Here is a 72,089-nt window from a genome sequence, read left to right on the forward strand (position 1 = left end):
CTTCCATCCCTGAACTTGCAGGAACACATGCCACTTGATTGGAAAGCAGAGTTTGTAGAATATGCTGTTTAACAGTATTTTCTCCAAATAAAGGGAAGTATTAGTTTCTGTCTAAAGGGATTTGGTTTTGCTGATCCAGTGCAGTGGCCAGGTGTATTTTCTGAGAAGTGGAGGAGAAAGGGCTGTGGATATGATCTGTAAGCAGGAGCAGCTGGTGGCAGGCAGGGCTGTATGGCTGGGGAGGCTGGCACAGCATGTAGCACGCTGCAAGTCACTGTAGGAAATGAGCCAGAATTAGTCTGAGAGCAGAAGGGCAGAGGGGAAAATATATCAAATAGTGTTTTAAATAGATTTTGGATACACAAAGTGAGTCAGAGCAGCAAGTCTCAGATGTTGTATCTTTCTTTTATCCTCTGATATATAAAACCTGTTCTAAATTGTAGCTGATTTCTCTTCCCCTTACTTGTCTCTGGACTATGTATTCTTTCAGGCATGCAAGGGATTTTTGTTTTCTTCCATTTGGGAAGTCTCTCTCAGCTCAGGAATGGTACTTGGCATAAGAAGCACAGTAAAAGTCAAGAGAGATTGAACTGTTATCCTTACAAAGAGAATGTGTGCAGTTGTACTTAACACTTTGTGGTGTCTGGCTCTTGTAACTGAGATCACAAGTATGAAGTAAGTGTCTATTACAGTAATATAGGCAAGTGATTTCTCAAAATGCAGAGGAAAGGAACTAGTGTGTGGTCTTCTAACTTCTACTGCTGAATTTAAATTACAAAATAGATTTACAGAAATGCTGTTTTCCGTTCAGTATGAGAAACCTCATAATTGTACCTTTTTAGTATTGTAAATGTTGGCTAGTATTGGACTTCCAACAAGAGAGTCATAGATAAGAAGAAATAAAATGGAAATTAAACTGTAGGCTGAACAAAATCATGTGTTTGATTTGTGTATATGTATACTTACATAGAGTCAGCCTCAACTTGTCTACATCAGCATAGGTAAATTGTAATGAGTATAACCACTTGTTTTTCCATATCATTTTAAAATATGTATGTAAATAATTGTATGATTTTAGAACTATTTGAGAGCAATCTGAAACAAATGTATTTCCATGAGCTCTAGGCTAATTAATCTGGAAAAAAAAAAATCTCACAAAGTTCAGCTAACAAAGCAAATCCATGGATATATAGTAACATGGGCAAGATTTAAATAGTAATCTCAGTGGAGGAAGTTTAATAACTGTTCATATACCTTAAAAGGAAGGGTCTGGTGGGAATAATAATTTACCGTGTTTTTGTTATGACTTATTTTACATACAAATAAACTAGTTGTATCATTGTTCTAACACAACTATGTAGCAGGGAACGAAGATGCTCTGTGCCTCAAACTCAGATCTATTATCTATCCTGTGTTGAGATTCACCGTCAAAGCTCATGGCTTCACAAATGCAGATCTAGATGGACTCTGGATAGGTTTTGTTTGGTATTGCAAGCAGCAAACTTAGAGAGAGTCCAGCAGAGGGCTGCAAAGATGAGGGTCCTGGAGCAGCCTCTGTACAAGGAAAAGCTAAGAGACCTGGACTATTCATGATACTGTGATTGTGTGAAAACTAGCTGTGGCCACTGACCACTTTGAATGAGCACCTCGTTGTGAAATACCAGTGCTTCTGAGTCTTGTAGGCTCTTCACATTTACTCTGGCGATGCTAAAAATAGGGTGTTTGAATGTATGGGCCTATGTTTTCACTGCAGGAATATAGCCTTTTAGGCAAAACTTTAAATATTTTTGAAAAGCATCTTGGGAAACACACATTTCATATGTGTTACACCACATAGCAGATTTCAAGGAAACCTCAAAATCAGATTTTTTTTTTTGTAATCCTTAGACTCCTTTCAGGTATGTTTTCTCCTGAGACATTTAAAACTGAATTCTTGATATGCAGTACCATTGAAATCGATATATTTTCTGCATTATCAAACTTTCCCATAGTTATCTGGAGTATTCTTTGAACGCTTGGAGATAAGCAGCACACTGTGTAGTACATGAATTCTGAGAGAATGAATCCTTGAATCTCCCTAGGGAAGCTGTGTTGTTCACCTCTTGATTGTGATTCTTTTTTAAAGTGGTAGTGCTTTCTTCCCTTACATTTGAAGGATTGGCTGTATGTCCTTAAACCCTGAGCTTTCAGTTGTGTGAGTCCAGGTGTGCTCCTTGTGAAGGACCTGGAAATCTGCAGGGTGCATCTCCCTTTGCTGCTGGGTTTGTTGTTCAGTTTGTCAGGTTAGACAGAAAATACTGATCAATTCTAAGACAAATGTCAGAGGTTTTATTTCCAGCCAAGTTATCCTAGCCTTCCATCTTCTGTCATCTGTCTGAATCCAACAGAAACTCCCACTAATTTCTATATACAAACTTTGGCTGGCTCCAGCTGTAGCCTTAGGATGTGCAAGACATATAGGGCAGTTTGCCCATGGTAACTTCATCTGTGCTTTTTGAGCAGTTGCTGACCAGTTTCAGTAACAGTTGATATTGGTTTTGATTTCTGTGGATGATTGTACTCCTCTTCTCTCTGTGGATGTGGAAAAATAGGTGACAGGAAAAACTGCTGTTCTCTTCTAGATGTTCCTGTCCTCGAAATTTAGCAACATTTTTTTTCTTTAGAAACATAATTGTAAAGCTGTAGTGGCCAGTTCTTAAGAAAGTGGAATTAGTATCATGAAACATTATTCTGAATTTCTTGTCAGAAACAGCAAATATATAGAAAAATAAAAAAAAATATGTATAGAATAATAAAAAATATAGCAGATATATTGTTGCAGATGCACACTTGAAGCTGTCTAGCTTGCAGTCTGCAGGTAATGCAGGCCCTGTTATATTGTGCTGTCTACTGCAAATACAAACTAACAAGCAGATCCAGGTGATACAGGATACCTGTTCAGCCTCTCAGCTCTGCGTTCTCAGTCCTGCTCTGAATTTCTGAATAGCTCTTTGTGCATGTGGGTATCATTTTGAAGCTCCTTTTGCTATCCTATCTAGCAGTATTTTTCTTTTATAATACTGACTGTCATCCTAGGTCTGAGGATTTTATGTATTTACTGATTTGCCGTTGCAGCTTCCATAAAAATCCTCCCCTAAGGAACCCCAAGAAGTGTGTGAAAGTGAGTGAGCTTCTCTTTTTAGTCATCAGGCTTCTACTGTGATTCGAACGATCAGGGTTGATGGAATAAATTAATCCAAGTATGTAGAGATGTTGAAAATCAGAAAAAGTGACCGGTAAAGGAAAGAAGAACTGCACAAGCTATTCTGCAGATGTTTTATACATTTATGTACACTTACATGGACGTGTGTCTTTTTCAGAACGTCTTACAGTATTTCTACCTCTATTAATATTAAAAAAAATAAAGTATGGGACCCTGCTGGTGTCTGTAACTCAAGTGGAGACCAAATTTTCATGGTATTTTTCCACGTGCTGTAGGTTAGAGGAGGAAAGAGCATACAGAAGGAGGAAGGATGATGAGGTGTTTCTCACTTGAATTTGAAAACTGCTTAGGCTGTCCTTACAAACACATCCTTCCAGTGAACATCAGAGTTGAAATTCCTCCTGCCAGTTTTTCATTTTCCATGAGTTGGTGGAACACACAATCCAGAGTACAGGCCACATGTGATTAGAAGAGCAGAAAACTTAGTGAGAGATGAGAAGCAGATTCCTACTGAGGTCTGCTGGGGTTTGAGTATGGCCAAGAGATGCAGTAGCGTGTGATGTCACTGATTGAAGCCAGCCATGTACCATGTTTGCAACAAATTGTTCTAGGACCTCAAGTACCTGTGAAATTACCTTGGTGTTGCTATAACTGCCTTTCACTTCAGACCAAGAATATACTTGGAAATGAGAGACTTTGCATGGTATTTCACAGTTTTGCTGCCTGGCAGGTGAATCTAAACAGCATCCAGTTCCCTTCCTTCTTGTGCTCCTGCTGTGATGGTGCATATTTTTCTGGGTGTTTGTAATCCTGGGGATATGAAAAGAAGGGAAACATAAGAAAAGACATCATCAATTATTTGAAATAATTCTAATAAACCCAAGAGATGTTGGCAATCTGTTTCCATACTTTTCTTGGGCATAGATTTCTTTTTAAACTAAAGTATTTTTTTGTCAGAGTGTACATACTCTATGCAGTACCTCCATATCTATGCAGTACAGTAATCACTTCCTAATCACTTATCTTCAAATTTGTGGAGTACACCAGTATTCAGGCTTTTCTCCATCATTTCCTGTGCTTTTGAAGGAAACTGTAACTTCCTTTCTCCGTTTCCATACCCTCTTCTGCTTAAATTCCATATTCCTTAGGAGCAGTGCTTATGAAATGTGTGTAATGATAGTGGTGGAGTTTTAAATGAGAGGTATAAACTGTTAAATTTGCCATTGGGTTTTTTCTTTCATTTTTATGTATTTGTTAAGATTAAATTCATTATTTGCACACAATATTTTTCTTGAAGCAAAGAAATTTTCTATCCTGTGAATTAAATTCAGATTAATATCAATGCATTTTAATGTACTAGTGTTTGTGAGTTCATAATGGTATAAATTCTTACTGCTGTTAATTCAGAATCGTTATAAGCCTATAGAGTTATTTTTGTAACAGTCGGAGATCCTTTGCTTGTATTTACTGACTATAATCAAATCTGTCTCTTGGACTTCCTGTTTCTGTTTTTGTAACAGCAAAAAAAAAATTGTTTTTTTCCTTTGAAATCTAAATGCACTTATTGTTATAAAGTAATGTTCTGATATTATGCGTGGGTAAATTTGGTCTTGCATTCAGCTGGGGACTTGGGGTAGGATTTAAGTATAATACACAGTACTTTTATTTTCCTAACTATTAAAGAATGATCCTCAGTAGCCTTGGTCTTTCAAAGACCTTGCTCTGATAAACTGTTATATATTTGTACTACAAAGCAAAGTAACTAACAGATACTGTGTTAAGTGGTGAAGCTATTTGTACATTTCAGAATAATAAATTTTACCAGCAGTTGTAAGCCAGTCATATTCTTAAGGGCCTGCTAAAGTTGACCTTACTTTTTAGTTGCTGTTCTTTACAGCTGTCCTGATTGTCTTTTAAATACTTAGACTGCACACCAGGAACACTGAAGATAATGGCAGAGCAAGACCTCTAGTATCTTTAATGTTGCCTGAAGATGCAGAGTGGTGTATGTGTTGTGCAACCCCTAGTAAGAAAATTGGCTGTAGTAGTGGTGTTCTTTATAAAAGCTGTGGAAATGCCACTACTTAAAGGTAAAAGCAACCTGTTTGCAGCCTTAGACAAATGAAGTGAATTGATTAACTCTGTAACTGTACATCCATATAAATGGATTAACTTAGACCTATCTTGTGTGAGTCATCTTAACATGTGAAGGGGAACTTTAGGCAGGTATCAATTAGTTAATTTTAAACACGTTTGCATTCAGCATCTTTGTGTAGCAGATGATTCCTGCAGTAGCCTATGTATGTGTGTCAAGGAGACAAATTTCTAAAAGAAATTCCCTAAATGGATTGCTATCATTGTGCAGCATTTCAGTAGAGGTGGTGGGTGGCAGGTGTCTATCATGGTTTTCTGATTTTTGGTTATTAGTATTCCACATCATAACATCTTGTAGTGTAGGTACCTGGTTCACTGTTACCGTTTTCCGGTCAGAGGGAAAGATAAAAACTCGCATATCACGAGACGCTCTCTCTCTTCTCATCCCATCTCTCGTCCCGGCAGCATCTCGCTCCCCAGCCGTCTCACCATCAGTATTAGAGTAAGGCCTACTTTAATTCTGGACACACTCTCTCTCTCTCTCATTGAATTGGATTTATCAGTTTAAATTGTAATTATATTGTATTATAGTGTGTTATTTTGCATTCCGATATCTTATTTAGTAAATTAGTTTGTTTCTCCTCAGATTGTTGCCGCTGTTTTTGTTCTCAAGCCCATCTCCCTACCCTTTTTTCCCTCTTCCCTTTCCCAGGGTGTGGGTTTGTGGGTCCCCTGCTCCATTTGTCACAGAACCGGGCCAAACGCCCGTAAACCGTTGACAGTGTCTTACATCTTAGTTGCTGTTTTCCTGTAGTTCAGCAATTAACAGTTCTTCCTCTGTGCCTCTGGGTACATGTGTGTCTATGTCTGAGCTGTCACTGGCAGTTAAAAGTCAAATGCAGAGGCAACCTGTGGTACACTGTAGATCATGCAGCCTACTAAAGTTGCTACAGAAATAGTGGCTAAATTTGAAACATGCTAAATTCTGTGCCGCCTGGTCTGTGGTAGAGCTGGCTTGTGAACACTGACGGCAGATATCCGTCCTTACCTTATCTATCATTCAGATAATGTGACTGGCCATTTGAACAAATACCATGGGAGCTGGTGAATTTTTGTATTAAAAAAAAATTGTAAGATAAGCTTTAATAAAACACAGCTGAGCAGGTAGTGAGATGACTGGATGAAATATAATGGCTTTTCATATAGTGGGTCAGTTCAAAACATGGTACTTTGTTCTGCTCTTAGAAGATATAAAACTGTAAAATATATATCATTCCATTATCCTTTTTGTCTCTTACTCCCCCTCTCTCACCATCTCCCTTTACTTCAGTGGATCCATAACATCTGAGAATAATCTGGTGAGTGGTGTGCTTATCCCTTGGGAAGTGAGCTGCTTTACTCATATTGCTACCCAGAACAGCAGCTGAGAACAGTGGGAAATCAAGTGCTGGCATTTTTGTTGGCTTCACATTAAGCAACAGGAGAATAGGTTATTTGCAATGGAATTCACACTAGGTAGTCAAGATACAAAGATCAGCATCACTCAGCAACGGACTACAGGAGCAGAACTGAAAGAACAAGCAAGCATTAAATAAGAGAGTATGTATGCAGTTGTGCACACTGAGTGAGCATCATCGCGGAGCCACAGCAGCATGCAGCCTGTGTGCTCTATGCATTACTGCTTCTTATAACCTGCACACTTTGTACAGATGGACTCAGGGGAGTGAAGGCTATCCTTGAAAATGTGAAATTCTTTTGCGTGATTTTTACAAGGCCCTTTGGAATAACTGAAGTTCCCTCCTACTTGTCTGCGAACACAACTTGAGATGACTTCCTTCTTTCTCGTTTGCCTTCCTTTCACATAATTCATGTACTGCTTTAAAGCATCTTGGAACATAGAGAAAATTTCTTTCTGCCCTGTGTTTCTGAGATTTGAGTGGGATATAGAAGAGTTAATTTGGAAAGGACCTATGAAAATCGAGTGGCCATCTTGGACTAAATTTCATAATGTATAACAGATATTACTGTCTATAAGACCATAGAATACTTCTCTGTAAAATTTGTTTCCACAGTTGACTTGATAATGTCTAAGAAAAGGTCATTTTATTTTGTGTCATGCAAGTAAGAAATGATTTTATAAGGTCTTCTGCTTGCTTTCTTTAACTTAATAATATTCCATCCTTTACATAAATGAGTAGAACCAAAGGTAGGATGCTTCTCTTCTCTTGTCTTTGGAAGGATGAGGTACAATGTTTACAGATACCTGTTGGCGCATTACATCCAGTTGTATATGTTTCCTGCTATTTAACAGCTAATACGGAGTGTGAAGGACTGCTATAGATTAAAGTTGAAGTGAGATGTTTCATGATTAAACTGAAAATAACATGCGCCTTCATTCCTAAAGTAGTTGATGTAGGACGAAGTACATTCACTGAAGCCTGAATGGCTGTCTGGGGACGCTTAGAATGAATCAGCTGTAAGTTTTCTGAAAGTCATACAACACCCTCTAATATTGTTTTATGCACACTGAGTCAAATAGCCCAATTCATGTAGGATTTCGGTCAATACCTTTTGAAAATGAAGCTCAAATGATCACTTAGGAAAGAATAGTCCATGAAGAACTTATTTTTCCCGTGAGAATGAGAATATGACTGCAGACGGTTACTTCTCCATGAGCTGTAACATACTATGTTCCACCACAGATAGCAGATTGTTTGAAATACAGTTTCATGAAATCAGGTGATGAGAGCACTATTTTTGAATAAGTGTACTACTACAAAATTATGCTACTGTTGCCCTGCTAAGGAGTTCTTGAAATCCAAACGGACTATAATTGCAGAAATAAGATACTAGTGCATGGCACAGAATGACAGATATCTGGTGAAAGACAGTAGGGCACCAAATTTGATGGAGAATGGGAAGTGAAACCCTCTGCTCTCCACTTTTATATTGAAGGTGACTGAATCTCAGTATTTTCTCTTGCGTTTGAAAGGGTTGCCTGGATGCTTGTGTACAAGTGTTTGTTTCTTTGTAGTGATTATGGCTTAATATGTGTATTTCTATTAATAAAGTACACGCAAAAAGCACACCAGTATATAATTAAAATGTCAATTTTATAATGTTGTACTATGTATATCATTATTCAAGATCCAACACAGGATACACTTCATGACACAAGATGCAGAGAAATGCAGTGAATTATGCAGTGGTACATGCTTGAACTCTTGCTTTCATGTATATTTTATATTCATAATTTGTTTCACAAGCTGTCAGCTCTATTGCATCTTAGCCATGTCTAAAAACCTGAGCATAATAGCTGAAACAATTATAGGTGATTATGGATTGACATTTCACTGAAAGCTAATTTTATTTAAACCCTATATTCTCTTCTATGTTCTGCTAACATTTTTATAAATGGGTGACTCATGAATTTTAAGCATTATTAATAATTTCAATAGTCAAACCCTTAAAGGGATTGTAAGCTTCTTACTTCTAATTCCCTGCCTTCCCTTTTTAAACTTCATTGACAAATGAAGTTTGATTCCTGCCTTCTTGAATGAGTTCTTTTTTTCCACTTAGGTGCTGGCTCGTTAAGTTGCTAAAATATCTGGTGTCTTGAACTATAAAAACGGCGAATACTGGAAAGAGACTGAAGTTTGGGTGTGGGGTGGTTTTTTTTTCCTCCCCCTTTTCTCCTCCTCCCCTTCCGTGCATTTTTTCCAAGGCTCCATGCTGGCTGGACTTTGAAGCTTCTAGGAGAATATTTAAAAAAAAAAAAAAAAAAAAAGCTTTTGGAGTGAAGTGTAAGCAGTAAATGATTGAAAACCATAATAGCATTCTTGGCATCTGCTTGACAATTTTATATAATCAGATGCCTCCTTTTAGTTAGTGGTTTGTTAAATCACTGGTTTATAGATTTTTAAATGTTTCACTCTGTGCAGCTCTAAGGCTCAGCCTTATTGTCCTGGAATTGAAATTGATGACCTGGAAGGCATTCTTCTTCCCCCGTCTCTTTCTATGTGTTTTCACCTTTTTTTTTCTCTTAAAAGTATGTCTGAAAGGGTAAAATTATGATTGAGTTTCAGTGTAACAACGAAACATTAAACAGTGAAGACACAACAGTGTATATTCTGACTGGGGAGTGCTCAGCTCCAGCTTACGTGATCATTTTTCGCTGTATGAATGTATGTAAGAACAAGGCATTGTTCTGCAACAGAAATTCCTGCTGGTAAAAGTTTACCTTGGCTAAAACTCTCTAGAACACAAGAATAGTTGCTGTGTAGCAATGCTCCTTACCCAGGAAAGGTATGGTGAACAAGTAACAACATATTGATCAAGGACTTTGTCAGTTATTACAAATGACTAAACTATTTTTTGCTTAATAATTTGAATATGTGGACCGCCTTTTTCATTCATACTGGGCAAAATCAAATCTCGGTGAGCACGTTCACTTCTTGTGTGATATTACATAAGTGGTAGTATAAGAAAACTCTATTCAGAATTTTGCAACTCTGTCTTTATTTCTTATTTATTTATACAGTATTATTTTGATAGTTGCATTAAAACCTTGAGAGACACAATCTAGCAAGAGAATCCTGTTGTGTATACAGAAACAAGTGAGTTGTCCCAGCCTTCCATTCTTTGCAACAACACTCTGCTATACATGTATATTTTCAAGCAAAACACGATTTAGCATCTGGAACATAACATCATATTCACTGTATTTCCTTTGTGATAGTAACTTCAAATTTGGCCCTTAGTTTGCATTGCTAATAGAAGAATTCAGTATCTTTAATTTTTGTAGCATCTGCTGCTGTGCAAATAGTCTTCAGAACGCTCTGAGCTTTGGAACAGGAAAAATGCTGGATGAACAATGGTCAGTGACCACTGTGTTACCCTGAGGTTACAGTCAGTCTGATGTTTATGGGTCTCTGTCACGATCTGGAAATAAATCTTGTTCTGAGTAAGATAAATATATGTCTGTTTTTTGTTGCCAGGAGAAAACTAATAGGTTTACAGTGTTTCCACAACAAATACCACAGAAAAATTTCTCCATTCTTTTAATGCTAGTGACTTAATTGCAATTGTGAAGAAATTTAACAAGTTACTAATGAGATGGGATTCTGAAGTGTTGTGAAGTCCCCAACTTTCCCTTGGTTCTTCTGAAGACTGGAAATAATTCTTTAAGGATTTAGTAGCTTGACTATTTCTTTCTTGTCTCCTAATGTCTTTCTGCTGTTTGTTACTGGGCTCTGTAGCATACTTTATCCACATGTGGAGCTGTCCTAGGAAACTGCAGGGCCCACCCTCAAAGCTGACAATGAATCCATAGAGACATTTTTTTTGCTGGAGGATAGGGGTGGTATTGGTAGGTAGTATGGTGACAGTCCTGCTGCAGTTGAATAGGGCACTGGATGTATGCATTAGGTGACTTTCAAGATGCAAAGCCCAGCCCAACCTGTGCCCCAGGGGGAGCATGCTGAAACATGGCACTGTCATGAAATATGTAGTGCTTGTAGCTGCAATATGTGTGTGTATAGATACATAATTTTGGTCATACTTTACTGGCCAGTGTAAGATAGCGTAAGACTGTATCTGCAGCAGTTATGCTGTTGTGAACAGCAGCCTATGTCCTGCCTGGTGAGGGTATTCTCTCTAAAACACACTTTTTTTTGTCTGCTGATACACAGTGCAGTGTATTTACTACATGCATTAAATGCTTTGTATACCTACTGCCTACCTACACTAAAGGCAGATATTCTGTAAATTTTTCTAAACCTTTAAAAATATTTGTCTTTTCTAGAACTTTCCTCTTTCAAAATGTTTTGCATTTAGAAAAGTACATGTGCTAAAATACATTATATTGAACCATCTGTGAACAAGTACAATAATCCACTTCTGCTGCATATCCACTCTGCTAATCATCTACAAAATTTGTTTGCATAGCCTGCTGTCCAAATAGCTACCATGCACCAAAAGTAATTTTCTGTAGGAAGAAGGAAATGTTTTAGTATATGTTATTAGAGAACCAAACACTTAAAAAAGATCTTCAGGTACTTGATTCTCAGATGAAGAAAAGTATGGTCTGAAAAAAGGAACACAAAAAAGGGAGAGAGCATACTGAGATGAGAGAATGGGAAGAAATTTGGGGGGTGTTTTATTATTATTATTTTTAATTAGAGATGGGTGATAGTCTGTGTCTGAGTATGGGGTTAGCTGTTGTTTGGCATAAAACTTAAGATGCTTGGCTAATTCTGACAGAAGCATGAGTTAGTTGACCTAGGCTAAAAATCAAGTGAGGATTTGTGAGAAATACTACACTAAATCTGTCTCAAATAATCTTTGAATAGAATTACCTTTTTTAGAGACTGCAAATATGTGAGAGAGCAAAAGTTGTATTCAGCAGACCCCTAATTATATTATTTGCTCAACCAAGTGGAGATGTTGAAGTTCTTCTTGTTCATCATATGTGGAAGCTTACACCAAGACACTGAGCTCACAATTTTATTGTGCTTTTTCTTTTGGAAATGACACATTTTTGTATGCATGGCATGTATGATATCTGTCAACGGTTTACGGGCGTTAGGCCCGATTCCGTGACAAAGGGGACGGGGGACCCAAGGGCCCACGTCCCGGGAAAAGGGGAAAGGGGAAAAGGGTAGGGAGATGGCCCTGAGAGCAAAGAACAGCGGCAACAATCTGAGGAGAAACAAACTAATTTACTAAATAAAATATCAGAATGCAAAACAACACACTATAATACAATATAATTACAATTTAAGCTGATAAATCCAACACAGAGAGAGAGAATGTCCCAAAATCAAGGTAGGCCTTACTCTACTACCGACGATAAGACGGCTGGAGAGCGAGGTGCTGCCAAGACGAGAGACGGCTGAAAAAGGGACAAGGTCTCGTGATCTGCAAGTTTTTATACTGCGAGCTTCTATCTTTTCCCTCCGGCTGGAAAATGGTAACAAAGGAGCAAAGTACCGTGGGGACTGTAGTAGTCCTTCTCTTCTGAGAACTAGGTATGTCCACTACATGATGTTATGATGTGGAATACCAATAACCGAAAATCACAAAACCATGACAATATCCTACATTTGCTCATAAAATCTGATGGAGTAACCCCAGTAGAATCATAGATTCATTAAGGTTGGAAAAGACCTCTTTGATCAGCTAGTCCAACTGTCAATCCATCACCACCCTTCCCACTAAATCATGTCCTTAAGTGCCACATCTGCATGTTTCTTGAGCGCCTCCAGGAACAATGACTCCACCACTTCCCTGGGCAGCGTGTTCCAATATTTCACCATTGCTTCTGAGAAGATATTTTTCCTAATATCCAACCTGAACCTCCCCTGGCACATCTTGAGGCCATTACCTCTTGTCATGTCACTGTTACTGTCCCTTGGTACATCCTCCTTTCTGGTAGTTGCAGAGGGCAGTAAGGTCTCCCCTAAGCTTCTCCAGTGTAAACAATCCCAGTTCCCTCAGCCACTCCTCATAAGACTTGTATTCTAGCCCTTTTACCAGCTTTGTTGCCCTTTTCTGGATATATTCCTGAGCCTCAGTGTCTTTCTTGTAGTGAAGGGCCCAAAACTGAACATAGTACTTGAGGTGTGTCCTCACCTGGGCTGAGTACAGAGGGATGATCACTTCCCTAGTCCTGCTGGCTACACTATTTCTAATACAAGCCAAGATGCTGTTGGCTTTTTTGGCCACTGGGGCATGTTGCTGGCTTTTGTTTAGTTGGCTGTGGACTAGCACTCCCAGATTCTTTTACACCATGCAGTTTTCCAGCTACTCTAACCCAAGCCTGTGGCATTGTATAGGATTATTGTGACCAAAATGCAGGATCTGGCACTTGGTTTTTTTGAACCTTGTACAACTGGTTCAGCCCATTGATCCAGCCTATCCAAATCCCCCTATAGTACCTTCCTACATTCAGGCAGATACACAGTTCCTCCCAAATTGGTGTCAACTGCAAACTTACTGAGAGTACACTCAATCAAAAGGCTGCCCCCAACACTGACCCATGAGGAACATCACTCGTGGCAAGTTACTAGCTGGATTTAACTTCATTCACCAGTGCTCTCTGGGCTTGGCCAACCAGTCATACTTTTCCCCAGTGAAGCGTATACCTGTCCAAGCCATGAGTCACCAGCTTCTCTGGGAACCACAGGCCTCTCAGCTTGACCTCAGCATCAAGGTAGGTTATGGAGCAGATCATCTCAAGTGTGATTATAGAACATGTGTGGGACAATCAGGGGATCAGGCCTAGCCAGCATCCTCCTTGCAACCCTTCTTATAAATGAGCATCATATTGTCAAGTTTCTTGTTGCCTGGGCCCTCCCTGGTTGACCAGAACTGCTGATAAATGAGGGAAAATCTGGCAACTTCTCAGGGCCTTTTCCCAGTAGCTTTCAGACAGATGGTACTAGTACTTTTAATACTATCTATTTTAATATTTATGTTAATATCCATCATCTGTCTCTGAGTTTAACCTGCAATCCAATCCAGTCTTTGCCCAGAGCTTCCTAGAGATCTTATCTCCTCCAATCAAGATAGTGTTCGTAATACCAAATGCTGGGATGTACTTTTGTGTCAGCCTCTTATTCCCCCCTCAGAAGACAGGAGTACTGTTGCTTTCCCTGATACTGGGTAGCACAGGAAGTGAAAAGTCAGCCCACCACTGAGACTTGTTGGCTAGGAACTGAAGTGGTATCACCTTGTTCAGTGAGTATGGGTAGTGTGGACAGGCCTCCTACTGGAGGACTGTGACAGACAAAGGCTCCACCTTAGTGTTGTCATATAGCCTTGTGGAGAAGTCCTATGCCAGATATAGAATGGCAAAGTCATGCAAAATTTTATGCTATTTACTTAGGTAGAATTTCCTTTAAGTGAGAGTTTCATCTCAGTCATAAATCTGATTACACTTTAAATACTACTATTTCAGCTAAATGCAGTAAGATCTACACATGCCTAGTGCTACTTTGCAGCATGTGGCTGCAAAGTAGCCTATGTAGCCCTTACTGAGTCCCCTGCTGCTTAAAAAAGTGAAGCAGAGCTAGGAAGCAGAGGAACATTGCCCCATGCTTTATTCTTGGTGAAATATGTGTGTCCAAATCACAAATGAAGGCCGAGGCTTTGTATCTCATACTAAAATCTGATTTCTGTGGGTTAGACGAAAGTCAAGTTAAATCTGCTTGTTTGAGTAATGCAAATGAGAAGACAATGGGGAAAGAACTGCATAGGTCAACGCTACCACAATGTCCAAATGAAGTAAAAGATTTAGTTTTCAAAAAGCTGCATCATAAACATGTAGCTGTCTGTAATACATCTCCTTAAGAAATATATGCATTTTGTGCAGATTGTGCTTTTTGTTGGCTTCTTACACAAACTATAGATAGAATTTCTTGTTTGTTTTTTAATGAAATTGGTAGTACTTTAATGCAAATATGCGAGCATCTCAGACCTTACTAAAAAGCACATATACAGGGACCTGTGTATTTACAAAGATAAAAAGTTCAAGAAAAATGTCCCAAATATGTCCTTATTACTAAAAAAAAATTGCTGGTGAAAACGATATTTTGAAATCTTTTACATGGCCCAAATCATATTCCTTTTACCTAATTCAAAGCCCTATATCACACTTTCATGGAAAAAATGGTTTTTCTCATATTAAGAAGTAATAATATTGGTTCTGCAACTTGTTTTGTATATGAAGTAAACACCACATCAGGATGAATGCATGTGGACAAAATAGATATTTGTTGGGTGCTGTATAGCCATGCCTTTGCACCCTAAGATTTACTACCCTCCTTTTGAGGAAGGAGGAGTAGTAGCAGAGGAATGAATCTACCTAAGCATTGCACTGCAGCTTTAACGAGGAGATTCACCTACGTGTGAACCCAGTAAGGCTGCAGAAAGCTTTCAGGGAAAGGAGCAGCATTATAAATATTTTAAATCTTTCTGTGAGCAGGGAACAGTGTGACATATGTTTTGCATTTCACTGCCTGCTACAGTACCATTATTTTAGAATCTGTCGCCTTTCGTAGGCTATGCACTCATAGACAAATGCCATCACTTCAAAACCAATAGCTAAGCTGCCTCTTTTCTTACTGTTTCTTTCAGTTCCATCTGACAGTTAAAAAAAAAAATTTGTTGTTCCCCCCCACACACCCTGTTCTAAATGATCTGACCTAAACAAGTGTAGTGTACAGCTGAGCTTAAAATACAAACATTCCCTTTGAAAGCTGGTACATCCCAAAGTAAAGCAAAATAAGAAAGAACCCCAATGCAGAGATAAAGCCATCATATGGGAGAAGGGAGAGTGTGTTTAGTGTCTGCTTCAAAGTGGTAGGAAGAAAAAATCCTCGTTCAAGGCAAAACAGCTGCTGTTTTCTTTTTCTTCTTTGCTTGAACATTGCTTGAATAGCCACAGTTGTGCCTTCCAAAGCATTGCATCCACAAGGAAACAAGACATGGTAGCAAGGAGATGCATCTGAGGCAGGCAGCAGTGGCACAGGGACATGAGCCCGCATCTTCCAAATTCTAGTTCAGCTCTCTATCCAATAATTTTTGCCTACTTTGTGGGATTTAAATATGTGCAAAATAGCATGAAATATTTCATGAAAAATTGAATAATTTGCAATAAGATGACAGATTTGGAAATAGTTTGTTCTTTATGCTGTGTTTTCAGTGTCATGAAATAATTTCAGAAATTCAAGGTGGGATTATGGTATTTCAGATCCTGATGACTTTGAATTTGCTTATGAGAAATCTGTAGCTGCTAGTCTATGCATATTTTTTTCATTTTTTAATGAAAATTAATTTTCAATAGCAACAATAAATAACTTGCTAGAGTTCTATTCAAAATGGGGAAAATGTGCAGTTCTGTCTAGTCCACTTTCAGTCTATTAAAGAAGAATAAATGTCATCAGTTAAAAATTGTAAAAGATGTTTGAATACTTAAAAACAGAAGACTTTGCTCCAAAACCCATAACATTTCCAGCTAAGACATATTCTTTGTAGAGCCAAAGGAATACATTTGGATGCCATTAATACAGATTAAATTCAGTTCTTTGTCCAGAGCCGATCTATGTGTCCCTTAAGTAAAGACAGAGATTGTAAAAATATCATCCCACTGGCATTTTAAGATCTAGCTAGGTAAGCATAAAGGCAGAGCTGTTCAGGTGAAAGTAAAAGCTGCTTTGTGGGTGCTGAGATGAACTTCATATTCTCTGAGATCTTCGACAGCTCTGTTTGAATTCTATGGGTTTTGTTGTTTTCTGTAGCGTGTTAATGAATTTTTTAAAGCTTGAATGTCTTTCTGAAAGAAATGCTGTTCAATTATACATTTGTTGATGATGATGTAGAAACTACTGGGTGAGATCTGTAGCTAGTATTGGCAGATGGCAGAACAGCCAGCTGAAGCAGTTCTTCTGGCCTTTAGGTGGGAAACTCTTGCATTTGATGAAATTTACAACGCCTCTTATAGAGTACTATGTAAATCTAAGCTTTAGCAAGGTGGAAAAAAATGAGGAATCAAACATATCTGAGATTTTATTCATTCTGGAGTAATTTTGTTTCCCTTGGAATTCTGCTGTTTTTCTTGACTGAAGTATGAAGTTCAAAGGGTCGTTTGCCTGATAGCATGACAGTAAGGGGCATATAAATTATATATTATGATATACCTCTAGAGTTTCATTTACCACATGCACGTCTGTAATGGGGAAAAAACATACTTTACAATGTTTTAGGAAATGGAATGGCCCCTTTTGATAAGAAGCAGCATATCGGATGATGTAACCACATTTAGTGCTGCTATTTCCTTCACACTTCTTGCAATCCTTGTTTGACTTTTTGTCAGGCACAAAAAGGAACCCAAGCCTGAGTGACTTAAAGGCACATTGAATGAAAGGTGTAAAGGAAATACTGTAACTACAACAGTGCTGTGGAAGAAGAATAAGGACACAGTAAAACCAATACAATATTCTGTGGAGCTGTTTAAGAAGATTAATTTCTTTCTTCCATATATGCTATTCTTCTTGCAATATAATTAGGATAATAGATGACGATCATACATTAACAGGTAATAGTAATTAATTTTATAATCATGAAATAGGCATGCACAGTGTGGATGGCACAGTTTGTATTTAACAGTTTCCTTTGACTTTTACAAAGGTCATTTTTGGGGGCCAAACAGTTCTGTGGGCCATTCAACAGGCTAATTAGAAATTGGCAATGCACAACTGCAGAGAGTTGTCAGAGGTATACAGGGATTTCTTGGCAAATATTTTTAGAAATTCTAAAGGAGCTGTTTTGAAATATTGCCTCATAACAGGTTTTTCCTGGGTGAGAGCTATAGATTTGTGCATTTTTGATACTGCCATGTTGACAAAACAAAAGTTGAATAGAAATGTACTCCTGAGTCTAATACAAACCACAACAAGACCCTTGTTCTTCTCTTCCTCTTGTCTCGATTACGTATCTAGGATATTTGTCAACAACCGCTTCCGCTATTTGAAGCAAACTGAAATAATGTCACAGATTTTGCTTGTACTCATTTAAGAAAAATGTAGACCCATGAATTCTAATGTGACTTATCTATTACTACCAGTGGTTTGGTGGAGCAGTTTCTATGATTTTGCTTTAAAACTTTGTAGTGTTTAAAAAAATAAAATAAACAAGGGAAAAAATTATCAGAAATGTATGCCACTATGAAAAGAACAGATTATACTTATAAAAATGCTGAAGTGGCAGGTGTCTTTCTCCTCTGCACCTAGCTTAGAGAATCCAAGTTTACTCTTTTTGAAGTTAAACACTCTAACCTTGCAGTCTTCACTGAGGGCTGCTGGTGCCCTCACTACTGAGGCTTGTAGGCACAATTCAAAGAAACTTTGAAATTCTTACCTGATTTGTGTTAAGAGGCTTGCAGTTGACTTCCTTCAAACAGGCTTTCACTTTAGTCATACAGCAATGGCCAACACCAAAAATGTGGGCTAGACTTCTGTCTTAGTTCTTTAAATACAAAAATTTCAGTGATCCCTTCTGATATTGTGATGTATGCACCTGAGATCAGGATCTGGGCTGCCTAAATTCCAGTGTGAAAATCTCCAAAAGAGTCAACAGTGAGTTCTTACACTGCCATTTAAACCTTCAATGAAAATCAACATGTTTTTTTCTCATCCTATTGAAGAGGTTTTGCTACAGAAACAAATCAGTGTTCTGTTTAAATACTGAGCTTCGGGCTTGAGGGTCACGCTGTAGACTGAGCACAGGTGCAGGACTGTGGCTCCCAAATAAATATGCAGCTTGCTGCTGGGTGCTCTGGGAGGGGAAGGTATCCTCATCACCTTCCCTTTCTATGCCTCAAAGCCATTCAAAAAATGTCAAGATGGAAAGGATATAATTTTTCCCACTTTTACCCCCTGCATCTCTGTTTTGTGGTAATATCCAGCTGGTTTTCAGAGAACCTTTTTCTGGCAAAATTTTGCCTGAGAAAATCCTGACCGTTACCATGATACAATTCATTATGTAAAACATATGAGTACTTGCCATCAAAACCCAAGATAATTTTTTTTGCACCTTTAAAATGTGAACCAAGACTACAGATTTCCTGAGTGTCAACCCTTCCAGAATGATTGCACTGGAAACTTAAACAGTGACTACAGAATGATTAACAAGATTGTTTTAAGTATACAGGGTGGTTGTTCTTAAAGTTGTTCTTTATCCCATAGCACTCATGAGAACAATCAGCTTAAATTGTAAGGATTTAGGGAATCAGTCAGTCTATTGTTCCTCCTTTAGCTTGACTCTTGTGTACTAATGCCTTTCAGCTGTTTTAAAAAGTATGGCTGTGAAATAAAATACATAAATGATTTGTTGTTTTTTGCTCCAACCTATCGCCACTACCTTCTTTGAAATGAGTATGTTCCAAATTGCAACAGTCTTATCAAGGATGTATTTATGCACAGTAAGTAGAAACAGGGTAAATTTGCAATTCTTGATGTGAAGTGAATGAGATTAAAAAAAACCAAAACAACAACAAATCTTTAAATATGAACATGGTATTTATAATCTTATTATGACAAGGAACTTCACACCTTTTATTGTAGAAATTAGATGGTGGTGTATTGATATAGAATTATATTTTGCTTTGTAAGATCTGTTTCTGTCTTCAAAGCTGCATTTCCAGGACTTCACAGTACTGCCTCCAAAGACTGTAGAGTGGCTAAGAACTAAATGTGTTGTTCTCATTCATATCTGAATTCTATGCTTCTGCAAAGGTTGAGATGCTCCCAGGAGTGTTAAAAAAACATTATACCAGCTGTTGATCACAGAAAGACGTTGAACATACCAGCAGTTTTCTTAGGGCTGACTGTGGGTAATTTCATAAGCAATGACCTACACAGCCCAGAGTACTTCATTGGCCACCTCCCCCTTCTCCCCTAGCTGTCTCAAATGTCTTTCAGCACCTTGTGAGGGGAGCACAGCAGCATGTTTTGCAGCTTCTGCACCAAGGAAACGTCCTGAGAGGCCAGTCAGAAGTATGGAAGACTGTTAGGTCTAGTTTTTGAGAGTTCCCCTTTCATGTCAAGGGTGAAGGAAATTGCTATTTTTATTGTATTAAGTACGTATTAGAAAACTTAAGAAATGGGACAATAAAGGACTATTAAAAGATCAGAAAAGATTAAATAGGTTAGCATTCATTTTCTAACACTGCAGACTGTTGGCACTATAGTAGGTAATGTGTTTAAACACTGAAGTCCAACAGAAAATTTATCAGATGGTAAACACCACGTGTAAAATTATGAATTCACTGGTGATCAAAGTGGGAAAGATGAGACTGAAAGACATGAAGTCACATGTTCTCTTTGAGGGGAGAGCAGTAGCATCAGACTGTGATATGAAGGCAAGCAAGGCAGTTGTGTTTCCTTTTACTCTATTCAGACTGTGTCTTCTCCATCTCAGATCTTCGGTATGTGTTCTCTGAGCTCTGCTACTATGTATTGTCGTAAAGAAAAGTGATTAAAGGAAAATCTGTATTTTGCAAAGCCATTGTGTCTAAACAGTTTTTAAACAAAACAGAAGAGTTTTGTTTGGGTAGAGCCTTGTGTAATTTAGCGTAAGGCTTTATGTGTTCCCAAGCAGTCAAAGTAAGACTCAATAGGATGGACTAGAAATAAAAGTAAAGTAGGTATGATAGAGATAAAATGAAGCTCATGTGTCTATGAGCTACACTGAAAAAAACTTTGATCCCCTCAAGTAAAACCCAGCTTGGAACTACTGTCATGGTTTTGTGATTTTTTGTTGTCGGTATTCCACAACATAACATCATATAAAGCACCAGTAGTTAAAGAGTTAATGGGGACTGCCTTTTTGGGGTGTTTTTGGTTCTCCGAGGGGGAGGGGAGGAGAGGAGCTGCGCTCCCCAGGGGTCTCTGTGTCTGGAGGAGGTGGTGAAGCCGGCTGGCAGACCGAGCTCCTTCCTTCCTTCCTTCCTTCCTACCCGGCAGAGAAGCACGTGGTCCCTCTGCAGCTTACGGTGTGAGAATCTCAGCTTGTAACTCTCTCTGTTTGATGTATTGGCCTCAATTTCGATATAATATTTAGTAAATTAACTTTCCTTCTCAGATTGGTGCCGCTGTTTTGTTTTAGATCAGTCTACGAGTTCCCTACCTTTCCCCTTTTCCTTCTGTCTTCCCCAGGGCGGGTCCCCTGCCTCACTAGCTGTAGGACCAGTCCGGGCCGGCCCCTAACCCGCCAGTTTTTTTTCTCCTTTCCCTCTTTTCTGGGCCTGTGGGCCTGCTATCCCCTTGTCACGGACACAGATCCTTAGATAACGCCGTGACAGCTACGCTGTTTGTGTGGGATGTGGTGCTGATATAAACCACAATGTATGGAATCTGTGGAATGGAAGGAAGCTAATGACAAAGCATTTGCTACTTTCACAAAGAGCAAAAAAAAGGCCTCTGACTCTTGTCTGTAGAAAAAGCTTAATATAAGCCACAACCATTACTGTACACACCAGCCCTAATTATTTGCTAATGGGTGGAGTAGTTAAATCAAATGTCTTTCATTTACTGTTGGATCAGTTCCTCCTATGACAATCTCTATAACTTCTTGACACCATTAAACCATGGAATGCTTTCTAGTATGACTGCAGAGTCATTTCTGTTATTGGTGAGGGCTTTCTGCTTTTGCTGTAGCAGCAAAAATGATTAGCTACGTATCTGCCAACAAACTTTTTTTTCCACTTGGGTGTCAGTCTTGTCTGTCAGAATTTTTGTTAACATCTCCTGAGATACTTGAAAAATGTAGAACAAAACTATTCATGGTGCTGACATTGGACTGCTAATCAAGAGATCTCATTTATCAAGGAAAGACAATATTTTGGGCTTTATACAGATTCTTACCATTAAGAAACACATTATGACTCTATTCTTTTATAATACTGTGTGAGATAGGGAAGTTGTGTTTTTTTTTTTTTTTAAAAAAGAACCCTAAGTGGATACGGGCAGCAGGTTTGCATGTGCTGAATCTGAGAGTACTGATGTTGCAGATACACAACTGTGAAACTGATTTCATTTATTTTGACAGACTTCCCTGCCTGTTAGCTCTTGGACAATAATTTTTTATGGAACCCAGGTTTTCTCTTTCTGCAGCTGATCATCATGATGCCACAGATAGTTAGTTATTCCGTCCTGAGTTCTTTTCACAGTCACAAAATACCCCCATATCTCACCTCCTGTTGCAGAAAAGGAAGTGAACTTTCCTTTTCTTACAATTATGGTAAGATGTCTCATAATTCTTTATGTGTTTGTGTTGTGAAAAGTTCCAAAGCATTTTACCACCATGTCATGTCAGGAATTACTTCTCTTGCTCTGCTTGTAAATATGGGATGTTTCCTAGTATCAATTCAATAGAATCATCTAGCATAAATATATATATATGTATATCATAAAATGAGGTCATAAATAGAGGGAATAGAAACTCATAGTACAAGCACCTGCTTGATGCTTTCAAGAATATGTGAAAAGTAGAAATTTCTGGGAGGCTACTTGCACTTGGGTGAAAGAGCTGTTAAAGTTGGATGTGGAACATTTCGATGTCTTTTAGCATCCAGTCTGTTGCAGGCTTGCTGAAATTATTCTAAGCTTGTCTTCTTACAAAGGCTAGATCTGCAGTTTTTAGACTTAGACAAGTCATAGTATTGGTAATAGCTAATAATAGTAATTGCTTGCAAAGTTTGTGAAGACATTTTAATCTTTGGAAATTACAGATTACTGCCTTGTAATATTATGACTTTGTGTTTTTGTTGCTGATTGTATAGTGACAATTGTACAAAATGTTGTCTAGAATGTAGTTAACCATAGATCAAGAATTTTGCTATGAGATACAGTATTAGGAATATGTGTGTGGGGGAGATTTAACAACAAAGAGCCCAACAGACTCTGGTAGATCTTATCTCTATGAGGCCTCCGGAGTCTGGAGACAGGGCTAAGGTGTAAACAGAATAGTCTTTAGTACGCACAGCTAATGGTCACTTCTGGGACAGTTAAGCAACCCTTTGTTTGTTATCTACGTTGTTGTGAAGAACTTAAGGATAATTAACCGTGAGTGGATTTACTGCTTACGAGTGAAGGATATATAAGGTGTGTGTAAAACACAATAAGAGAACTTGCTATTCTAAGAACTTGCTATTAAGAGAACTTGCTATTCTGAGAACTTGCTATTCTGATGCCACACTGACTGGGGGAATTCTGTAACGGGACCAAGCGCCGACATATGTGAACTATCACAAAAAAGTCTCCATGCTTAAATGCAAACAAAAGCAGGTATAAAATGATCAAAGAACATATGAGAATTGAAAGTACTGTTTGTTTGTTTGTTTTTAACCCCCAGCCCAGCTGAAGTAGGCTCTAATTTTCTAATAGTTCTAAAACTTGAAAGTCAAACATGTCTGTTTTCTCAGCTGTATCAAGGGAGTGGAAAAAGGTAAAAATGGAACTGCCTTGAGATGAAAATGCATGAAGCAGAATTTAATTCTGACATATCACTTAGCGTGAAAAGTGAGTGTAGAATTCTTAATATGTATAATGGAAATGGTTGCAGATTTTTGTTAGTTATGTAACTAGTGATTCCCCAACAAGCCACGAGTATAGAGCTTAGAGTACATAATTAGATGTGTATATTAACAGATGAATAAATAATACCCCAAGTATTTAGGACCATTGGGAATTCAGGGCTAGTTATATGCATTTTAATTTATTTGTACATTGGTTTCAGTGGTGATACATCAGGGATAATTTGGTCTTATGAGTTTGTTAATGATTCTGAAATACCTGTGTTAGCTGAACTGTGACAGAATCTGAAGTGCAAAGAAAAAAACAACAAACCAGCAAAAAACTCTGTATGAATATATACGAATCTTGGATAGTTTGCATACCAATGAACATCTATAAGAGCCAGTGCCTAGTGGCAAAAAATTCTTCGTACCCTGTTCAGCCTATGGCAGAAGATAGTTCAATCTAAGGGCATATTGGCTATCTAGTGAAAGAAGGAAGGCAGGGAAGTGTATATTCCAAAATTTGCGCTCTTATGATCTCCATGAAGAACCGGTAAATATAAAAGTGCAGGATCAAAGCTTCAGAGCTTTACTGACAACTGAAATACAAACATCAGATCTTTTCAAATGCCCTTTGAATAGATTTCAATGTTAGAATCTCATGCTTATTGCACATTTCCTAAAGTTTTGGTTGGAGGTAAACCTTTCAAGCTGAAGTCCATACATTATTCCCTGCATCAAGTAACTTCTAAGCATATCCTTTCTGCCCCCTTTACAAAACTAGTTTGACCTGACTCTCTTCTCTTTGTGGCTCAGCCAGAAATGTCTGTTAGCTACCTACTTATTTAATTGACCTTCTGTGGTTCATACCTCTTGCTTTGCAGCTTTGAAGTGTCAAATGTACAATCCACTCTCTCCCCACCATTCTGATGTCTCTTAGGAAATCCTGCGCCCACTTTGTTGCTGAGCAGTCCTTAACAGCAAGAGCAGTAATTGTTTTTGTATTCAAGAATTCCTTTGTAGCTCTCTCAGAAGATATGCTGTACTATATTTAGATATAAGATGACATTAAAAAGCATACTATTTTTATAAAATACTATTGGCTTCGGTAATACTAGTGAAATTCAAGATGGTTAAACTTCCTACTGATTTTAGTGTAAGACAGAAGTGAGGAAAAAACTTCATTCTATTTAAGGTTATGATTTACTGTTTAAAATACCAATCTTACATAAAGCTGATTGCTATCTTTAATTAAAAAAAAAATGGTGCTTCGATATAAAAACTACAAACTCGAGGAGTTTGTCTACACCATACTTCTTGTCTGGCTATCTATCCTATCCTATATATCTACTTATTTATCTTTATAAATTTCAAATTAATTGTCAAGTAATGTCAGGTATTCAGAAAAGATAGTCCGTAGTTCGCTCGTATGTTTATTGCTGTGGAAACTACAACTGATACAAAGAGTGCAATAACACTGTTAGGTAGAGAAAACTCTCAGATACAAAACACCCTGTTTCAATGTAGTCACCACTATTAGCTATACATTTTCACCAGTGATGAACAAGAGCCTGCATGCTGTTCTCATAAAAATCTGTGTGGCCATCTGGAATGTGGCTTGTTTGTCACACTGCTGCCACCACTGCAAAAACGCACCACTCACCTTCTCACTGTTTTCACATTCACTGTTTAGTCTCCACAAACATTCACTAAACACCAATGAATGTCTAGACGTGCCATTTTTTCCTCATGGGGGAATTCAGTGAGGCACCTTTGCACTTCCGTGTCAGATGCTATTTGGTCAGACTGCCCCTCTGCTGCCATCTGTCACATGGCAACAAAATACAATAAAACATTGGCAGGAAGGTTTGGCCTCTACTGCTTTACCACCAACATCGCCTTTGATGCCATGGATCAACGTAACAAACTAGGAGGCATTACTTTTGGAGCAGGCCTTATGTGATGCTCCCCGTTTGTTTCATAGAATCATAACATTGTTTAATTGAAAGAGATCCTTGAAGGCCATCTAGTTGAACTCTCCTGCAGTGATTAGGGACACCTACAGCTAGATCAGGTTGCTCAGAGCCCTGTCCAGCCTGACCTTGAATGTCTCCAGGGACAGGGCATCCACCACCTCTGTGAGAAACTTATTCTTGTGCTTCACCACCCTTGTCATAAAAAAAAAAAAAAAAAAAAGTCCTATCTAGATCTCCCTTCTTTTAGTTTGAAACCATTTCCCCTTGTCCTGTCACAACAGACCCAGATAAAGAGTCTGTCCCCTGCTTTCCTATAGCCCTCCTTTAGGTACTGAAAGGCCACTATCGCGTCTCTCAGAAGCCTTCTTTTCTCCAGGCTGAATAGTCCCAGCTCTCTCAGCCTGATGTCTACTCAGAGAGATAAATTTTTAATGATAATACAGTTCTCTAAAACAGTAGTCCAGCACGAACTATTTGCAGTTATCTACCAGGAACGGTTTTGACAATTACTGTGTAATGTTGTAGCATTCTGGTCTTTAGTTTTGCCTTAGGGCCCACAACTTGCCTGCATATATTTTGCCATTGAGGACTGGGCCCTAAGTCATTGGGCCACCAACTGCTGCTGCGAGGCTGATTTTGGTTGAGTAGCAACAAATTTGCAGGTCATTTTTCTGCAGTAGATCTGCAGGTTGCCACTAGATGTGTAAAAAGTCCCCACCCTGCATTCAACCTTGATGGATAAGAAAATCCTTTATGATCAGTACAGTTCTCCATGCTGGGTGCAGGGAACTGAATGTGTGTCCATCCACGTTCTTCTGCCATCAGAATGGCCACTCCATGGATTTGTCTGTGCAGATGGACTTCTTTTTGTTCCTCTATTTTGCTCCTGTATCCCATGTACTCTCTATTTATCCTTTTGTAGTGTTTGTATTTTTGTTCTAGAAGAGTTTCTATTTGTCCTTAATACACTTTTAAGTATTCAATTTAGTGGATACTACCTTAAAACGGTGCAAAATGAGAATCCTGTAGCCTGGTAAACAAAATTCAGGGAAGATCAAGGACCTGAATTAGGTGCAGGTTTAAGTTTAAGGAATGCAAGAAGGAAAATTCTTAAGGATGGAACACCTTTGTTTTGTGGCTTGCATTTTACTGTCATCTGTTTGTTTGTTTAATCCTAGAGCAGCAGATGCAGTAAATATGTATTTCTTGGAAGAGTTCCTGCATTTGCCTTCAGTGGACGGTGACTGTAGCTGTCACCTGACAGACCGTTTATTCAGGTAGTGCTTGCAGTATGTGCTTGAGTACTAATTCACAAATGAGACAAAGTGCAACCAGCTACAGAACAGCCAAATCCTTTCCATGTTTTCATGCTCATTACTATGTGAACTCAATCAAGTCTACAACCTAGCGCAGAATATTGACAGCATGAAACCTTGAGGAGCATGTCTGCATTTTGGCAAATTAGATTTACTATCTCATCCTATCTAATAGACTGTTGAGAGCTCTGCCCCTGAGACAGATCTCTTTAGCTGAGTATCTACCACCTCCTTGTAATTTTTTTTATCTTCAGTCTGAATGATCACAGCTTTGTGAATATGTTTCTCTGTACTTTAATATGTTTTCTGTCAGGAAAAATAAAAGCTGGATAGCCAGTACTATCACAACTGCAGTTCCTAATAAAAGACAAACAAGGACCTGCATTAAAGTGTACTGTGGAAAAAAAAACAAACTGTCATTTTATTTTTTTTTATGTAGCTACACTTTTATTTACATATGTAGTCTTATATACACACGCCTATATGTATATAAATAAAATGGACTGCTGTGTACACCAGCACAAAATAGATCTGCCACCATCCCTGACAGTCTGCTGGAAATGGAGTCAATTGAATATGACTCGGACCCATAGACTCATTGTCCAATTCATCAGTGAATGCTCTGCAGGCTCATTGATTGTATGTAAGACCAGCAGGAATGCTTGGCTTGCTTCATGGGGCTGTCGGTACTGTGCTATTATAAACATCCTCTGATATGCGCGTGTAAATAAGTTCAGATTGCTTAAATTTGACAACTTAGACACATTTTTTATGAACCAAAAAAAGAGACAGAAATGCATGCGGAGACTGTTCTGTGAGGAAGTTAGCTTCATTCAGAGCTGAGAGCATGGACAATGAATCATGTACTATGTTTTAAAGTTAGTTAATGTAACCTCTGACAGGTAGATACTCCAGACTATGTTTGTTTTAAGAGAAAAAGTGAGTGTTTCTCTGTATGGGTTTTTATTTAGACCAAACTTCCAAATTAGTGAAAGACTGTAAATGGAAGTGGTTTTCCATGAGCAAGTATGCCACATGTACAACGCTTCAAATATTTTCTTCTAAAAATTATGCACGTGGAATGGTTACAGTTAGACCTCAGGGAACCGGAGTTTTACCAGTTTGTGACACTGTAGGTGTGCCTGTTCTCAGGAAAACAAAATCACTTTTAAATAGGAACAGTAGGTGTCGTTGCACCTTTTATTTCTGTTTCCCGGTCTCCCTGGTCGTCCCTACAGAAGTTATTTGAAGTCTGGGATGTGCCGCCGTGTCCCTTATTCAGGGAAGGACAGCAGAATCCCTTTGCTGGCTGCTGTTAGTCTCGCAGGCTGTACTAATTACTTCATTGTGTCATATGGCCCGCTGGCAAGATATATACAAAAAGATTTAACCACAGTTTTACAGTGGGTTCTTGCTACATCTGCATGGGCGCCCCCAGGAAAATGGCACAAGTTAAGTTAAGCTTTGTATGAAAAAGCACCCTTTCTCTTCTTTTTTTTTTTTTCCTTTTTATTTTTTAATGAGAACAATAACTACTTGTTGAGGGATATGATTTTTTTTTTTTTGTCTGTAGTCAGGCTGAATTTTAGCAAGCTTTTTTTCCAGTCTTCTGTCCTCTGTGAAGCATTTTGTGAAATCTTTGTGAGCTGTGGTAACAGAGAATGTGATGAAACATTAGCTTTCTTGTCAGTTGCCTTCACTAGCGTGCAACTTAGATGAAGAGTTCCTGTGATTTTGGGTATCAACAAAAACCCTCTCCACGTGCCTCTGAGTTTGGTGAAAAGAGACAGGAAAGTAAGAAACATCAGCTTTTTCACATACACAAATATACAATATGTCATAATATTTGTTTGTTGAGCATTGAGTAATTTCAGAATGCTCTTGCATTATTTGACTGACAACTTTTAATACTTGTGCTTAGGGGTGTTCTGGATGAGTTTTCTGTAACCACAGTATTTCATCTACTCCTGCTCAGGAGCCAGAAGTCCCAGTGAGGAGGAGGAGGCTGGTGATGCTGCAAGGGCAGGCTGAGTACACAAAGTGTGCTATTGCTGTTTGCACTGATCTCATTAGTTTATTTACACATCCTGATTTTACTTTCTCCCCGACCAACTCCCTCTACCTTACATTTCCTGTGTGCTGGTTTCAGTGCTGCTCACACAGAGAGAACAAACAATTCAATCAGGCTGCAGAGTTTGCAGAACAGGCTGTGCACGCCTAACTCTCATGCTGCCGGCAGACGGGTTCTGAAAAACTGAACTGCCTTCTCATTTGTGTTTGTTTTTAAATGGCAAGTCATTACTCCTGGGATTCCAAGCCATTCTCTCATCTCTGCTGCTGAAGGAGTGTTTGTTTTTTCATGACTTTTAGAAGGAATGTTTGGGCTGATTCACAGGGGCTCTATATGTTGTCTTGTTAACTCTGTAGCTTAAATACCACATATAGGTGCATGGTCTTCTTGTTGTTGACCACAAGTTTGTAAATGAAAGTCCACTTTGTGAGTTTAACTGATACAAAAACATGAAAGTTCCCACAAAAACAACTTCTCAATTTAATACTTCATTCAAGCCAGTGGGAAAAATGAAGAGGAGACAAAGATCTACTAGCTTAAATATTCAGTGGGCTTAACAAAAATTGCTTTTGTAAGAGATCTGTTCTCCACTTACGATGACAAATGCGTTGTGGATTCTTCTAAACTTTTCACCCTCTGTCTATGATACTCTGGATTTTTATTTAGGTGATCATTCCAGAAAGACCAAGTGACTTGATGGAATCACATGATGGTAAATTCTGCAGGCTGAATTTTGTTGTGTATCCAAAAATCTCCTCTTGTGTATTATTGTGTAGTATGGTGGGTTACTGTTAGAACAAAAAGTGTTTCAAGTGAAGCTGGCACCTGGTGTTAATCACGCTGTTTAGTTACCAGCCTTTGTCATTTTTCTGATTTGTTTTTAAGTTGTTTTCTATCCCCATTTTGTTTAAATCTGACTGAAGTATTATATATACCTAGTATATTATCTATACCTGGAATTAGAATTATGTGAAAACTGACAAAATAGAGTTTGAAGTTGAAAATACTGTTAAGCAGAAACTTCTGATCTGTGTTCATTTCCTAGAATTTTAAAATACCAAGAATACCAATTTTTCTATGGAAAGCAGACATCAAAGAAACTTCTGAACATTTATGCACTTAGCTGAGGTGAACCCACATTTCAGATACTTTGAGATTCTCTTGTTGAATGAATAGCATTAAAGCCAATACCCCAAAGTGATGAGAAGCAGAGTTACTGAGTGTGTTGAACGATTTGGACTGGGCCATGGGGATGTCTCTGGAGCAGCCTGAGCAGAGGCTTCGGGAAACAAGCTGTTGTCATGGCTTCTGAGTCCTCCCTAATGTTCAAATCACAATAGCTGAAGGATTAAGTGTTTCAAGGAAGGGCTTGAAACTGTGAGTTTGTCATGAGATGGTGAAAAGGGGTTCAGAACAATCTGTGTTGGCTGTTTTCCAACAGGGGATATGCATAATAGCTAAAGATTTCATGTAGTGTAGAATAGAGAAGCATTCTTTAGAAGCAAAAAATTGGAGGTCACTGAAAAACAGGGAGACTTTGATGCTGTGAAAATATAATGTGTGTGTGTGAACGTATGAGCATGTATGCAGGTTTATAGCATATATTTCTGTCTTCTCAGTTTCCAGGAAGGTGGCAAGGGGCAATAATATGTTTATACAATCAGTGACTATGGCAGCAGTATGGAACGGGCAGAAGTGGAAGAAATGTGCTTAGCCTTTGTTTCCTTCAAGCTTTTCATTAGAGTATTGTAGATTACTGCAACAAAAAAAATTGTAATTCGGTTAAAATACTGCCGTTAAACAAAGCCAGATGTAGTTAAGTAGCAAAATATCCAGAAGAAATGACTTAACGTACAAGCTATGTGTGGATTAATGCAACTCCCTGTACCTCCCCCTACCCAATATCTCTCTGCTTTCCTCAAAGAAACCCCAAATCAAAATAAAACAGAGATGGAAAAAAAAAAAAAAAAACAACCTCAAACCATAAAACTTAAGAATCTAAGACTTGCAGCTAAGCCAATCACCGTAAGGCAATTTGTTAATGGTTTTGGCAGAAATGATCCTGTTCAGCTTGTCTTCCTGCCATGCTAGCAAGCTAGCATTTATCCATATGTGAAATGTTTTATTTCCCCTAACAATATTTGAATGTTTTCTTCTTTTCTCTGAAATCTGAAGAATGATCATAATTTCACTGCTGTAGCAGAGAAAGTTAGTTTAAAAGCAGCATGCTGTTTATAGTTGATTTTGTGAAACCTATTACTATCTAAGGCCCTAAGGGTGCAACTTAGAAGCAATTTGGATTCTCTCCAAGCTCTCATATTTCATGTATCAGATCATATGTTTTTACTAGTTATATGAAACTCTGTGAGAAATATTTAATTGGAATAGTAAATAAATATGAAAATGTCACTGATAATAGCAGTGATAAGGGAAATCTCACTACGTTACCCTTCTGGATTTTTCTGCTGCAGAAAATAAGAGAAATTGCATAATTCACAGTAATTTTTACAGCTAGAGGTGTTTATACACAGGTGTGTCACAACTTGGGCAGTGGAGAGTGTGATCTCCATTGTAATTCATTAGGCCTGCAGAGAACTTCAGGTACATGTAGTATCCGGAGCTTTGACACGATGGCTCCCAGATGCTCACAAGAGAAAACTTTTTAGATGATGATAGGAAAATAACAGTGGAAATCAAAAATTGGGTTTTGTTTTGGGTTTATTTAATTTTATTGAGATTTAAAACCCTTAATTTATTTCAGTTAATTTAATTACATATCAAGAAAGACGGTTTGTTGCAAAGTGCTCATATGTCCCAAGAACAAGTATACCAGGCTGTTTTTCAGGGAGAGGGGATTGAAATTCAAACCTACTTTGCAAATCTCATTGGTCACAGTTTTTTTGCTGGCAGACTTAAATATTTCTTTCATAAATAGGTATTATGCTAAATTTAATTGTTGTTCTTACTCTTGAGCCTAAATTGATTTTCTTTAGGTTAATAAGAAGGGGGAACAATTACTAATTGGACTGTTCTTCTGTGGATATTTCTTCTGTGGGCATTTTTTTTTTCACTCTTCCATTGGAGTCCTTTGCTTGTCTCTGGCTTCTGTGTACTCATATGATAGGCATAGATTCACCACTGGAAGACAGTACATCTCTACTAGTAAACATAAAATGACTTGGTATAGTAAATTAGAGGTCGTGTTTTATTCAACTTGTTACAAGAGGTTCACTTACAAAGAAGAAAGTAATATGAACTACTCTAATGCTGCATCAGAGAGAAGGAAAGGATTACACTGATTCAGAAAGAGTCACTGAAAAAGCAACAGTCGTACTATTTCATTAGTCTCTGCTGACTCATTTTTTCCATGTCATCTATTCAGACGGCATTTCTCTCCAGTCTTTTTGATTTTCATGTACTTTCATTTGAGAAAAAAAAAGTCTTGATTAAGGAGAACTGTTGGTGTAAGGCTCCCACTGGCAAAAATAAATAAATAAGCGAGTCTGAGCTCTGCTCCTTCTGAATGCCCTTAAGGACTCTGGTGTTAGCAACTGAGTTGTTGCTGGTATAGCTTTCCTCTGCAAGTTCATTTAAAGCTACTAATTAAGAAATGTTTGACATGGCTGTGGGTGCATCAAGGCAAGGGGAAGAGGACTGCAAATATCAGAACACTCTGTTTAAACAAAATAACTATGAGAGTAGTAGTGATTGACTTGAATGTGATTCCTGCTGTGTCTCATTTCCTAAAACCAGGATATTCTGTCTGCTGTAACATCTGTTTTTTCTATTTTCTTTGCTCAGTACAGAGATCCCGTAGCTGCTTTAGATTTCTGTCAGGTATTGCAAGATATTGTTTAAATTTCCACTTTGGTTATTGTTTAGAATCAGCAAAGTTATTGTTTTGGTATCCACTTGAATGAGGAAATCCAAACCTCTGATTTACTTTGTGTCTCCATGGCATTTGGCTTTCAAGTCTAATGTGATGGAGAAGGTCAACTTCAAAGGGTTTCATGGATTTTATTACTTTCTAGTTAGCATTAGAAAAAGAATAGTAAAGATGGTTAGAAGCTGGAGAGTGGGTTCACCCCTTCTCCCTCCCCCCACCTTATGACAACAGAGAGGCCAAAGCTGTTCTTAAATTAAGTGCTAAAATGTTATGTACTTTCATTGCTATAATTCCTGGATTTTATGTTCAAAATGCTATTGAGATGCAGTGCAAGTTTCACACATGTGCAGGTAGAACAAAGGAAGTTCATTGTGTAGATCCCTCTGCCAGATTCATTAGCATCTCAGATAAAGGAATTTTGGAGCAAGGTTCCCTCCACACTGCTCTCTGGAGCTGTACTTTTCCTCCTTTCCAACATAGCTAATTTCTATTCGCAGGTCTTCTCCTTGCTTATATGCTGATCTGCAGCACAGCGGCTCTTACCTTTCTTCCCTTCTAGTTTTTGAGTTTTCATGCTCGCTGCCCACTGTTACAAGGAATAGCAGCAAAGGGCAGTGAGTGTGATAAAAATGGTAGTGGAACTGGAAAGGAAGGGATTTTCTGGGGAACAAAATAATACCAGGCCAATTCAATGCACTTTTCATGTTCCCAGTCCCGGATAGTCTGAGTGTGGATTACCTGATCGGTTGCTTGAGCAGAAGCCTTTCTTTATAAGCTATTTGAAGCATTGATCATTCCACTGGAAAGAGTACCTTTCCTCAGATAAAATAATGCAGTAGATTTTAAAACAGATGGGAAAATGATAAAAATGAGCCAATTTTCATATTTTTAATCTTCACTCCCAAGGGAATTTTATTGCCTGACGAGACCATTCTCTGTTTCGAGGGCCTAAGACAATAGATCTCCATTTGACAGTAGCATCATGTTTTGTTGTTATTTTTTGCAGGAGTAATCTTTGATAGATATGTAGGGCCAGATTTCTGTCTCTTCCTCTGACACTTGCTGATGATGTTCTAGATAGGACCTGGCCTTTTGTAACATAGCTCCTACTTGGTTCAAGTAATAAAAGCTAATAAACATATTTTTAAAAGTAAACATCAAGAAGATTAGAAAAAGATCAGAAACGTATAATGCTTTGAAGACAGGGCCATCTAGTTCTCCTTTCGTATTAAATCAAAATTATAATAATTGAGAATTAGTTCAGCTCTCATTATTATTAACAGACTCATTTTGAGTCTGTTATTTTCCATGTTATCCCATGGAGCTGATAGCTACTTTTACCCGTATATAACAAACAACAAATAAATTGTGATTCTGATTGGACTATCTTATTTTTTAGCCCTTTGCTGTTGCCTAAATAAGATGTGAGCGAAAGGCAAATGAGAAACTTGGGCTTTTAATTGGTATTTACCTATTTTATGTTATGGTTCTGAGGCTATACATGCCATTCCATCCTTGCTATTATTGCAGTTGCAATGTGCATAAAACTACGCTTGCGATCAAACAAAAAATATAGCTTTACTGATGCCTGAACACAGAGTGACAAACGGAGATAATGTCCCCATTAGTGAGCTTAAGGTACCTTACTGGTTTGCATAAGCAAGGTCCAGTTTTCCCAAAGAGAAATCTGTGATCCTGATTTTGGTTTTATTCTCTTTTTATTTTTGCATTTTAATAAAGAGCTGTTGGAGTTCTCTGCATTTTTTCTTCACACCTTTGCAGATGACTACTCTGTAAAATTGTGCTGATGGGACAAATAATAAACTTAAGAGAATAAACTAATTATTTCCATGTTATAATAAACATTGAATTTATAAGAATGAATTGTGTTCTCAGCTATTTAAGTTAGGCTGATTAGTGTGTTTGAAAAGCAGACAATTTGATTCTGTTTACCAGCCAGGGAACAGGTACCTCACCCTTCCAAGCTATTTACAAGTGCATAGGAAAGCCTGACACAGCATCCTCATCTGAGAACACGTGGCTCAGGTAGGTGGGCCAAGATATGTGTAGATGAGAGAATGAACAATACAAAAAACAAATGGAGTGCCATCAGTGAAGGCGACTTCTTCTCTGCAACTGTTGAGTGTGCTGGATGTGAACAAAAATGTTTTGGAGCAGCTGTTCTCTTCACACCCCGAAAGGGGCCTCTCTCTATCTTTTCTGCTCAGTTGCTATGTTTTTCTCACTGTATTTTCTAATCTACATGATTTTAGATTTTCTAAAGCACTGGAGACATGCGGATCTCCACTGTCAACGATCTGTCATTATCTCTTTTTGAGAAAGTGATAAACATGGCTTTCTTTTTCATTTTCAGGCATTCCAGATTTTTGGTGTTTATATATTCTTGTAAAAGGATTTCTGTAAACAGTATGTATGTGGGTTTTGACTGTTTTGTTGTTTTTAAACCTGTTTTGTAGCCATTTGGTTCTCCCCCTCCTTCCCCCCCCCTCCCCCCCCCCATTCTGGAGCTGGAAGATGAAGCGCTTGCTTCTGGCCTCTGAAACTTTCTAGGCCCAGGTGGCTGTATCAGGCAGCCTGCATTATCCCCAGTATCAGCAGGAACTCATACCATATAGTAGGTATGAAAGGATATGTTAGAAATGACTGCAAGTGCTTTTCACCAGAGGAGTCAAAAAAGAATAAGGTATATAAGAATTTGATGATGAATGATTAATAAAAGTGAAAAGCTTTCCTGAAAATTAATGGAAGAAGGTGATGATACATCGCTAGCCCCATGTGCTCATTCAGAAAAGTAACAATACAGCCTGCAAAGAGTTACTAAAGCATGTAGCATTGTTACATCCCAAATACAATGTATTTTAAATCTGCTAACTGTAAATGGCAGGTGAATCTGGGAAGAGGTATTTATCCCGCTAAGCTGGGAGCAGCAGGCTGCAGCACCCTGTGTCCTGCTATGGTAAGTTCCCTGTGGTAGAGGAAGGCCTAACAACAAGCACTGCAAGTGGAGAGGAAGCTCACCAAGTCTGGTTTGAAATATCCTTCAGCAACATTGAAGGTTGTCTTTTTTTTTTTTTTTTTTTTTTTTTGTATGTGATGGTAACAAGGTATTGCTCTGGAAATAACTCTTAAGGGGAGGAGGAAAAGGAAAATGGCTGATCAGAAGATCAGTGACAGCAAAAGTACTAGTTATTTAGACTAGATATGTTGGGAGACATTGCAGATGAGTCTGGGAGAGGCTGAATGCATGCAGCCAGAGGAAAGGAGTAAGTTTTGTTCATGCAGGTTCAAGCTGAATCTGGCTCAGAGAGATAATATTACTGATGTATGGGGCTCTCTAAGGAAGTTCAAAAAAATTCTTTGAACCGAGTATGACAAAACTACTTTTATGGCCACTGAATTAACATTCTGAATTCCTGGTGAACATAAAATCAAGCACTCCCCAGGTAGATTGCTCTGGAAGTTAATCTGCTGGCCCTTCTGTAATATATGTCATTGTTATCGTGTGTTAGAGGACACACCTTAAAGGGAAGCATGAATGCACTTGTATGTATGTGGTTTGCCATTTTGTCAAGATTCATTTTCAGGGAAATTTTTCTTCACTCATTTACTTTACAAGTTAAGTCAGTGGATCATGATGGAATGCAAAGACAGAATTGGGATGGAAGAAGTTCTTATATGGCTTTTTATCTATTCCTTTCTTATTCATGCAACAACGAGCAACACTGTTTCAGGCTACAGATGACAATGGATCAGGGGAATAAATAGGTGAAGATGTAAGACTATTTCAAAATAGTTTTGGGGGAGTAGTATATGTGGTACTAAAATATAAACAGCCTGAAATTCACACATTTAAAACTGTTGATATTTTACAGTTAGATCTGATTGTACTTCTGCTACTGCAACCTTTCTCCTTCTACAAGTTGGTAGGCATATTGCTACCAAATATGATACCCTCAGATTTTCTTCTTGTAATTCATGGGACCTGTTCACCAATTTTTTTATATCACAATTTTGTATTTTATAAGGATGGAAAAGATTTAAAGAAAGTCATTAAAGTAAAAAAATTGCCCTTATCTCTTGCAAAAAGAGTTTCTGAATTTAAAGTTTGAATAAAGCGTTAAGGCCAGTACTACAAGCTGAGTATAGCTTTCAGAAGCAGAAGTAATAGCACATAATAGAAGTAGGTAGGAACAGTGTGCTAGGCCTGGAAACAACTACCTAATTTCTATTCCAGCTTTCTTCATTAGGCTCCAGAAGTTTGACTACCTTTCTAATCTTGGGGGAAGTGTTGTGCTATCCCTTTTCCTCCTCTCCTTGTTCCTTTTCTTGTATTTCAGATGCACAAATTTCAGGACATAACTCAGTGAAAAGAAGTTATTACTTTTAGCCTTTTCCTGTCTGAAATGGCAGAAATGTGCTAGTAGAAGTGAAGAGGATGAGCTACATAAGGCCAATTGTGCACAGTAGTAGGAAATTTTAACATATTCCAATAGTTGGACATAAGTGCAGTGACAGGTAGTATATTTTTGAGTTTAGTTTCCAAGAAGCTAGAAGATTAAAAAAAAAATAAAGAGAAAGAAAGTCTTAAGATATAACCTAAACATTTTATATAGGATGTGTATTTTGTTTTGCATTATCATCTTTTCAGTTAAATGAGGCTATAATTTAAAGTGAAAATAGTCTTACATGTTGTAGAAGAAATCTTTGAGATCTTCCAGTGATGTAGGGCATAGAAAAACTAAAAAATCTCATCATGCCTTGTTAAGGATTGTAGGGTTACTACTAATTGAGTAAGAAAATCTGAGTTACATGTCAAGTTTCAAATGAAGTTAAATCTGTATTTAATGTATTTCCATGAAATAACAAGAAAGAATGTTCAGTCACCTGCAATGTTACTTCTGCAGTTTTATTGCTTGTACATAGAAGCCAGGCAATTGGCTCAATTTGAAGTTTGAGTGGACTATGCATTTCCAGCAAATACTAACTTGTAACATATAAGAACATGGATTTTTTGGGAGTGATGGTTGTGTGGAAGGCATAGCATGTTGCTTTTGAGATCTTCTGAAGCAAGCATGTGGCCTAAGAACATTTGTACAAAAGTAGTTGTGAGGAGAGGGGGCAATATTTTGTTAAAACAGAGGGACCTGAGGAGATAATGAATCAGTTGTAGAGTATCAAAAAATGTTGATTATTTCCAGAAAACACAGGAATTGAATGAACACTGGCAAGTACTTATCTGCAGCACACCTGAATATAATCTGGCTTTCACTTTGGGGTTTAGTCAGAATTTAAGTCACTACTTCTTGTCAGAATTTTATTGCTGTCTGACTAGCAATAGAACTAGAAGGAATTGCCTGAAGTTGCTCCAGGGGAGGTTCAGGTTGGATATTAGGAAAAATTTATTCTCTGGAAGAGTGATCAGGTACTGGAACAGGCTGCCCATGGAGGTGGTGGAGTCACTGTCCCTGGAGGTTTTCAATAAACATTTAGATGTTTTACTAAGAGAGGTGGTTTAGTGAGGAGATATTGGTGGTAAGTGGGTGGTTGGACTAGATGATCTTGGTGGTCTTTTCCAACCTTAGTGGTTCTATGATTACTTCTAAAACACTAAGTAAGGTTAATTATACTCTGGATATAAAGGCAAGCCTAAGTTTTGTGTAGTCCAGGGAATCCAGTGAGATTTTTTTTGTTCAGGTCACATAGCTGTGGCATGGCTGTATCCTGACGCCTTTTAAACTTCTGTGGCACTTCAGAATTTTTTTGTCATACCAGGATCAAAGCTCAAGACCTGCTTGAGGTTTCTGGTTTATTTTCCCATTGAGTTCTATGTGTGTTTCAGCTGAGTTTGGTTTTCTCCATGCTTCATAATCTTGATTCACTGATGGTCATACAAATGCATCTATTAGCATAAGGATTTTATAATTATATGACTTAAAATGACAATGATCTGTATATAGCTGCCTGTAATCTTTGCTTTAGACATCCCTTCCCTCAGCTTTCTGTTCAAGAATGGTTTCCATTTGCATAGTGTATTCAGACACTGAAGCACTGCTATGTATTAGAAATACTACCAGGTATTTGATTTATCTGGGAAATAATATCTCATTATAAAACTGATTCATGGTGCTATTTTTTCAATTACTTTTCAAATGGTAGAGGATCTTAGACTCTAAGTGCTCATGAGTTTGTGCCACCTATTACTTTCAACAGCAAAGAAGAACATAAAATAGAAAAGTTGTTAATCAAATGCCTCACTGTTACTGACAGGTCACATTTTGCAACAGTTGTTGTTTCTGGTTTGGTGGTAACAATTGCAATTTAACAGTCCCAAAGAATATGCAAGACTACAGGAAGCCTGAAGTGCGTACCTGATAAAATTGATGTGTGTGAATACCATAGTTATGTCTGTGATAAGGTGTCATTATTTGCTATTAATTTCATATTAAGTAAGTCATTTCTGCAGAACAATAACTCAGGCCCTATAGTCCAGAGATGAGGTGGGAAAAGTCTGCTTGGGGCGTGGCCAATCTACACTCAAACCCAAGGATTTATTCCTCAGGCATTTACCAAACAGTGCAGGTCAGGGACCACAAAGCTTATTTAAGCAAACGCAATTGAAGTACCTGGTAGGTTAACCCCTGTAAATCCTGACTGTTCAGAGAAATTGCTTAAGCAAATACATGCGCCCTGTTTGGTGGATACCTATAACTTCCATACTCTTCAAGATGAAAGAAAAGATTCTTTGATCAAATACATAGGACTGCAAGCTTGCCATCTGGAGGAAAGTCAGACTCGTGTTTGCTTTAGTGCTAACAGGTATAAATCTGTGCACTTTGATGCAGTTGTGGTTTTTCATACCGAAGCATGCTGGGAAGGCACCTTGATCTCATGAGTCTGAGTAATATTAGAGTTCTGTAAAGAGTGTAGAGCAGATAGGAAAAAGTTCCTAAGTGGAGATAGTTACAAAGGAAAATATTTTAAAGGGATTATTTCATGCATTGGCTCTTCTGGTTTAGGGAATATGAAAAAAACTTCCAACTAACTATGCAAAATATTGTCTCATGCTTTTGTGTACAAAACTTGTACAAACAGCTACTTGACAACGTCCAGGTTCAGTGAAGTCACACTGAACATTGAAACAAAACCAATATGTCAAAATTGGATTGGTTTCTTTCTGAAAATAATCTTTAGTTGTTTAACAAGCTCAGCTTGTTAAAATATCTCAATTGTTTTAGTTCTCCATTCTAGGCAGTACATCTGGGTGGAAAGATAGTAAAATGTAAAACAATCAAATGAGGAAAACTTATAAATTATGAAGCATGTGAGTGCAGGGAAACATGATTAGAGAAAGTAGAAAAAGCAAAGATGAAAAATACATGGATGGTGGGTGGAGAAAGAGTGAATTGAAAGGAAAAATCTCTTAAGAGGTTGTTATGAGATCGATCTCTTATCCTAAGCAACAAGTGATAGGACAAGAAGAAAGAGCCTCAAATTACACCAGGGGAGATTTAGTTTGCATATTAGGAACAATTTATTCACTGAAAGTTTTGTGAAGCATTGAAACACACTGCCTAGGGAAGTAGCTGATTCACCATCCCTGGAGATACTTAAAAGATGTGAAGATGTGCTTAGAGACATGGCTTAGTGGTAGACTTGGTATTGCTAGAATAATAGTTGGACCTGGTGATCTCAGAGATCTTTTCCAACCTAAATTTTTACACAAGAACTGATCTACAAATAATGCTTCCTATTTTATTATGTTGGTCCACAACATCAGAGGGAGATGTTGGTGGGATGGAAGTAGTTGTTAAACCTTCTTGCCAGTATTCCATTACATATTGTTGCCATGTGACAGATGGCACCAGAGGGGCACTCTGATAAAACGGAGTCTGATATGGAAGTGCGTATGAAGCAAAGGTGTGGAATTGAATTCCTCTACAATGAAGAAATGGCACACTCTGACATTCATCAACACTTGCTGCATGTTTATGGAGACCAAACAGTGGATGTGAGCACAGTGAGGTTGTGGGTGGTGCATTTCAGCAGTGGCAACAGTGACAGTGGGTCACCTCTGATGGTGCAGATGTCTATGAGTGTGGCATGCAGGCTTTTATTCAAAGTGGATAAAAATTCATAGCTAGTGGTGGTGACTATGTTGAAAAACAGTGTCTTGTAGCTGATAATTTTTTTCTGTCAAATTGTACTCTTTATATCTGTTGCAGTTTCCATGGAAATAAATAAGAGGCATTATTTTTGGAGCAACCTACATATGCAGGTGGCAGTGATGTGTGATGAGAGTGTGTGCTAGAGGTAACCATCCATCATTCCTTCTAGAAATGAAGTTCTGTCTGAAGGGGTATGAAACAACTCCATGTTTTGAACAGATAACTTATTGTGCATCTTCCATTCCATGAGATGATATATTTTCCTTGATGGCTTACGTAGTAAAGGAGAAATAATGTCTTTTTGTATTGAGTGGTCATTTACTAGAAGATTCCCTTTTCTCGTGACAGTTTTGTACAGTTTATCTGAATTCTTACTGTATTTAAACCAACCTTTTTTTTCCATAGATTCTCCTACTCCTCTTGTTTTTCTGAATGGTTTTAAGTATTTTTTTCTCATCACTTGTACATTTTCATGTAACTGTGGGATATGAGCCTGCAAAATGGGAAAGTCAATCCTATTAAAAGCAAGGATAAGTCCTCTAAAGTAGAATGGGAATTAATTCTCTCTTTTTCTAGGATTTGCAGCTGGCCTTCACACAAAATGTGTTCGTCTATGTCACTAAAGAACGTGAGCGAACAAACGAACATTGCTAAGCTGTTCCTCCATTGCCTGCATAATATTACTCAGCAGGGTGATAAGAAAAGTTACAAACCCGAGGGGAAACAATTCCATCCTATATTCCTGTGATCTTCTGCTTGTTGTATTTTGTAATGTGTGTTTATAAATAATATTCTCTCGATATCTATAAAAATATATTTGAAGAGAGATTAGAAATATACCTTTATTTGCTTTTTATTTGGTTTAAAAATCAACATGAAGACTGTCTGAGGAATAGCAAAGCCCATCCCTTTTTTCTGATAATAGCAGTGGAGAATTTATGCAGATTTTTCTCTAAAAGGTTTTTGAACATTCTGAACAATGATTTGAACATCCTTCTGTGGAAGCAAAGAATTCTGCATCTCTCCTGACCTTTTTAACTCCTTACACTTAACTGAAACATCCTGATTCAGACATTCATGGTTTTGAAAACTCTCATGGTTTTATGTACTTTAATGTCTTCTTCTATATCTGAATGTTTATGTGTGATATTCTCCTGATTCCTTGATTTATTTTATTTGTTTTCTAATCTCTTCTCCCAGAGTTCTGGGAAAATAACCTTTAACATTTAAGCCGGGAAAATAGAAAAACAAAAAACCCCGAGAGTGTGTCAGTGCAGTTTTTTGAAAGGCAAATACGTGTTTACCCTGCAAGGTAACTGAATTAGAGCAGCACCAAGACTGAGCTAATGCAGTCTGCCTCCCAGCAATTGTACAGTTTCCAGATCCAAGTTGTTTTATGGCCAGCTATCTTAATGTGGAAGCTGTGAATGTGTGGTTTTATTCATTCGTCCAGAAATACCCTTAGCTTGAGGTCTGTTTTGTGACACTATTTCGTATATGGAAGTAGGCAACTGGGGCCACAGAGAAGATGATATTTCAAGCACTTCTCTCACTTTCTGCCAAAACAGTTGTCCAGGTATACACAGGACACATGGGTTAGTTGAGGGAAATCAGTAAAGTATTGCTTTCCAAAAAGCAAAGTGGTATTTAATTTGCAGTTAGTTCTCCATGCATAAAGCCAATTAGCTCAATGGACACAATTCAAAAGTCTGGTAGGAATCTACCCCTGTTTTACATGGTTAATTTTCTCTGATAATTTTTAGATAAAGTTGCTGATAAGAACAACTCTCAGATAAATATTTTTTCTCTGAAATCAGCCTAAATCTACCTGCTGGCCAAACTAAAAACAAAAACACAGTATTCTGTGACATTTTGTGTCACTTCTTGGTTTCTGGAAACAATTCCTTCTGATTGCTTCCACTATCAGTATCGTCCTATGCAATGTTGCATTGTGTCACTGTCGTTGACTAAATTCTGTATTTATAAAAGAATCAAGAGATCACCAGATGCTTTGTATACTGATATCTACTAGTCCTTCTTGCTTCTTCATCTGACAGTAAACTGGGAAAGTGGTATGTTGTGGAGAGAGGCATAAGCCCCTGCTGTGACATGAAGAACAGCCTGCTGATCTTCAAGATGATTTAATCATCCATCTTGAGCTAGAAGTTTCTTTATATTTTCAGGCAATCAAATTCCATTACATCAGTGCTAGTCCCCAAGGGAGAATGTGAAGATAGAGTTCTGAACAGTGACTTACTACAAAAGAAAGGATACATGCTCTATTGTGCCCTTCTACCAGGTTACCGGTCTACCTAATGCACATTTATAAGCTGTTTTGTTTGTCTTTCTTCAAATAGACAGAATGATTGAGCTTGAGAGAGACTTCTGGATGTCATCAGATACACCTCCTCTGCTCAGAGCTTAGAACTGGACACAACAATCCAGTATGACCTCATCAATGCTGAGTAAAGGGGAAGGATCACCTCTCTCAAACTGCTCACGATGCTTTGCCTGATGCAGCCAACAGTAACGTTAGCCTTTTCTTGTGGCAAGAGCAGGTTGTTAGCTGATGTTCAACCTGTCTACTGAGGCACCCGGTTCTTTTCTGCCAAGCTGCTTTCCATCTGGGTGGCTTGCAGCATGTCCTGGCAGGTGGGGTTGTTCCCTCCCTAGGTTTAGGACTTTGCACTTCCCCTTCCTGAACTTCATGATGCTCCAGTCAGCCCATTTCTCCACCTTGTTGAGGTCCCCCTGGTTAGCAGCATGGCCCTCTGGTGTGTAAGTGGCTCTTCCCAATTTTCTGTAATTTGCAAAACTGTTGAAAGTAAACTCTTACACAGATAAATTCTAATCATTCTCAGTGTAACTCCCACAAGAAAACTATGAGTAACTGATTTGTAAGCATAGTGACTAGTCGTTTCAACTATGAGCAGTGTTGTCTCACTCCACGTTTTCCTCAGTCCTTGCACTTTTTTTTTCTTATCGTATTGGGTAAATTTCTGGAAATGCTCATCTTTAATAACTTGTTTGCAAAAAATACATCAATGAGAATAATAGTTATAGCAGGCAACTTGCTAGGCATCGTGTTCTTGAAGGCAGAGGAATCTGGGAGTTCCATGCCAACCTATATAGTAACTACTTGACTTCTTAGAAGCTAGGCTAAATGTGAATGACTCAGAAAAGATAACAAAAATATAGATGTACAACAATAGAAAAAGTTCAAAAGAATAAAATCTTGATCTTTTTATTTAAGGCCAGAATAATAACTACAGGCTGTCAGGAACCAATGATATAATACCGCTGGCATGCTTTTTTTCCTCATAACAAAATAACGCCACTAACAAAAAGATAATTGAAGAAATATCTGAAAAATTGTACACGATTTCTTAACTTCCTAAGTAAATTTAATAATTTTAGAAATTGCTGACAAATATTTTGTGTTTTTAATAAATTTCTCAAAAAGCATACATGTTGAGATTTTTTTATAAAAACTTGGTGATAGCTAAAGTGGTGGTGTCATTGTAACTGACTTAAAATAGTAATCAACCTATTTTTCTTTGAACAAATTGGTTTCATTTTCTGTTAACTATACAGTATATTCTTTAACTAATAAAGTAATCCTGCTACTTAAGCCCAGGCCAGTATCATGTCTGTAACAAGCGTACTTTGGACAAGTAGAATCTTTAAATAAAACATTAAATATTTATAGCCTTTCTGGCAACATATTTTCAGTATTCTAGTCAAAAGAAGTAATGAAACTACTTGGACCAACATAACTTGAGTGCTAAGTGCTGTGTTTGGTGAAAATGTATGCTTTCTCCAGATAGGAAAATTCCATAGCATCTAGTGTGTAACTGATGCTCAAATTCTCCAGGCTAGATTTATGCTACTAATTTGAAATATTTTTGTTAGTTACTCTGCTTGTAATGCTTATTTTGAAGTTTGGATGATTCTAATGCATAGAAGTTCACGGAAGAGCTTTTTTAGAAATGCAGAGTGTGACTTTCAGATGTGCCATCTGCAGTCATGACACCTCTTTAGGACTATGGGGGTAACACTGAAGATGAACAGTACTGTGGAAATGTCACAATGACCATTGACAGCATCAAGTTTAGACCCACTGATTTCTGATCACTTTGGCTAATGTGGACAGAAGAAATGCAGCATGTTTTGTCCCTTAAAATACTCTAGATGATGGAATGGTAGATTGTGAGAAACGTCAATTATGAAAAGCATTCTTACAAGAAGTCAGCAGAAGGTATGATTTTTTCCTCTATATCATCTTGTACATTCAATTTTACTTTCCCGAAGGAATCATCCACCTGTATGATATAATGTTAATACTGTTACTAATTGCCAGTCCAAGCAAGTCCGACCTTTTTTTTATAAAAGAAGAAGGAAAGACAAGGCATGTTGTCTTTAAAATTCATGTATTGTGTTATGGGACAAAGTCTCATCTGAGTCCTTCAGGATGCTAGCATAAAAGCAGTAGCATTTCTGGAAATGCTAAAACCCTTAATGTTCCTTTTTTTTTTTTTTTTTTCCTACTTTTTGACTATTACTCTTTCAAAAACATTTTCTGTTGGAGTTGACATTTATCCTCTGCATGACTTCAGTTCCTGGTAGTTTACTGTGTGATCTCACAGCTACAGCTGAATAAGCTTTTAAAATGTTACCTTGTCCTTAACTTCTGATTATATCTTTCGAAAGTTCCATTAAATTCTAATTTAGAAGAAGAAAAACATACAGGGAGGAGAATTAAGCAGAGTCTGTATAAAAACACTGTTGGAAGTTCCAGAAAGCAACAGAGCAAGATCTTATTTTTTATTGCTAGCACAAAGTATATTTTTTTGCAGTAAACATAAATAGTTGTGTATTATGCATAGGATTCTGTGGGTTGTAGAAAAGATGGAATTCTATCATGCATCACGGACAGTGGGGCAAGCAGTCTTTCATGGCTGGGAAACTGGGCAAATATGCTTGGTGACTAAATCTGCTGAGAAGGGGGCAATGTAACCTGCTAGAGACCATCAGTTACTTCTTGTGGAAAACAGCTGGCTCCCTCATCCTTTACTTCAAAGCCAGTAGGTACTAATTCTATTTAATATGACCAATAATGCTGTTTTCTCTCCCTAAAACAATGATAAATGAAGTTCACTTAAAACCTTGTCATGAAGTGGTTCTCTATTGTTGCTTGTAGTGCTATCAAATATTAGGCAGAACACCAGTGATTGAATTCAGGTAGGCTGAATTAAAAACTACACTGTTTTGGAGAGCTATTTTTAACCTGGGTAATTGCAAAGATTGAATTTGCCACATGGCCCCAAAACAGTTGGAACAGGAGTCAGTGACCAAAATACTGGTGCAACTTGGGAAGCAGGAGAACTTTTTAAACTAGATTAGCTCACTGTGAACCTCTTCAACGTCACCACTTCTAAAGATAGTCCCTGTTCATCTGCTCATTCCTATTAATGCCATAAAACTTCCTGGGCATAATTACCAAGTGTTTCCAGGACTGGACCTTCAGTTGAGTATGTCTTTTTTTTTTTTTTTTTTTTTTTTTTTTTTTTTTTTTTTTAATGTTAAATGCTACTATTCTCAAAGGTTCTCATCAGGAAATGTTCTGCCAGTCGGCTCTAATATGGCTTTTCCTCTTTAGATTGATGTTGTTGATACCAAGAAGGTTAAGTACGGACTGTTTGTGAGAATGAAAAGAGATTTTTCTGCTTTCCACCAATCAAGTTACAATTTTTCCATCTGAGTCTCTGATGGGAGGCTACCTATTTTAATTTACATCTCTTGATTGCAGGGGAAATCATCAATGGCGGAGATTGTTCACAGATTTTGGAAATATGGTTGACAGATTCAGCTAAGACAAGAATTTACCATTTTTCATCTTATTCTTAATACTATTCTATGCCTGAAAAAATAATGAGTTATGGTAATGTTGATGCTTACTGCCTCACAGAAGCAGGCTTTGCCTTCCATCTTCACAGACTTTTACTGATGCATAAAGCAGACCTATGCTTTTGTTCCAGATCTTGTCAAAAGAACAACTGTATATCTCTGTTTTTAATGTATTTTAAAGTTATGTAAAAAAAACAGCAGTGAAGATAAAAGCATAAAGGAATGAGACCTGAATGTTTATCAGAAAAGACAAAACATGGAAATGGGAACTTAGAGATGCAATGTTTTTCTGTCTGTGCCACGGATCTTTTGTGCAATCCTGGGCATATTGCCTAACTCTCAATACAGAGCACACTTAAATTTATAGGGAAATAGTTTCCCAAATCTAGTAAATAATCCCTTTATGCCTCTATGTGCCTCACTGCGAACTGGAAATAACAGCATTTCTTTTTTTCTTCAGATAGGGAGAATGTTGTTGTGCTAGGCTGTATAGGAGTGTCTACATACAATCCTTAAAATGGATAGTATTTCTTTTGGAAATACATAAGTGTTGTGAAATCAATGTCCCTATCCACCTTAAGTTTTATGACAGCTCTATTTTTTTTTTTTTTTTGCCTGCTTTCAGGGGCTCACTGCTGCAATGAATGGCGCTTTCTAGGGAATGCAGCTGTTCAGTCCTGGAATTAATATGTAAATTCTGTTATTGAAGTTAGGGAAGAAGATGGAATGTAGCTATATTTTCTCTAATCAACATACTCTCTTTTTCATCAGGAACTACAATAAAGCTGACTGTCAACCACACAAATAATCGAATATTTATTTTTGTAAAAATTAAAACATCCAGAAGGATGCTTTCCTTGAAAGCTTTTACTGACCAACCCAAACATTATTTTAGTTCAGTGAAAATATATGTATTAAGAACTATTCACACACAAATCTCCCATGTTTTTCCAACAAAACAAATAGAACAAATGAAGTACGTTGACAGAATAATAGCTTCAGCTGCAAAAATGTAGTAGTACAGAACTGCAAATGTAATCACCACTGGTTTTTGAGGAAATGCAAACTCGTATATTGGAACCATCTCTACTGTAGAAGTCAAGTTTTGTTCTCAGTTTCACAAAGAGGAGTCTCCCAGAATCAGCTGAATTCTGATTTGTGACTGATTGTCCACAGAAAATTGAGTAAAAATTCTACCTAGAGTAGAAAACATTTCAGGAGTGCAAATAGCAGATGTCACCAAATGAGCTATACAGACTGCATCGATCATTCCCTACAGAGTTTTAGTGGAGCAGAGAATATGGTACTAGTTGTTATTCTGAAGATTGCTTTTGATATGGCATAATATATGCCTAGACTGAAAATACATATTCTGAAATTAGTGTACGAAATGCCTTGTGAGCCTCTTTACTGATGTTTCATTTAGTTTCTTCCCTCTTAGCCTAGCATTCACATCTTTACATTCAGTGGAAATTTCTTTGGACAGTTTGAGGCAACAGTAAACTAAACCTTCAGCAAAAAAATGTAGGACAGAGTTAAAGCTAAAAGCTAGATCCTAAAGTCAAAAACAAGAACTTGAGGTCAATAAAGAAAGCTATTGGAAAACAATGTAAAGATTGAGGCTGAAATTGCTGGCTGGGGTGACCTAAGCCAACTTAATCAATACCTTGGCTGCTGAGTTGGGAATAAACAGGACTGCTTGTATAGGAACAAAAATGTGACAAAAGAGCTTCAACTTTTAAGGTAAGTGTAAGTTATGCAACCTTCCCATTGAGACAGCATGTTAGCTGTGCAAATTATCCAAGCCCCAAATAGCAAAACAGATTACTGAATGTTTTCTACAAACATTCAAGTAATTTGACCTTTTAGAAAAATTAAAGGACAAAAGTAGTTCTGCAACAGTTAAGACACCCTTGAGCTGGAATGATAAAAACATCTGATATATCGGTCAGCATGCTGTGCATGGCATGAGTCAAATTACACAAGACTCAGCAGACAAATTTTCTTGGAGTTAAAATTCCTGTCATCGATTATATCCTTATAGATGTCTTTTACTAGAAACTTTAGGTAGTGGCGACACATTAAATGATTCTTTCTCCTGGTAGAATAGTTGTATATACAACAATATGCATATGTCTCTCTAACATGCAAGTTGGTGACAGTAGGGGTGGTGATAATGCTTCGTGTGTTAAATCTTTCATGACAGAGACATGCCACTTGTAATGCTGTTTAATGTTTTAGACCATTTAGAGGGCAGCAAAATCCTTCAGAGAAAGTATGCTCAGCATGGCATCTTTCCCAGGGTCAAGTCTCACTCCCCTGCCTTTCCCAGTCAGTCAGCCGTGTTAGTACGTAGCAGCAGCAGTCCGCACCCAGAGAGCTTTCCATCCGCTTAGCTCCCTGGAAGTTGTCACTGCCCTGTGAACCCAGAACAAGTGATCTGTTAGTTTTCTAGGTAGATGAGGTAAAGGGAAGCACAGGGAATGGCACTATGCTGTGAAGTGCTGGGGGCAGAGGAAGACCCTGCAGCCCTGTCCGGTTCTTGCTGGAGAGAAGATCCTGTGCATGCAGTGCAGGACTATCTGGGCTGGGCCAGGCCGTATCACTTCAGGTGATTCCAAGACAGATGTAAGACACATGCTGAGAACACAGTGCTTCTATCTAAATGTGCTGACATTGCTTGATACTTGTATGTCTAGCAGCATGGTCCTGCTGTGGAGTTTCTGTCTGCTTGTGTGCCTAATACACAGTTAGTTCCTACTTTTACAGTGTTTCCAGACATTTAGTCATTTTTTTGAAGAAGGCAGCACTGGGATGAATTCTGCAATTTTCTTCACTGAATTTTTATTAACTTCAATTATAATGACAACTTTGAATGTAACAGTAAAATGGGCTTACAGTTTAGAGATTTTTTCTATGGTGTATTCAGTGTGCTCCCTATATGCTTTGTTTCCTCTCCATCCAATCCATTGTTTTTAAAAATATTTTTCTGTTACATGCAGAGTGAAAGACAGATAGCATTAGAATTTTAGCTGAACTTTGGAAACTATGCAGTTTGGATTGGTATGATGTTTAAACAGCGTATCCTGTATTAAATTCATTCCCAGTTGAAATTTTTCTGAAAGACAGAAATGCTGGATGCAGTATGTTTAGAGACAAATCATCTGTGGAGGTAAGTCTCCTTCTGTACTGATTGCTTCTACAGCTTCAAATCCTTCACATATTGGTAACAGGTTGTTAGAACCAAAGTTAGTTCCACTTGGAGTATCTGGAATGGTTTGTCATAAATGAGTGCTTAATTATTTTTTCACCAAAATCTCCTCTTGAATTTAGAATCTTCAGCAGTCTCACAGGAATGCAATTAATCTTTGCAAAGTACTGCTTGCTTTACATGCTGTCAGCCTCTTTGTTTCCTGAATAAACTGAATAAACAGCAGAATATCAAAATACTATCACATTCTCATCTTCAACAAAGCTCTCTTATTTCTAGCTTTTGTTATCTTTGACATGATCGTACAAATCCTGTATTTATTCACAAGTGGAAATATTCAGACAAGCATCTGAACTTATGGACTTCTGAACCTCCAAATGAATCTTCATCACTGAAAAAGAACTGTCAGAATCATTCTCATCAGGCAGCTGCAGTTCCTGCCACTCCTCTCCATTCTATTTTTGGGTGGGTTTTTTTGGGGGGGGGAGGGAATGGGCCTTGTGATTTTAGGTGGTTGTTGTTGTTTTGATTTTGCTTTTATTTTTTTTAATCTTTTACCTGGGGCTTCATATTGAGATGAATTGATCTTGTCAACATTTGTATTATAAGTAGAATGAATTTTATAGACACAGAACATCTATGGATACATTTTGACTTGATACTTTGCAGTCTAAAGTTTTCAAGTACAGAACTATGAACTTCTAATTCGAAGCCAGAAGTTTTAAGTCTGGAAAACATACTAATGTCAGCTCCAGATGTGATAATCTAATATTGATGTACTTCTTCATATGAGTTGGGCTTAGTACTATTATCTGGAGGAATCCACACTTGTTATACTCACTGGAAAGGGGTGTAGTGCGTGTCTGATAGATCTGCATGATACCATGATGGTTTTCAGCTATACAAAGTATACTGTGGGAAGTGCCAACTTAGAGCAACAAGCTTTCACTGTAGTGGACATCCTTTCCCAAGTCCTGTTTGTAGGTTCTGGATACCTTTTGTTATTTATCCTGCCTGTTGTTTATAGTCACTTGTGTAGGGCTTTATGCAGAGATATTATGGGCTGGGAAGGCTTATGACGTGTGTGGGTATTTATATATATATATATAATATATAAATATATATATACACATCACATTGATAGCCGGGTTCTTGATTGGACTTCATGATCTAAAAGGTCTTTTCCAACCAATATGATTCTGTGACTCTGTGTATGTGTATGAATAACATTGAATAACACTGTTTGAGTGTGATACATTGCTCGTAGTCATTCCTTTGCCTGATATTTTTATTGTAGTAGTGGGATCCCTGTGGAATGAGTTAATCTTAAGTTCTCTGTGAACGGAAGTCACATACCTTCTCTGCACGTACATTCAAAAATACAAAAACCGGCACTTGGTTATTGAAAAAATAAAAATGTATGTTGAACAGCAAACAGAACCTTCCAGTTCTGTGCAAAAGTTATCTTTTAAAGGGTTCTATAGACAAAATAATAATTAGCCTGTCGGGAAAGTATTCTGGGTCTATTACAACTGTTACAAAAATATTCAACTGCACAATAAGTTGATGTAATACAACAGAAGCAGTTACAGTTTTAAGGGTGCTGTGCGGCAAGAAGTTAGCATTGATGTGAATGCTAAATTAGGGCTAAACAAAGAAAGTTCAAACGTGTCTTCAAGAACCTCTCGAGCTCTGATCCTCCGGGAGATGAGATGATCTTCAGTGGCAGAAACTCAGACATACCTACACTCAGAATGTCAGCAGAAAGCAATGGAAATTGCACTGATGAGGTGCTCTGAATTAGATCCACAGAGACTTTGCAAGAAAGGCAGTGCTTTCTGGGCGGGGTGGAGCTTTTCAGCAGTCACACTGCCAACAGAATCCGCTCTATCCTTCCCCTCTCTGGAGTTCCCATTCATATTAAACTATGTGGGACAGTTTTCAATTCTGTACACATCCCCAATGAAGTCAGCTTGTGGTTAAATTATTTATGCCAAGAGTTGAACTCAGTGTTGCATGAGCAATGTGTTCACTTTAATAAAACCTAGGTATGGGGTAGAAGGGAAGAACCTTGACCAGCTAAATAGAATTTTTCGGTGTACTCTGTTGTAAATTGAGTCTGAGGAGGGACATTGAGGGGAAGGTAAAATAAAGCAGGTTAAAAAGTGAGTCAAAAATTATTTTTAGCATATGCTTTTTCTAAACCTAGGGCTGCAGAGATGATGATGTGGCACTGACTGATGCAATTACGTTATCAATATTGAAGGAGTTATAAGAGATCTTACAGAAATGAGAGTCCAGACTTAAGGTTGTTCATTGAGAGACATTTGGGTAGGAGTCTTTGTGACCTTTCTCAACCTGTAAGCAGCAACACTCTAATTTTTTAAGCCCATAATTGCTAGTTGAAGAAATTGATCCAAGGGATAGCTATGGTTCATTATTTCTTTGTAGTAGTTATACTAGACACCTTGTAGAATCACTTCCTGGGGAGAGAGGGATTATTTCATTTTAGCTTGAATCAGCAGTTTTAGAAATTGCAGGGAAAGTTGTCTTCAACTTGTGTGGTTGTTTTCCTCAAGTATATTGAACACTTTCAACTGAAACCGAGAAGACACAGTTTTTCGGACTGATTTTCCTGTTGCTGACAGAGATATGACTCAGAGACGGTCTTTGAGAGCACACTGCACAACTGTGGGCAAATGGAATTAGAGGGTTTACAGCAGATAAGTTATTTTGCTACAGGTTCAGGGTGGACAGCTTGCCTGCCTTTTGCTTCTCCACCCATGCAAATCACAGCATGAGAAATAGCTTCTGTGCTTTTTTATTAATGTAACTTTGTTGCACCTGAAATTACATTGCAGAAATACTATTCTGAACTCTGGTTTCCCAGTGGAAAGCTTAGGTCAGGCAAAGTAGCCTGGAGGGATACATTTGCCTGATTAAATTTGATATATTCTATGTATCTTTCCTTGCTTCTAGCCTTCCCCTAGTACATTTATTCTACAAGCTCCAAGTCAGTAATCAACTTCAGCACCCACATATTAGAGTGATTATTATTTTATTATATATAATACCTTACGTCTGAACCTCGCTGTTCTTTTTATGTAAACAAAAGATGGGAAATGTTTATCTCAAAGTACAAATTTAAACTGTACCATACATATGTAAAAAGACAGCTTTAGACTTGTATTACCTTTATAAATTAATGCCTGTTACAAAAGAAAAAATTCCTGTCATTGAAGCCACAAAATGTACAATTATGAATCATCAGAGGCAGCCAATTCTTTCATTTTATTCTCTCTTAGAGAAAGAATTGTACACTAGAAAAAAATCCTTTTTGAAAAAGGCACAACAAGAGTTTGAAAAAAAAACCCTGAATCTCTTGGGTGTTAAAAATATTTGAAGGTATTTTTGGTTGAAGTCAAACTTAAAAAGATAAGAAATATCACAGACTAAAAACACATTAAAGAGAAAAAAAATAGTTTCTCAAGAAAATCTTAGATCATTTGCTGAAAATTGTGTTCTGGTGTTGTTTAATGACACTACTGAAGTCTACTTTCCAGTGTATTTGCTTTTTTAAATTGTTGCCACCTTGGCTGCTTTATAGCACTTCCCTTGCATACTGCATTCAGAGAGCCAACTTCCTTGATGCTCTTTAGCCCTCTCAGCCCTCTGCTTGCTGGTTATCAGCACACACATGGCTGCAGATCAAACAGAACACAGAAAACTGTTTAACTCACTCATAGTTTTTCTGTTAGTAGCAATAATCATTAGTTCTTGTGCCCAGCTATCAATTTTCTTGACCTTTCTTTGAGATTTTACCTGTCTTAGTTCAAATACGGTGGAAATTTCCTGATAGATTAAGAATTTACTAAGTTGAAGTGATAGAACTTCTGGAGAATTGTAACGTACTCTCATCAATTCATTTTCTATGGAACACCATCTGAAAAATAAGCAAGCCACAATATTTTGCTATTTTTTTTTAGCAAGAAAATATTTTACACAGATACATTTCAGTTTTGCAAAATTTTAGTCTTGTTGAATACAACCCAAGGTTCCTCATTACAAACTGAACATCTGGAGAGGAAAATAAGTTACAGCAAAGTGAGGAATTTTTCATGTGCTTCCCAAGATTATTTCAAGTTTAATTATTTCTCTATTTAACTACAAAGAAATCTCTATATATGTTTCAGATGAGCAAAACAAACAGTTTTATTTGTGTTGGTTGCTCTATGTTTTGCCATCTTCTAAAAATTCCAAAACCTACAAAATGTTGTGTTTAACTAAAGATTGTAAAAAAATTTGTTGAGTTGATGAAACAGGCTTCAGCATGAAACAGTCATTCTGCATTATCTCCTGGCCCAAACTGTCTCCTTACCTATTTACGGGGCAAAAAAGTTATGGAAGAAAAAATTGCCATCTATTTTACTCGTAAGTCTTCTGCAAGAAAAATCTGCAACTTGTTTAATGAAATACGCTCTTTAAATGAGGTGATAGAAAGAAATACATTGGGAGCCAGCTTAAATAAATCAAGACATATCAAAAACGTTCAAAGATGATTAGAAGACTGAAAATGCAAATAAGCATTGGCTAGATTTTTTTGAGTGCTTGAGTCGGATGCCTAGCTCCTACTAATTTCAGTGGGATTTAACTGTCTAACCTGCCTAAGTGATCTTGAAAAATAACACAAGCTGCCTGTCTGCATCACTAGGCGCCTAAACACTTTTGGAAAATTTGTCCCTGGATGTCCTTAATAAAGAAAAATGACACATCAAAATGTAAGAGTCTATTCTCAAAGTAGGGAGAGCTCGAAGAGCAGCATATCAGAAAAATCCCTCCTGAGTTCATGACAGGTGACTCCGTTGCTGATTCCAAAGTTTATAGTGAGCTGCAGTACTTTAAATAATTTTCTGCGAATGGTATCTTTGTCTATTAAAATACTCCAGAAGTATTTTCTGCTTGTCCAATTATGCCTAACAGGCAAGGTTTAGGTAAAAACTGCAGTAAATAAAATATAATCTCAGTGCAGTCTGAGGTATTCATGCTGTTAACAGACTGTATTTCTTTTGCTGTGGGTTGCACCTGATACTGAAGATTAAACACTTCACTGATCTTTGCAATATTCTTTAATGAAGTGCCTTATTTAAGAAAATATGTTGCATGTTAACTATCCATGAATTGCTACATAGTGCCTATTGAAATTTAATTAGTGTTAAGTAGCATATCCAGTGGATCATGTAATTAATTGCAGGTTACATATTCAAAAATCAATGTTTTTGTTAGTGGTATGAGTAGTACAATGAGTAGTTAGGCACTGAGACATCTAGGTATAGGAGCCCTAGCAAAGGTGTCATTTAATACATCAAACATCCATTCCTTTTCTATATTCTATCAGGAAATATATGAACAACCTAGAAATTTACTTGAATTTGTTAGCTGGGATGAATTATTGTCTGAGTCTCATTTTACTTGAACACTTTAGTGTTTAAGTGAGGATCCACTGAGTTTTATAGGCTTAAGAGAGAGTATAAATTTGATAATGTTCCTGTGATGACAGCATGACCAAGGCCCCCATTACAAGCTAGAGCCAGACTGAAGATCTCAAAACACAGAACATAGAACTGCAGAATCAATTAAAAATGCATTAGATTGCTGAATATTATCTATCAGTATTATCATATGAATAGCCAGCTGCTGTAGTGTGTTGTGTGTGCTGTTTTTGCAAGCAAGAACTGGAATTACTTTCAAACCATTGCTCCAAAAACAACTTTATACAAAGTATACTTCTGCCTTATACATAGATGTAACATCTAGGTACAGGAGGCTATAGGAAAAGCAAGATTCTTCTTGAAATTTAAAGAACTTCCTTGGTGTTATCTGTAATATTACCTATGGATAAACGAGATCGTGTATGAAGGTCCTTTTCTTTAGTGTCTCCCATGAAAGCTGTTGTAGATCAGCGCAGTGGTAAAACCAAAGACATTTTTTCTTCTGAGTGTTCAATAACTATGGAGAGGAATGTAAATGTGTTATATTTTCAGAATGACAGTTGGGCCTTTAATGTATCTTTAGTAGAGCAAAATGAACAAAAATGAGATCAAGTCTTTGAATTCCTGTAACTAAAAAGGGAAACTACAAAGCTGTTTTAAAGAATACTATTCAGAATAGAAACATGTAGTAATAACCCAGTTGGCACTTGTGTGCATGCTGAAAGCGACATTAATATTTGTATTTATTGTCTCTATTCAATTCACAGAATGGCGGCAAATGGTCATACTCAGCTGATAACTTCCTCTCAGGTAATTGCATTTTCCTTCACTGTTGTAAATGTTATTCCCTATTTCTGCAGTTGCATAATAGATTTTAAGTATCAACTCATTACCATCCACATGAGAGTAAACATATAACCCTAACTCATATGAGGTCTAAAATTGCAGTTAGCATTTTTCTTAAAATCATGTATGATTGATAGGAATTTTATGTTCCAGAAAATAAAGATTCAATTGATGAATGGAACAGAATTTCTCAAATAATTGTATGTATCGCATACCATACCAAATTAAAAAACCAACAATAACAACATTATTACCATAACAAACAAAAGAAAGGAATCTAAGGGAAATATATTATAGTCCATTAGTGGAAGAAAGGAAGTTTGGGGAAAAAAAATTATGTCTTTTATTTTTAAAATCTTTTTCTGCAAAATCATGTCCTGTATGATCAAAAGCATAAAGATTTGGAAAGATTATTTATTTGGAAATTACCTTTTTCTTCATGGCAGCTGTCAGATTCTATTTATTTATCTATTTTTCTATCATTCTTCTGATTTGAAGTTTTTAATAATTGATGCCTGTGTTTTTGCATGTTTTGCTTGTAATATTTGAGAAAATTATGTGTAACGTTGTCTAGTAGAAGCTTAGTTCAAAAACACCAGAAAGGCTAGTCTAGGATTTGGTTGGTTTATTTGTGATTTGCCTCAATTGTTATTTTGCAGATCTAGGCAAGTCATTTTATCTTACACTTCAATTTCCCATCTGCAGTGTGCGGATAGCACACTGCTTTGTCTCACAGGAATATTGCTGTGAATAAATACATTACAGTTTGTATTGCAGTCAAATTCTTTACTTTGGAGATACTGTTAAGATAAGCATCTTATATAGATTTGAGTGTAAAACACACTTTATTCATAATTGATTGCCAGCTTATATATACATATATATCCGCATGTACAGCAAGGTAATTCCAGTACAGCAGAAAGTAGGCTATACTAAAAATTAACATTCACTTGGGTGTGCAGCTGAGTTTCTGACAATTTCCTACTATTGATTTGGCATAATGCAATAATGTACTCCAGCAAAACCTTTACAATGCAGATGGTGCTGCTGTGTTCTATGCAGATGGCACTGATTTACTGGTAGGTTCTACAAAGTACAGGAAGTGTTTCATTAGTAGTGTGGATTGACAGCTCAGAGCGGGAATAATAAGGTGCTAGACTATTCGTGCTTCTCCCTGACTGAGTATCTTCAAAGCTGAAAACCAGGGTGAGCCTGAGGTGAATAATCCAAGCCCATGTTTCCACGACAAAACTATCAGCCTACAACACACACGTTTTTTTTTTTTTTTTTTTTTTTTTTGCTTCTGAGAGGTGGCAATTCTATGTTAGCAACTTCTGAAAGTCAAGACATTCGGCAATTCAACATACAGATCTGAAAACAGATGGCTTTTTAATCATGATTACAAGTATGATTTTGTCCATTCCCTTTGTTTTGTGAGTAGAGAGTTAAAAGATACAAATACTATATATGGTCTTTAACTAAACAGTACACACAAGAAGGCCCTTCAGTATCTGTAAAATCAGAGAAATGCAGGCATCTCTCATTATACTTGCTGTCACTTCAAAAAATGTATGGGGAGGGCAGAATAGTAGAAAGAAAGTGACTTGTAATATTGAAATAAAAAACAATGCTAGAACCTTGAGTTCTTTCCTTTTTTTTTTCTTCCTTCTGCATTCTTCTTCCTCTAAATTCAAGTGAATGCACATGAATCCTTGAATGACAGTATCCTCCTCCTCTGTAGCCTTGGGCCTCCCTCTGAGCAGGGACTTCTAGTCACATCAAACAGCACCTGAACGAGGAGCAATTGTGTGAAGTGCACAAATGCAAGGTAGGACAAGAGCACCAAACTAATTTTAACTTGTGACCTAATCAAAGGTTTGAACCCAAGTCTCCTGAGATAAAAGGCTATTGCACTTATTTTTCATCTGAAAAGCCATTTGGACTGCATATAGACTGTTCCCCTTGAGGAAAGGTGTCAGATTGATGTACTGCAGCACAAGATGGGAGTGTAAATGTATGTGATGTTCATGGACTAGTGAATAGAGCTAGTTTACTATGAAATGAATTACTCGCAAAATAAACGGGCTACCTCTAACCCCAACTGCTGCTTTCATATTTGAAGATGGTGATAGCTCAGCTCTAAATGGGTGTTGATTCTGACACATTCTTAATGACACTGACATATGAGGGAAACTGTAAATGCTGAAAACTTGTTCTCATTTTTATCATAAATATACTAGAACAGAGAAAGTAACTTACAGGAATTAAAATAATGGAAATTGCTTATTGCTTCATTGTCACAGTGCTGCAGATTCATTTATTCAAAGGCTCTTTGGCTAATATGGATATGCTTGAAACTATGCGGCCTTTGTATTTAATAGCCAGGGAGACATAGTGAGTCTATTTAGTCTTCATCAAAAGTGCAGACAAGCAGCCTGTTATTTTGCACTATTGTAAGGCCCAGCAGATTTTAAGGACAATTTTTGCTTCATGTTTCTTGTCAAATCTAAGTGGAGACTTTTAAAGGAACCCGAAAGGCTGGATACCTACTCTTTTCAAATATCGAGGCCACTCAGGAATGACCATCACTAGATTAACTGCACTTCTTTGCTATACGAAGTCTACATTTGATGCCTTTTAGCAAGAGACTTGGTAAGGTAATTTTGAGATGGACTGTTGTTTACCTGGCTTATGATCTGAAAGATTCAGTGTACTATAGGCAGTTTGGTTGTCACTGGGGCACTAAAACAGAGTATAAGTCTTAGAACCTCCCTGGATTTAAGGAATGATGGAATATAATTCTTCACAATGTCTAAGAGCTAGTGGTCAGCCTGAAAAATAATTTAGAAAAAAGCTATGTAAATTCAGTGTTTTCATGTTTTGAAACCTTTTACAATTTGGGGGTTACGGTAGCTTTTATTGTACTCTGTACTTAATGATAATGCATAAGAGTGAAAATAATTCAGTATGATAACTTGCAAGTGATGGCTTTAAAATTAAATTACTGAGGTCCAGTCAGAAATACCTATGCAACTAGACTTTTTTAGCTCTTCATATATTCTTTCATTATTACATAATAGAAAGAGAAATGTATTTCAAAAGTAGAGGTACTTAAGTACTGTTAGTAAGTTTGGGGTTATTTCCTGTTTCCTTTCCCTTATTGAACTATAGGTGGTTTTGCCTGATATAAATCTCAAACAAGCAGATAATTTTAGGAGAGGGAACAAAAGGAAAACGATATGCTAAGGAATCCAAACCTAAATTATTGCGCCATTAAAGACTAGTAGTTTTTTATTTTTGTTGATGTTATGGGTGAATATTTCTTTCCTCTCTGGAGATCAAAATTGTTCTACTCTGCACACAGAGCTTTCGGGTCTGAGATTTTAAAATCACACAGCAAACTACACTGCATCACGTCCATTGCTTGAGGCAGTGAAAAAAAGCCAAGAGATGATGAACTGGTTGCTGGGTGGCAGGTTGAGTTTTTAAAATAATAAAAAGGTATGACCTTATGAAAGTGGGTTACAATAATTTTCCTGTTCTATGTAAAAGTAGATTGGCATATAGAAAGATAACATGGCATGTCTATGAGTTCCTAACAGACATGTATCAGGAGGAGAAATAGAAACTGGCTCTCATGAAGGTGTCTTACCTTCGCTGTTAAGATTTGATTATGTTTTCAGGAGGAAACCTTTTTAGAGATTTCAAAAATCATCTATATAAAATCTTAACTTCCAATTATTCAAGTATTTATTGTTTCCCTAACAGTAAATCTTAATACAATTTGTTTTCCTTCTTGTTATTTCAAGAAGTTTACATGGTTCGTGGAAAAAAAAAAAAAAAAAAAACTGAATCAGCAAAGGACTGCATTGAATAATACCTTACTGTCAGTGACTGGTGTAATTGAGGAATAGAAATATCTAGCATTTTCCCATTCTAGATTTCTATTAGAAAAAAAAGCCATACTAGAGCAAGGTAGTCTACGGAGATGGCAAAGTATGAAAATGATGGTGTTTTGTAAGACTTGTAGATCCTAGAATCATCCAAAATATCTGTCTTTTCATATCTGTTTGGTTTAAACTTAAAAACATGGTCCTGAAAATCACCTTGCTCCTGTTCCTTCATTCAGAAATATGAATCATTATCAATAACTGCTGAATAACAGTTATTTTCCATTATCTTTATTCCTTTGGATTCTTATTTCATCATTGCTCAAATACAACATACAGAAGAAAACAGTTTGTGTTTATATGCCTTCTGCAGACCAACTTACACGGCCGCTCACCACTAGCAGTACTCTTATGGAAAGGTGGTGATGCTGTGACACACATCTTTATTTTTCTTTAGCCTGATTATAGTAAATATAGCTGTCAGCATGCCCCAAATCTGTTTTATTCCGAGTGCCTTCTCAAACTCTGGTGGATCAGAAGATATTTCACTTCCATTTTGGTTTTCTTATTCAATGTCCTGGAATAAAAGGCATATTATTTCAGTACATTTAAAAAAATTGTAGTTTTGGAGGGTTGTGGGGTGGTTAGACAGTACTTTATGATGCTTCTGTGACTAGAATAGTTAATGATGAATTTGATTTCTGGATGTGAATGTAGCACATACTCTTGGTTTATATTCCTTGTTGACCCATAAGGAATAGGGTCTTGGAAAAGCGGCTCTACTCTATTTGATTATTTTTAGTCCTATCTATTGAAGTAGTCCCTTAATTTTTTGTTTTGTTTTGGTAATTTGGCAATCGTATTTACAGTTTAAGATCAAATTATTTTTAAGATCAAAGAAATTTTGTGGGACACTCTATAGATGACTTTCAAATTCTAGTCTATTAAGAGCACTTAAAAAATAAAACTGAATCATAATATATGTATTTAATTTTTGTTTTGTCTGTTTTTTCCATGCATTATTTATTTCAACTTTTAATTTGGGGAGAGGTTTGACTTAGCATTGTACATGTAAGAAATGTGATGGAAAATTCCACGTTCAGTAGGCGCTTCTTCAAGTGAGAATATGTTATGCCAGTCTAAACTGGGAGAAGCAGCCAACCAGAAAACTCTGAAAACATGAGCAGTTTCTCTTCTACTGCCAGCTATAGCCATCAGATGATCTTGGCAAAAAAATCAGTCTGGGCCAGGTGCAAACCTATTGAAGTAATAGATTAGATGAACCTTTTTTCTCATGTGGTCATATGCACATTTATGTTTGCTGTGATGCCATAATGCAGCCCTATGATAGAAAGCTGCTGATGGCTCTAAAAAGTACCACTTTCAACAATGAGCAGAGCTTGTTATCTGTTCTAGTTCATCTGTCCATCAGCAGAATTTCGTAGCAGAGCTATTCTGTACCAGACAAGGAGCTGCTTATGTTCTTCAGTGACTCCCACACAGGACTAATCCATGACCACCAACCTCCTTTCAGTTAATAAATTAAAATCAAACTGACTTCTTATTGTTTTAGTGGTTGAAAGAATAAGTGGTTAACACTGTAAGTAACTCAGCTCTGCAATTTTATGAGGTGTGCGAACAAATGTAAATTACAGACATGGCCTTTCAAAGAATGTGCCCCAGAGCAGTCTTGACCAAGATGGTGCAGACATTATATTACATGCAGCTTGAGAATACTGCTGAGGGTTTCTTCTTGATCTGCTTTCATTTATTTTCCACAGCACAGCATCTGCAAGAAACATCTTCTTAACCTTTAGCTGATTTTTTTTTCTGAGAGTTGAGAGGTGTAGAAAAGTAGTGGGTAACATTTTCTCCTAATATACTTTGTTCATTATTCAGTGTTGATGCCTCAGAACTGAAATTTTCTGTTAGTGTGTGTTGATTGCATCTGGGATACTGACAGAAGGCAGGTTAGAACATACACTGACTACCCTCTCCTGGATTCTTGTTTTTTTTTTTTTTTTTGGCAAGCCATCTTGCCAGCTAGTGTGTCTGCAAGCTGATGTGCAACTTGACAGGCTTCATAGCTTTCCAGAGGCCAGTCCAGTAGGTTGCTGGGCAGCTAGGCTCCCCAGCTGCCCACCTGATTGCTTGCCAGACTTCCAAAGCCAAGTCTCCGCAGGTGCAAATCCTGCTATTTCATCAAGAAAATAATCTGTTTCTGTAAGCAAGGCACTTCACCCCCAGGCAATTAGTAAGGCACTGAGTCTGGCAAATGGGAGTAAAAATCTAACAATACAATAAAGTTCCTAGAAGTTTGTAGTCTAAGCAATTCATGCTAGAAAAATATTTTCCCTAAAACTGAAGTCAGTCAACCACTTTAGATGACTTGAAACTTTGCTTCAGGGTGGGAAAATGAAAATCACAAATTCAAGCTTCTATTTTTTAATTTTAGGTACAAAAATAAAATCATCTTTAAGTTGCAGTAGTTTTTGTATGTGAACTTTCTTTTCTCTTTTTTTTTTTTGTTTTTTTGTTTTTTTGTTTTATTCTCTGCCTAATATTGTGGAGGTGGCAGTTGAATATGGAATATGTTTTGTCCAGTATGAATTGCCTTGAATAAATATAATTTTGTACTCAGATGCTGTACTGTCCTGATGTCTGTGACCCCACACGGTGGTGAAAATATTTGATGCAAAGGTAGGTGTTGAATGTACCCCATCCATAATGTAGTTGAAGAAGAAAGAACTTGACTGCAGTCATGATTACATTCTCTTGATGCTATCAGGGTACATCTCCTGACGAACTTATTTTTAGCATTGCAGTATGTACTTTACTCATCTGCATAGTATTCTATCAGTTCAGGACCGACTGAGATTTTCACCTAAATATAAACTGTATATAATCACATTGCTTAATGTACAGAAATTGAATATGTAATGTAGCTTCAGGATTGTTCATTTTAAGCTCCCACAAAATGTAGGAAAAATCAGTAAGTTGTTGTGTTTTGTGAATATAAGGCAAAGTTTAAAAATATAGAAAAAATCCACCTCAGCTTTGTTTTTAGGTAGAAAAGTTCACTTAGTAACTTCACTTCAATGATTTTTAAGATATTTTAAGGAGTTTCTGACATCTTTATGTTCATTTTTTAGAGAGTTCTCAGCTGTGCAAATCTAAGTTTACATCAGAGGTCACTTCCAAGCCCAGTCGTATTTCATGGGTTTTGCAGGCATTTCTACTTTGGAAAGTTAAAACTACATGGTGCGTAGGAACCAGTAGAAGCAAATGTTATATGTTTTCATTCTTTCCCACCTGCCAAGATGTTTCCCTGATGACTGCAGCCAAGAAAACCATTACAGATGAAGATTAGATTAAAATAAATTGATTTAAAGTCTACAGGATGCTGGCTTTGGGGGAATTTCTCTGTATCAGAAAAGATTTATATAAATTTTTATGTATGTGTGTGTTTTATACATACATATGACATACAGTGTAGTAGGATGCAGAAAGAGATAAATCAAATAGGTCTGGAACTGTATAGGGAGGTCTGGATTTATGAGAGGGGGCTTCAAGAAGGCCTGCATATCTGCAATGTAGGCAGCTATTTTATTGTTCAGGTGGGCCAGTTTTTGTAGTGTTTTTAATGTGCTTCAGTGCTTAATGTGCACTCTTTTGGTGCAGTTTGGAAAATGTAGGGAAATGAACTTCAGTGTTTTGGAGGTTAATTTCTGAACTTACAAATGTCAGATTCATGCAAGTTACATACATCTACACCTACATCTACAAAACCAGTTTGAAGCCACTTTACTGTGATCTCTTATACAGCATTTTATGGGCGTCTACAATCTCTTATTGTTCAGGAGCTTGAGATTCTGGTTCTGTGTTGTTGCTAGACCCATGCACTACTGAATCTGTCACAAGTGCAAGTCTGAGTTCAGCCTCACAAGTATGAATGATTGCACTGGAGTTAATTAAAATGCTGGCTAGACGTTCTATCTGAGTTTCTCTGGACTGGGGGATTGCTTGACAGTGGAAAGATTCAAAAACTTGACAAAATATTGGAAACAGCAGAGAAAAATCAGCAGTTAACCTGTGCTGAATCAACACTTAAATCTGATTTACCACAGCAACAGGTTTGGCTTCAGCTAAAAATCCTTTACAGAGCTTTTTCTTTATGCTAAAATATAGAAATGGTTATACTGAATGACTGTTAAAATAAGAGTTTTTGGAAGGATCATTTATTACAGATAATAATTATCTCTCCTTATTATGTGCCATGAACTACTTAGAATTTTTCCCAAACATACAAACAAAACTACATCCAGAGGAGTAAAAATGTCATCTGCAAATGTGTATCAGCAAATGAAGAGTCTGAAATATGAGATAGGAAAGAGAGGTGACAGAGGCAACGTGAGAACAAGGCAAATATCTTGATACTGATAAAAAGAGAAGTGAGAATCAGTACAATACTAAGAATTGTTGCTAAAGTCTTTAACTAGCTCCTGCCTCTTCTGCTATTTGCAAAATCACACCTTCTGCCACTAGCTTCTTTGTTGTCTGCCTATGGTAACAGGAGCAGCAGTGATCAGTTCTTAATTTTCTCTGCCCCTGACATCTTAAATATTGTTTGTCATGTAATATATCCAGCTGACACCTAATTTGTCTGATAACATATGAGAGTAACAAATCCTAAACAAAACTTAACAGTAATCTCGATTTTGATTCCATTTTCTAAACCACTATAGGAGACGGCAATACTGAAACAGAACCCACTGGATTTTTATGAACATTTCTGCAAATGCAAGTACCTTCTCTCTCTCTTTCTCTCTCTCTCTGTACTACTTGGTGCTGTTGAGAGGACACGGAGCATGAAAGGACTTCTCTTGGTCATGCTGTTAAATCTGATAAACACCTTTAAGAAAAATATTTTTCCAAAAGAGAGCCGTATGTTCTCTCCACATAAGCTGATCTCCTAATAGTACTTTGTAAACCAATTTGGCAGTCGCTGTTGAAAAATACTGTTTAGTTAGTATTCTTTATTATCAAATATATCTTTGTGACATTGGTAAAAGGTGATAGAGTGCTAATTTCTAACAAGTTATTTTAATAATCTAGAGATCAAAATACACAGACATTAGTTGCCCTGTCTATACACAGGCATCCTGTTGAACTAGTCACCTCAGTTCAGCCTGCATTTTCATCCCATGCTTGGATTCATTGCTGATGTTACCTACTGACAGGGGCAGCAGCCTCCTGGCTGAGACTGTACGCTTGCTTCATGTGGGCCACCAAAAGGAAACTGGATAGCACTAATTTTTCGCAGCTTGAGAGAAACACAGCTGAACTCATGACTTAACAATGGAAGAGTTTATAACTCTATATCCATGTCTGGATCATGCAGCACCTTCCTAATGCAATTTTTTGTTTATTGATGCAGGTTGAGAAGACACGCTGTAATACTGGCTTCCTGTTTTGCTTTACGCCTCCTTTTTTTTTTTTTTTTTTTTTTTTAAGGAAATTGTTCATCCGCACTCACTTTGAGTACCTCTGTAGGGGTGTAGGTCTGAGTCAAATATTCAAGTTATGTGCATCTCTGTACATTTTAGAGCATTGTTTATCTTAGATATCTTCCTGCACAAAGTCTGTCTGGACACCTGTAACTGACTGACCTCCAGTTATCTTGTAAATAAAGAAAATGTAGAGGCTAGCTGAGCTGCAGCTATATAAAATGTTTTCAACCTTTCGCTGCAAAGTTAGTACAAGAAAGTCATTTCCTGGATAATGGTGCTTAGAAGCAGCTTGTACCAAGCATCCAGACTTCATTTGTATTCTGTGGACATTCAAATGTTATCATTTAGAAAAAAAATAGAGCTTTTATCTTTTTTTCTTTTCAAACGAACCTTTGAGATGTCCTGCTTAAATCTTCCCTTTTTCTATTTATATACAGAAACAGTAGTGCTGAAATGAAGTAGAATTTGCCCTGTTCTACATTACCAGATTACCATTTATCAAATGAATCTTCGCATGTAAAATCAGTCAATGTTAGCCAAAAATACAAAACCACCACCACCAACGTAAAATATGTAAAAACTTGGTTTTTCTTTTACCTATTTTTAATCTACCCCTTGAAGTTTCTTTTCTCTCTACATTTTCTATTCATGTGAAACCATTATGTATTTTGTATAACGGATATCATAAATAAGAAGATGCTATTTTAGCTGTGGCATTTCTAGGAGAATTTCTTCTCAAAATTCAGTCCCCATAAATCAGAAATAAAACTTCTGGAGGTTTTGAGAGGCAGCTGGGATTACGCGTGCTCACTCTGCAGATTAGGACTCTGTCAAGATCTACATCTGAGCAGTAATAAACTCAAGCTCTGTAACAAGTTAAATTTGGATAGGTACCGTTTAGTCCGTAAATCTCCACAAACAAGTTTGACCTCCTGTCTTAGAGATTTGCTTTTGTTTGCGTCTCTACTGCCTTTTCTTTTCTTTGTTAGTTTTTTGTTTGTTTCATATACTGTGTTTAGGAACTACAATATATACAAAATTCTGTAAGCGTGGTATGGATTTTGTCATTCTGTGCTATATTCTCATTTAAACTGTAAAAAGAAAAAAAATGCTATTTTTTAATCCAAGAAAATGTCTCCCATGGGTGACTTTCACAAAATAGGAGGAAGGATGCAGTGTCTGAGGCACGAACTCAGATGTGATCGATCCAAATCGTTTATTACAGGTTCTAACATCCCTTGTATACATTCACAGGTTTTCTCTTTTAACTTTCCCACCCGCCTTTACATGTCAACAAAACATTCCACAAACATTCCTTAACTGTGCACTCAGGTGCTTATCCAATCAGAGCCATGCATCTAGGAGCGTTCTTCCTCCAATCAGAGTCATCATCACGTGGCCATCACACAGCTTACTTGACTTTTGCTTTTCTTCTAGAGATGTCCTTGGTTCTCAGCGTTGCTTTCTCATGCTGTTTATCTTGCTCCACAGCTGCTGCTCTGAATAGTCTTTCTAGTATTCCCACAGAAAGATACACTGATAATTTTTGAGTATGACTCTAGAGTATTTCTAAAATTTGCTTCTGGAGAAATTAATTTATACTTCGAGCTGTCACTACTAGTGAATTTTCTCCAGTCTCTTAACTGAATTAAATTTCAAAATATACTGTTTTTTTCTCATTTACTAAGAGATTGAATAGCTATAGATGTATATATGCTATCTTTCTGTAGAAGCTTTGTATTTCACAAGTTTCATTTCTTCTGCTGAATTAAGTTGCAAAACTATGGTCTTAATCCTTTTTCTTTGAATAATATTGGAAACATTATGTATGGGGATGTATGCATTATTTTTATATACCGAAAGCATAATATATAACTAAATTCCAGTTAGCAGCTGCTAGGCACTACATGTGAAAATGAGGAGACATTTTGCATACTGACATTATTTAAAGATATGCACAGAATTCCTTTACCTCATCTGCAATAAGAGAGAAATTTCTTCTCATTTCTTGCGGTATGAGCAGTAATAAAGAACAGCTGCTGAAAGAGCTGGGTTTTGTGGCCCTAAATGAATATTGCAGGATCTTTCTTGTTGGGAATGTTGAGAGACCAGAATATGCGTGAAACAAAGTACCCACTTAACTCTGATTTGGTTGGTGGCACAGTTGTTGGGTGACTCCAAGAGACTTTTTGTTTGTACACTGGGTGTGCTCATCTAGAATAGACCGGGTAGGAAATACAAAGTCATTTTCAAAGAAATAAGGTTGTTGCAGCATGAAAGCTGTTACAAATTATGTGTCACAGAGCAAATACCATCCTTTATAGGTCTTTTATCACACTAATAGCTCATTTTAATATGAGAGGCCAAACACTCATGCCAGCTGCTGCTATACATCTAGTAGGTCTGGATTTGTGTAACTGAGGGTGGCTGTTGTCTTACAGACTATGTGTGGACGACAATCTGGAGGTCTACCTAGAGATAAAGAAATAAGCAGGAGCAGCAGTGCAACGGAGGAGCAATTGCTGTCCATCCTTATCATGCCAAGAGAAAATTAATTTGCTAGCATAATTTACAGGTGTGCACAAATCAGATATGCCAAGTACCAACCTGACTGTACTGTAGTCTTTTTGTAATTTTATGTTTTCCTGTGTTCATTTTCCATATTTGAATTATCTGCTTTATCGTGATATCTTTCATCAGCTGCTAGCTCTGGCCATTAGGGCTTACTTCAGTTTTGGCTGAACTGTGTTAACATCTGTTCCTTTTATTTTGCTATATTAAAGCAAAAAAGAAAAAAAAGGAAAGAGAAAAAGAAAAGAGAAAAAGAGCACTGTTGAGAGATACATTTTTGAATGCAATTTCACTTCGTCATGCAGCTGATTTTAAGACTTCTGAATACTTTCCTCGCTGTGTAAGGTTTTTGTCCGGGAGAAAAATTTGAACTTAAGGAACTCATTCTGCAGAAGGACACAGGGAGAGATTAATTCTTTGTGATATTTTCTGAAATTCAGTCAAAAAGGTTAACTGCTATTGCATAATTTTGGTTATAGAGTATATAGGTCCTGCATCAGAAATATCTTTTCTCATTCTCTAAAGAATTTATGAGTAAATCTCATGTGAAAATACATATACATGTGTGATATTTTTCACTGAAAAGCATTTTTTGAACAGTGAGAAGGTGTTGCCATGTTGTAAAACTTTGAGAGTTTGGAAGCCAACACCTGGCAATATATATAGATATATTTCTTTTGTGATCTTGAGTTTAATGCTTCTTTAGAATGCAGTAGATTCAGCTTCAGAGGGCTGCAAGCTACCTATAGGAGCTCAGGAATTTTTGTCAGAAATACTGCTGAAGTTCTCTGGACAGGAGATGCAGTCCCTAGGGGAGGAAAAGTGCAGTGTTTTTCACGTGTTAGGTGCTATGTGAAATTTTAAGATTTTTTTTTTAATTTGCGAAACTAATGGCATAAAAGTGAAGATTTTTTTTGAAAAGCATGGTGGTCCATAGTTCCAGGGCTTTCTGTCAACTGATAATTCCTGAATGCACTCTTGTCATGGTTTTATGATTTTCAGTTATTGGTACTCCACATCATAACATCATGTAGTGAATGTACCTGGTCCTCAGAAGAGAAGGACTACTACATTCCCCACGGTACTTTGCTCCTCTGTTACCATTTTCCAGCCGGAGGGAAAAGATAAAAGCTCGCAGTATAAAAACTTGCAGATCAAGAGACCTCGTCCCTTTTTCCGCCGTCTCTCGTCCTGGCAGCACCTCGCTCTCCAGCCGTCTTATCGTCGGTAGTAGAGTAAGGCCTACCTTGATTTTGGGACATTCTCTCTCTCTGTATTGGATTTCTCAGCTTAAATTGTAATTATATTGTATTATAGTGTATTGTTTTGCATTCCGGTATTTTATTTAGTAAATTAGTTTGTTTCTCCTCAGATTGTTGCCGCTGTTCTTTGCTCTCAGGGCCATCTCCCTACGCTTTTCCCCTTTCCCCTTTTCCTGGGACGTGGGCCCGTGGGTCCCCCGTCCCCTTCGTCACGGAATCGGGCCTAACGCCCGTAAACCATTGACATTTTTTGGTGGAGAATGCGGGCATTAGATGTTGATTTCTCTTTTAAAATTGCCCTTTAAGGCAGTGCATTCCATCATTATTTCTTTTTTAATGCTCAGAACGTACTGGGCCTTTATTAAGCTTGTCACGCTGCTCTATGGAGCTTTTTGTATATGTAAGCAATTGAAAACATTGATGGAAATGCCTTGGTATCTATATACATTGTATACAATGTGGCATACAGCTCCAGAGGAAGCTGCTAATATTACAGAACTTGTGATTTTAAAACCATCTCCCAGTCTCTCCTTTGAATCCCTGATGCATTTTCTGAATGCCCATTTGACCATGTTGTCAATCTCCTTGAATGCACTACTCATCATTCTAGTCATTTCACTCAGTATCTATTTTTTGAGGAAGTCTTCTCCAAAGCCAGAGGATACTGAGTGGCAGGGAGTGTGGAGAAAATTGGGAGCGACCTTAGAGAGATGGGCATCTCCGGTGTCATGGAACTTTACTCCTGAACACCTGGAAGATCCTGAGAGCCTAAGTGAATATTTGAGACAGGGATGTGACAGCTTTGGCAAATCTGAGGAGGCACAAATCATTTGGGGCCTAGCTCATGCTTATCGGGCCTTATTCAATACTATCCCAGAGAGGGAGAGCCAGTTTGAAAATGAGAGACAGTGTTTCCAAACCAAAATACAGGGTCTCCAAACCAAAATAGATCGTTTCCAAGCTGAGAGAGAGAGTTTTCAAAGTGAAAGGGAGAGTTTCCGTCAGAAAGTACTGAATGAGCGAGAGAGTCTCCAAGCCAACATGCAGAGTTTCGAGGAGCGGTTCCGAGCTGAAAGTGGGAATCTCCTAACCAGAGAAAGGAATCTCCAAATCGGCCAAAAGTGTCTCCAAGCTGAGAAAGAAATTCTCCAAGCTGAAAAGGAAGATCTCCGAGCTGAAAGAAATAATCTCCGATCTCAGGAAAACATCTTCCTATCGGAATGGTACACCTTCCAAAATGAGTGGGACACTCTGCAATCTGAGCGAGACACCTTCCAAAATGAGTGGGACACTCTACAATCCCAGCTTAACAGTCTCCAAACAGAACTACACGCCCTCCAATCCAACTTTCATGCCGTAACAGAAAAGTTGGTCCAAGCCGAGCTTGAGAGGCAGAACATGAAAAACAACCAGCCTGATCAACCACAGGAGGTACCACAACTGATTTCAGTTGCCCCTGTAAAAGGATGGAAGGTGAAACGAATATCGCTTCCTTCGGAACAGGAGACAGCAAAGTGAGAAGGTCCAGGGGAGCCACCCCAAAGTCCAGGGGAAGGGCCCTCAATGAGATCCCGGTCACCAACGCCCACCAGGGCAACAACAACTGAAAGAGACGTTGAAACCCTTACTACTTGTCCTCTGAAAATGACTGAACTTTGAGTCTTGAGAAAAGACTTTACACGGCACCCAGGTGAACGCATTGTCACCTGGTTACTTCGATGCTGGGACAGTGGGGCCAACAGTGCACTGCTAGACAGTACAGAAGCCCGCCAGCTGGGAAGTATTGCCAGAGACTCAGCAATTGACAGAGATATCAGTAGAGGCCAGGATCAGTCCTTCACCCTTTGGAAGCGGATGCTATTAGCCGTGAAGGAAAAATACCCCTTCAAAAACGATCTGATGCCTGAGGCAAAGAAATGGACTACTATGGAAAAAGGCATCCATTATTTGAATGCGCTGTAGTGGAAATGTTACATGACCCTGGATTCATTCCTGATGATCCAAACCAGGAGCATCATCCTGAGAGAATCAGGTGTACACCAGACATGTGGCGTACATTCACAAGAACTGCACCAGAAAAGTACACTGGTACATTAGCAGCCATGTATGGCAGATGGGAAAGAAGACCCCCTATGGGTGAACTGATTTTCAGGCTCCATGACTTTGAGCTACATTTAACCCCTCTGCAAGTTGCTATTGTAAAGGTAACTGAAAGGCTGGATAGACTTGAGAGGGATCATGATGATATAATAGAGGAACTGACTTCTTTGCCTCATGACGATAAACCTGATGACAATCAGGATTATCGAGACACCCTACGGGAGGGGCTGAGCAATTTGTTTTCCTCCCAATTTGCATCATCCAATGTCTCAGCTATTAGAAGAAGAAAACATTCTCCTGCTCGAGCAAGTGACAACAGCAAGACTATGTCGTGTGTTGTCTTGTGGCGTTTCCTACGTGACCATGGAGAAGACATGAAGAAGTGGCACAAAAAACCCACTCCTGCACTACAAGCACGGGTAGAAGAACTGCTAGCCAAATCAATCACCAAGGCGAAATCCTCCGCTCCTGTCACTGCGGGACGTGGCAAAAGCCA

Source organism: Numida meleagris, chromosome 5, assembly GCF_002078875.1.
Source record: "Numida meleagris isolate 19003 breed g44 Domestic line chromosome 5, NumMel1.0, whole genome shotgun sequence".
NCBI lineage: Eukaryota > Metazoa > Chordata > Aves > Galliformes > Numididae > Numida > Numida meleagris.